The 72,089-nt window shown below is 34.3% G+C and overlaps 2 long non-coding RNA genes across 2 annotated transcripts; one reads left to right on the forward strand and one right to left on the reverse strand.

Moving 5' to 3' along the window:
- Positions 1–27,725: 27,725 nt before the first annotated feature.
- On the reverse strand, positions 27,726–49,062 carry LOC117071192. Its single transcript, XR_004432190.1, has 3 exons — positions 48,943–49,062; positions 44,565–44,570; positions 27,726–27,739 (listed from the first exon to the last, which is right to left on the reverse strand). It is a non-coding gene; the product is annotated as an uncharacterized LOC117071192 (long non-coding RNA).
- Positions 46,364–56,346, forward strand: LOC117071190. Its single transcript, XR_004432189.1, has 3 exons — positions 46,364–46,505; positions 50,842–50,956; positions 55,635–56,346. It is a non-coding gene; the product is annotated as an uncharacterized LOC117071190 (long non-coding RNA).
- Positions 56,347–72,089: the final 15,743 nt, after the last annotated feature.

Genomic DNA, 72,089 nt, shown 5'->3' on the forward strand with positions numbered 1-72,089 from the left:
TGGGCCTGGGTGGGGGTCTCTGAGAAACATAAGGGTTATATAACTGACAAGAGACATTTTTTAAAAAAATTACATCACAAAGGGGCAAATAAAGACATTAAAATTACAAGTTTTCTAAAGTAAATGCTCTAAGAAATGGTAAGTCAGGGGCCTAGAGTCAGGAAGAAGCCTGTCTATAGTTTAGTCAAGCTGAGGGCAATGTTAAAGTTGTTTCAGTCATAGGCAGTAGGTTAAATAATTTTAACAATATAATAATAGCAATAGCTAACATTATTAAGAGATAATTGAATGCCAAGAATTACATTAAAGATGTTATATGTGTTTTTTCATCTAATCATATCAATACTATGCAATAAAGATCTCCCATTTGGAAATAATGAAACTATGGTTCAGGAGGACTAAAGGAATTTTCCAAGATCACTTGTGTTTTAAATGGCAGAGCTCAGAGTTTGTCACTGTTTGCTCTGATTCCAAAGATTGTGCCACATGCTTCTTGGTTATCAGCAACATTTCATCTGAGTCTATGTTGCTGTTAAAAAATTACATTATTGGCCGGGCGCGGTGGCTCAAGCCTGTAATCCCAGCACTTTGGGAGGCCGAGACGGGCGGATCACAAGGTCAGGAGATCGAGACCATCCTGGCTAACACGGTGAAACCCCGTCTCTACTAAAAATACAAAAAAAACTAGCCGGGCGAGGTGGCGGCGCCTGTAGTCCCAGCTACTCGGAGGCTGAGACAGGAGAATGGCGTAAACCCGGGAGGCGGAGCTTGCAGTGAGCTGAGATCGGCCACTGCACTCCAGTCCGGGCGACAGAGCGAGACTCCGCCTCAAAAAAAAAAAAAAAAAAAAAATTACATTATTTGCATAAAGACTTTTGATTTAGGGGAGTTGATGAGAAAAAATGTGGCTAATTAGAAAATAAATTTCCTTTGAGAAAAACATTAATGGGCCTTTATTACTAGAAAATTGTACCTGGATGCTAAAAGCAAATGTTATAAATACTATCTTCCCTTGGGAATGTTTGAGAAAGAGTTCTCATCAAATATTATTGCATGGTAGCAGGAAATATAAATAGGGATAAAATATATAAAATGAATTAGCATGTAAGAATAGGAAATTCATTTATTTCTGGTAAGGAAAAGTAAAAATTCAATCTATGCATATTATACTTTAAATATATTTTCTGGCATTTTCTACTAGTATTGTCTGAGACTTCTTATCCAATCCTAGGTATTGGCATGTTTTCCTCTTACATAGGTAACATCACACATATGCTAACATTTAACCCACAGATGTCAATACACATATGTTATGATTATATAATTGTTTTGTCTTGTAACTGGCTAATCAGCAGTAGGCATTAATACAGTTTATGATATTTATATTTTCAATAATCTTTTTATATATCCCCCTTTCTCTCATTTAAAAAAAGGTAAAATGCTTTTTAAAATATTACCTTTGTTGGTGCTGCGGTTATTATTATTACTGTTAACATGTGTCTTTCTTAACAAAGATACTTTATAAAATATCAACACATAGTACACTATGAATCTTCAGTACCAGGAATAAAATACAGAAAGTTATAGGCTACACAAAAGACACACTTCTAAGAAAAGTTTCTATATGGAAAACTACATGCCTGGATTTTTTTCTTATGCTTATACTATGAATCTCTCATTTGACAAAAAATCATTATAAATAAAAATTGATGAATCGGACTTGCTTAAAAGTTTATGCATTCAGAATTGTACTTAATTATTAATGCATAAAATTTTTCAGTTTTGTTAATAAACTCTTTTAGTCATTCTCAATACTTAATTGAGCCAAAATCTGCTATTCTTTACAAGTACTTTTTTTCTAGGTGATATGGTTTGGCTGTGTCCCCACCCAAATCTCATCTTGAATTGTAACTCCCACAACTCCCATGTGTTGTGGGAGGAGCCCGGTGGGAGGTGATTGAATTATGGGGGCAGGTCTTTCCTGTGCTGTTCCCATGACAGTGAATGAGTCTCACAAGATCTGATGGTTTTAACAATGAGAGTTTCCCTGCACAAGCTCTCTTTTTGCCTGCCATCCATGTAAAATGTGAGTTGCCCCTCCTTGCCTTCTGCCATGATTGTGAGGCCTCCCCAGGCATGTGGAAGTGTAAGTCCCATTAAACCTCTTTCTTTTTAAAATGGTCAGTCTTAGATATGTCTTTATCAGCAACATGAAAATGGATTAATACACTAGATTTCTGTTTTTCTACCTGTCTAAGCTTGGAGCCATTCTCAGATGCTTCACAGTCCTTGGACTCAAGTAAAATGACATTGAGCTAAGGCTAAATAAGGATTACATAACCAGAATAATATTATCAATTTTTTTTCCCTAAGAAGATAGACTGCCCCAAATACCAAAAGGTAAGCAGCATTTTAGTGCCCTGAATCTTCTGGGTACCTGGACTCCCTTGTATAGCCAGTTGGTTGTAGAACATGTGTAATCATATTCTGCTTGTTCATCTTTCATTTCTACTTCTTTCCACTTGAAGAAAAACATGGTACATTTTTTTCCTTTCACATACTTTTCCTTGTTTAGCAGTTTTAAACCACTGAAGTCTTGACACAAGCAGTTGAAACTTCACAAACTGAATTGAATTAATCCTTTTTTGCTGAAACAGAGTAGTGTTTAAACTTTGTTCATACCTTTTCAATTGGTCTTATCAAACCTATGGGGTTTTAAAAGCCTTGGGTAGCTGATAGCTTAACAGGAAAGAAAAAATAAAAGTTACCACCTTTATAATTATCTATAAAAATTATAGATAATTAATAAGTGGCACCTTACATTATTTGACAAAAATAGACTTCACTTACTAAATGGTGACTGAAGTGATTGTGGAAAGGATTATATTGAGGTTATATTTCCTCATCAATTACTCATCAATACCTGATGCAGAGAGAGACCAAAACACTGAGACCTAGAAATTATCAGAAAAAAAATAAATTCAAGATGTGGTTAAAGTTTTTAAATTTTAGCTAATATTAACAACAAGAGTCAATAATCTGAGGAGCTGTGTAATAACTATCACAGTTACTTTTTTTAATTTTAAATGCTTACCCAACAAATAGTGTTTTCAGTCTCCAAACAATATACAACCACATGAATACCATTGAATTTAGTCCCTTTCTATGATAGAACAGTTATGGAAGATCTGGCTATCCATTTCCGATCAACCTCAGAAGTACCGTGTATTCTAAGCAGTGGTACTCAGAACTGGCCACTTCAGAATTATCAGAATTGCCTGTGAATGCCCAGATGTCTGTATGTACACACACACACACACACACACACACATTCCAGAGGGCCATTCTCAGTGATTCTGATCAGTACAGGTAGGGTGATGGAAAACTAAATATTTTTTATAAGGTCTCCAGATATGTTAGATATACATCCAAATCTGGAAATCACTAATCTGGAGCACATCACATTTCTCAGACAATTTTGTGTATTTTTATATTATATTACTCAGTGTAGAATTTACAATTTCAGTCCCAAAAGTAAGAAACAGAAGACATGGTATTTAGATATGTAATCACAGATGTTAGAATTAAAGTCTAGATGTGTTATGTTCAGATTAGTCTCATGTAATTAATTATCATTGATTAAGTACTTTTCATGTAGACGCCTATATATTACTTAAATGCAATTATTCACAAAGAGAAGAAATAGGCCCCATTTACCATAATTTCATACAAACACAGAAAAAAAAACGATGCTACAAAATGATATACCACTTGGTGCTGGATCTACATATAGCAACCAGGACACATTCCAAAATAAATAGATATTTAAAAACAGAAAGAGAATGAGATTTATAAGATAAAGCCATTTATACTTATATTAAACAGAAACATGGAATAGTGATATATATTTTCAGTTCTGTACTTTAATGTATATATATTTGATAGATAGTGACTAAATCCATACTAGTAGAAAAGGCATGAACATAGGGATAGGAAACAAAGTAAAAATAAGAATTAAAAAAAGAATGTAAAAGGGTACTTATACAAATCAATATAATAGCATTTCATGAAATAGAGTAGAATAATTTAATTCTGTGAACCTGAGTTTAAAATGTTAGAAAACAGTATCCATGGTATGAAAATGTGAAGGCTTTATTTCTCATACCATAAGACTTGTAGACACTGGGTCTACTGGTTTTATTGCTTTAGTGAAATAAGTACCATAGCATACACTATGTGAATTTAAAAAAGAATGGAATGTAATTTTTAAGCTGTCATCAAGAGTTCCAGTCAGAGTAGGAACCATCTTTATTTAGAAAATATCTTGATAGGCCACATTAAGTGAGAACTGTGTATCTCAACAACCTGATATGGAAAGAGACAGTGAATCTAAAGATAGCTAATTGACTCTACCTAACAGCAAGAAATGTATAATTCTCCTAAGAGAATAAGAACCAACGTTGGAGGTCTGAGATAGGAGCAGAGAAGTGAGAGAGGGAGAGTGGAACATGGCCAGATACAAAGGAAGATTCCTGTGTATACAAAGGGCTCCTGTGGTAAATGTGGTCAGGGAGAAATTGTCAGTTGTGGGGTACCCAAAAAACAATAAGGAACTTTAATATTTTAAGTTTGAGATGCTTCACTATAAACTCTACCTCAGGAAAATTCTGTGGCAAATGAAACCTAACGGTGGTATTTCTAAAATAAAGAAATTTGGCTGACTTTTAGCACAGGGCAGAAAAGTTCTACAAATGGAACTAATTCCAAAAGAGAAGGACTAGGGAAAAAGGTAGTTAGAAGAAATATTATTTTGTCCCCTGTCCTTCACTTCCTCATGCATGCCTAATCCCCCACATCCAACAATCCCTGGAGAGATTCCAGGACTGTTTACGTGAAAATTACAGGAAGGGACAAAACTTTCTAAATTCATAATAATGTAAAATTTATAAAACTTTTAAATATATATTATCACCTGTGATCCTTATCCAGTTACAGATTGGAATATTAAAATTCAGATGGGATAAATGGCCATGCAATTTATGGCATAACTAGGAAGGTAGAAGTGACATCCAAACTATGTAACTAAAACAAGTTTTCTAGCTTTCAGACCAGTGTACTTTTAGCTAATTTTCTCCAAATATTATTGGTGAAGAAATATATACCAACTTCAAAATAAAAGTTGAGATATCCCATTTTAAATGCAAGCATGCAAACTAGCTCTTTAAAATATTATTTTGGAAACAAGCTAGATTTTTTTCTCTCGTTTGTGAACATGTTTTATGCGTTTTTTGTTCCTTCTTATTTCAGTAATAATATTCTTAAGTAGAGTTCAAAATAGCCCTGCTTCTCAAATAGGCTCTGCTAAAGTCACAACACAGCACAGACCCAATAAGCATTGACTTTCTATGACACTAATATAAAAATACTCCTAAGAAGCCAAGTTGAATAAATACATGGAACGACAAGGACTATATCTGTGTGTTAAATCTATATTCAGTGACAAAATTAGTGGAAAAGCCTGGCAAGTATTTGTCAAAGCCGTAAAACAGACTTATCACATTAATTAAATCTAAGTTTGGCTATATCACAGGCCAGTTTGATCAAAATAGTTGCTTAGTTCTCTAATAGATACAATCTTAGTGGTAGTTAGTCATGTCAAATCCTAATGTATCTAATATACCTCAATATCTTATTACCTATGTCCATGAAGAGCCTGAAATTTAAATTCTGAAAGACATCGTATTCTTTAACAAAATATACAGACTTTTTGTTAGGAGACAGCATGAGAACTGGATGACATCTAGTGGCAGCTTTTGAAACAACAGTTCTGAGTTCCAATGAGTCAATTACTGCCTTGTTTTAAATGCAATTCTCTATACGTGAGTTTGGGCTGCTTATTTACAACTCCTCCTCTTTTTAAAAAAAAACTATTACTTCAATTATAGATTTATGATATATGAGAGTCAAATTCTGTTTTTCTACAACTTTGGCCATACGGAAGGTCAGTTCCATATCTCAAAATATGTAGTTTGTTGTTTTCCCAAACACTTTCCTTTTGATCACTGTCTTTAAATACATCCCTTCTTTATACACAGCACAGAAAAATCATATTTCTCATCTAGTAAAATCAGTTTTTTAATATTCAAATGTGTTGAAAATTATTTTAAAGGTACAATATTAAAACAAATCTTTTGTTTCATTTTAGTACAAGCCATTGTATTTAAACAAAAAAGAATCTCACCTTTATTATTTAGCTCTCATTAAGTCAGTCAACACATTTGTGAACAAAGTGAGATGCATGAAGAAAGACTTACTAAGTGATAAACATAAAAATAAGAAATATAAACAACAGCTGATGTTTATTGTGATCATGTAATTTATCAGGCAAGTGTGATAGGTGATTTACCTATATAATTTCATTTAATCCACACAGAATGTCTTTACTGTCCATGTCTGCATCTCCTGATGAGAAAACTGAGGCTTAGAAAGTAGGCACTTGTCTAGGGTTAGATGGCTCAGAAAAGGTAAAGAATTGTCTGACTCTAAAGCCTAATTTGTGACTACTATGTTACAGTGAACATGTAGTTTCAAATCCAATTTAATTCACTCATTATTTCCTTAATGTAGTCAACAATATTTATCAAGTACTTAGTATGTGACAATAACCCTTCTATATGCACAGATATCCTTTCATATGCTCATGTGATTTAAGTACCTTGCGACTAGTGACAAAATGACGTATATTTTTTCAGAGTGACCTTGACACTACTTACTAAAAACCCTAATAAATATTCCAAAAGTACTCCTACAATTCTAAAAATACTCGCTTTCACTTACCTGGTTCTTCTCTGCAATATCTTCACAAGTGTCCATCATGCATTTGGTGTTTTGGCACTGCATTTTTTTTTTTCCACAGAGCTCTGTTCAAAGTAGGTTTTCTACAAGGAAAAGTGGTAATGATAATTCAGGTCAATGCATATGTATGTGTTTGAGCTGATGAAGATTAAAAGACAATCAGCAATCATAGAGGACAGACTTTTTAAACAAACTGATGACATCTTTATCATTCTTTGACAGTATATCTCATTACTTATTAGAAAAGGGGATTTACAAGATTAATACATGCAAGAAAAAGACATATTGAAACTACTTTTTATGGGCACTTATTTCAACAACTACTTAGGTCTTGGATGAAAGTTATTTCTTTTAACTTGCTAAATATGTTTCCCTACTGGGGTTAAGAATTCCAGTTAACAACTCTATTTATAGCTAATAGAAAGTGTTCAAAGGGCTGTATCAGCTTGCCCCACACTCTATGTTATTCTGTGGGATAAATCACCATGAGTAAAGTCGTGCAATCTTAAAATGATCTATCACAACTGCAAATCAATATATCAAGCACATAAAATAGTCTAGGATAATTCACTTGCCAAGCAATAAATTACACATGCATATCAATGCCACATGTAATGCAATGTCTCATAAAAAATAAGCTTAAAATTCTTAAAATATATGATTAATGAAACTAGCATGGCCTGAAAAATATATATTACACTGCTTACACTAACCAATATATTATACTCAGAGTTTTATACTTCTGAGAAATGGCATTTACATACACAGTATCAACAGTGAAGATAAATCAGGATTTCTTGCACTGAAGTCCAATTCTTTGGGTGGTGATTCATGTTTCACTTTTTTAAATGTTGATTTATACTAATGTATTTCTCATAAAATATTTAATACTGCCTACAATTGTTGCCAAAACTATGTTCTAACCATTTCTATCAGGATACCCACAGTAATGCTTCCCAAAGCAATAGTAAATTTGTGAACGTGCATATTTTACAAAAAGGTGACAAAATTTCAAATATAGAAAATATTTGTGCTACAAATATTAACCTCCTCCTCAGCCTACCCATCTGCTGCAGATATCCACAATTCATTATGTATGGAATGCAGAGAATTCACTGGTTTAATGTGATCTGAGCTATGTTCCACTTGACAGTCTCAACTGATCACTGTATTCATGAATGTAACCAAAAACATTAGAGAGTACAGACAACATTGACCGTCACCTGAGGCCCATCCTCCTAGAAAAGTTGGGGGTTGATAAATCCCCCAACTTGTTTGTGTTCCAGAGATCAGTTTTCTACAAAGAATCAACCTTCCCCAGATGAGTTAACTTCCCCAGATAAAAGTCAAGCATGCCCCCTTGTTTACCTACACCAAGGCCAGACACAGACTCTCCAAGTTCTCATTATCTGTCTCATAAACAAACTGCTTGTCCCCACTCGCCACTATGGACAAATGCTTGCTAATTTGAATTTACCAAACGTTAGTCAGGCTTCTCTGCTTCCCTGAAATCCCTAAAATTTTATCTGTCCTTGAGTTTAAGCAAGCACTGGAGTGCCAAACAACCTCCTTTTAATGGCCCCTTTGGGGAATTAGCTACTGCCAAAGAAGACATTTATTTCTTTTGCTCCACTGTCCTATCATGCCACTTACTCATCCCACTTCCAACATCTGGTTATTTCCAGCCTTGTTTATTTTTCCTTGTAAAAGAAGAGCCCTTTCTACCTGAACTTTGAAACACTTATAGATCTTTTGGATAGAAGTGTTCTCCTCATGGCAATAGTCTCTTCCCACTATTGCAATAATCTTTTAGAAGAAAGTGTCTCCTTGCCTAAGTCTGAATTATTTTTTATTTGATAGCATCAAAAATATTTTATTTGATAGCATCAAAATATTTTTATTTGATAGCATCAAAAATTATTTTTTATTTGATAGAATCAAAAATATTGAATAAACTATTGCGAGTTAGTGCTGAATATGTTTCTCTTTAAGCTCTGTTCCATGAGGACATTGCATTTTTAATAACAGTTCTATTGAGATATATTTCACATACTATAAAGTACACCCTTTTAAAGTATACAATTCAAAGGTTTTTAGTATATTCAGAGCTTTATGCAACTATCACCACTAGGATATTGCATTTTGAACAATGAACCGGTACAGTAATAAGTTAGTATTTTATTTGTCCTTAAAAATATTGCATGAAAAAATGTGTGTAAATACAATCCCTACATTTATTTTCACTTTTCTTGATATTGAAATATATACCACAAACGTATTTATGAATATAATATCAATGCTTCCTTTTTATTATTTTTGAACTTGCATTTAAGAAATAGTTTAATTTTATTAATTCACTGATATGGTTTGGCTATGTCCTCACCCAAATCTCATCTTGAATTGTAGTTCCCATAATCCCCACATGTCACAGGAGGGACCTGGTGGGAGGTAATTGAATCGTGGAGGAAATTATCCTCATGCTGCTGTTCCTATGATAATGAGTGAGTTCTCACAAGATCTGATGATTTTATAAGGTGTTTTCTGCCTTTTGCTTGGCACTTCTCCTTCTTGCCACTATGTGAAAAAGAATGTGTTTGCTTCCCCTCCCGCCATGATTTTAAGTTTCCTGAGGCCCCTCCAGCCATGCAGAACTGTGAGTCAATTAAACCTCTTCCCTTCAAAAATTACTCAGTCTTGGGCAGTGCTTTATAGCTGCATAAGAATGGACTAATACATTCATCATTCTACAAATATTAATTACAATATCTTACACTTCAGGTACTTTGCAAAACTATTCTATCTTATTTAAAGGAAAATATATGATGCTATGACATTCTATAAGCAGGTCAACCTGATCTAGTGGAGGTATGGGTAGGGGTGGGAAACTGGTCAGATAAGGCTTACCCAAAAAATAATTTAATAAAACCCAAGTTAACTTAGTAAGTCCCAGGGTAAATTGGTGAGTGATGTGGTAATATAAGTAATGGTCTGTTTTCCTGTATAGGAAACAGGAAATGTCCATGGGCTAGAATTTCATGGATGATAGGTCTGAGTCAGAGACAGTTACTCCATACTCAGACTAAAGATAGGTGGGGTCGTATCAGGCAGGCCTGCAGCATGTCATGTATTTGGGGTTATATCTCAAGAACAAAGGGAAACCATGGATCAGTTTCATTCAGGGCTGAGACAAGATGAGATTTGCATTTTAAACAAATCACTCTGGCTCTAGTGCTGAGAAGAGATTGGAGGGGGGCAAAAATGGTGACAAGGAGTATACACATGGCTAAAATTTCAGTCTGGTGATCTGGATCACAAATAGTTTTTATCCTAACTGTATAGTGTTCTGGTTATTTAAGAATCTCATCAGTGGTATGCAATATCACAATATGACATTCCCAGATTTTGGTTTTGGCAATCCAAATTTGAAAGGCACTATATTCGCCTGTTGGAAGAAGAGCCTCTCCCGGAGCTCCTGTGGGTTGGCTGAATTTGGCAAGTTATGTGGCAGACCATCTGTGCAAAAATTTTCTCTGATTTCTCTAGCACATTTTGCTCTGTAGCTCTGTTCAGAATAGCCTCAAAATGTTTTCTTTATTTCATTCAGTTTCAAGCAGAAGAAAAATATTTAAGAGCTTCTTTAAATGGCTTATGCTCAGTTAATTTTTATTTTTGCTCTTTTATGCTTATCAGTTTGATACCTGAAATTGGTGGTACTACTTACTGATATCTGTCAAGCATATAATTTTAAAACTTCAATTTCTTCCAAGGTTTCTCTCATAAACAATTAAATACATAATTATATGGTAGGCCTTCTCTATTTCTTTCTTGCCTTTTCTATAGGCCTCTTTCTGTTTGAAATACAGCAAGCCAGGTATATTTTATATTTACTCAGCATAAATACTTATCTGAATTTTTACAATGCATCATCATAGACAGATATTCAACATAGTTTCCTAAAAATAATGTAGTGAAGATATTGTGAATAAGAAGGTAGAGTTGCAAAGCTATGTTTCTCAGCATAAAGAAATAATAGATAAGAATTTCTAAATGGATGCCAAGTTCAAGATTTTTTTTATGAAAGAAGTATTAGTTATTCAGCTCAAGATTTTCCAAAGTAGAAGTAAAAACTATGTTTTGTATGTTCTTTTCAAATTTGGAATTCATAATTTAGGACTTAAATTATAAATACAATTCAGTTTTCAAATTTAGAATATAACTATATTTCTAGTTATTTCAAGAATAAATTATATTTATAAATATCTAAAAATGTTCATAAAGTAAGTTTAATTGCTACCATGTAAATACTGTCTCAAAATTTCAATGAAAGAAAACAAAGATGGCAGATTGGATCTTAAAAAAAATCAGTTTAATGGTTAAGCCTTTTGGTTGATACATTGCAAACAGAAGAGCAGAAAAAAAGGAGAGGATAGAACCTTCCAGAAAGTTGTGGTTGTGTGAGGAAAAGACATACACTGTCATAGCTATAACTAGGAAGGGAAGGAGAGAGCAAATTTAGAAACAAAGGTTTAGAAGGAAAAGATAAGACAAGAACAACAACAACAAAAATGGCTGCAGCAGCTATGGTATAAAGAAATTTTGGTGGAAGTTTGTCATTTAAAGAAATTTTTTACAAAGTCTTGCACTGTGTTCTTGTTCGAATTTATTTATGTCTGTTCTTTTGAGAGAAAGAGAAAGAGTGTGTGTTGGGGATAAGGGGAAGGGATTACATAAAGTCTTTTAAGACTGACTCTTAGGAAAGCCAAGTTGTTCTTGGGCTAAATTTCTATTACAGAAGGCTAAATTTAAGAAATGTGAAAATTAGCAGAGGTAAGTTTTTAAAAAATCAACCCTTAAGGTTTGAATTGCGAAGAAATAAATAAGTCATTATCAAGATAAACCTAGGGAGTGGTTTGAGTCAAAGCCTGGGCACTCAAGCAGACCACAGTTAGAAACCTTGCTCTCCCAATTAGGGTGCAGTGATCTTGATCAACGATCAAATGATGAGTTTTGGCATCTACAAAATGGGAATGATAAAATAATAAAACCATATTCATAAGGACTACACTGAATAATAGGTATAAAATTCCCACTACAGTAGTTAGAAGATAATAATTTCTCAATAAATGGTGGTTCTTATTATTTTCATTAACTTTCCAAAAGAGAATCAAAATGTTAATGAAATATGCTGTTTTGGGGACATTATCTCATCTGGTAACATAATTTTGTCAAAAGCAATAAAGTTTATGTACTCAAGTATTTATGCCAATAAATAGGTATCAGTCAATGCATTCGTACAGTTTTAAGAGCCAAGACACTTCATATTATAAAAACAGATATATTTCTATAGGACTATGTAAAATATATATTTTTAGATGTAAGTTTATATATAGGTCAAGGTCCATACACAAAGACATACACACAGGCATACATACATACACAGAGTTTAATAAATAGGCATATGCTATTTAAAAACAGCCATGATACATAAATCACCAGTCAATCCCCCTAATCCACCCCACATGTTTATTCCTTCACTTTGAATAATATTGTCTACTTCTTTACAATGAGATATAACTATCTTTAAATCTCTCCATGTTCTTCACAACTCATTTCTGATCAGAACCCTTCCTTCCTTTCAGTTTAGGGGCAAATTTTGCAAGGTCAGTCCTTTATTTTATAGTAGTTCTCTCCTTATTCTTAATTCCCCATTCTGCCACTTGCAGGGAAATTTGCTCAATTTACTTTCTCACTCTTCACATATTTCATCTCATGAGTAGTGGGAGGACAATTAGTTTTGCATTTCTTTCCTGAAGTAATTTAAATTAAAAACATTTTCTAATTTGAAAAATGTACTCTTGATTCTCTTGTTCACATGAAAACATCCTGTTGAACAAGTGCTACTTAATCCATGAAGATTCTGTGATGCCGTTTGAAGAAGTTAGAAGCTATGTTCTCTGTGCTTCCAAAATATTGTGTGCATACTTTCACTATCTTCTGATCTCTCTCTGCACACCAAATTCAGGTATTTTATTAATAGACTGTATCCTGAAGCATTTCATATCATCTACCGTCCTCCATCTACCTTATGTCTACCCTGGCCTCATGCTCCATCCCAAGTGTATGGGGTCTCAAACTCCCCTTCATTTGAGATTAGATGATATTTCCACAGAAATGATCTATTCTTCCTTGTGTAATTGTTCTTGGATGTCTGTGTGTGTTTTCTCCTATTCCACTGACCAGAATTCCTTGGCAACTCGAGCCCTATATTTTATCCTCTACCACACAGAAGAAAATTGGACAATTATGGCCATTAACAAAGTGTATTTTAATGCTGAGTATTTGTGTGGGTGCATTTTTTTTCTTTCCAAGATATGAGCTCTTTGAGGCCATTACAATTTTTAGCAAATTTAGACTCAGTTCCAAATCCTATTGCTTTTCTTGTCTTTCTATTCTCTCTTTTGAGATAATATCATCTATGTTTATGACTTCAATTATCTTCTATATGCAGATGACTCACAAATTATATTTCTAACTCAGGCTTCCTTTGTAAACACTATACACACATATCTAACCAAGAAGTAAACCTCTTCTCTGGGATGTTTCTAGATATCGCCTCTGAGATACATCTTAAACCTAACATCACCAAAACTGAACTTATGAACATTCTCCATATATATCTAAATACTTTCTTATACCTATTCCTCTCTTAGTATCTACTATTTTAATTCATGGCATTGTGATTCTGCTAGTTAGGTAAACCAGACCCTTCAAGGTCATACTTTACCCCCATATGCATCCATCACCACGTTCTACTGACTTTACTTCCTAAAGATATCTCAAATATGTTCTCTTGTGTACCTGCTACACAAGTATCTTAAAGAAATGACAATTTTCTTTCCTTGGGATTTCTTTCTCACTTTTGTGACCACATCTACTCTAGCCTCCTATTAATAAGTTCTCCAGAATTATCTTGCTGCCAAGATTATCTTTTCAAAGCACAAATCTAATTCATCTTTTTGCTTAAAACATTTCAATGACTGTTACTTTTATTTGAAAAAAATTAAATCATGGGTTGTACATCCGTATTTATTCCTGTGCAGTTCACAATTGCCAAGATATGGAATCAGCCTAAGTGCTCATCTACAGATGGATGAATAAAGAAAATTCAACACACACACACACACACACACACACACACACACATACACACACAGTGGAATACTATTTATCTATAAAACAGAATGAGTCCTGTCATTTGCATAACATGCATAAGCTTGCAGAACATTATGTTAAGTGAAATTACTCAGGCACAGAAAGACAAACACTGCACTATCTCACTCATATGTGATACCTAAAAGAGTTGATTTAGTAGAAATAGAGAGTTGACTAGTGGTTACCAGATACTGGGGAAGAGTGAGTGGTGGAGAAGGGGGTTGCTGGTAGAGCTTGGTCAATGAGTGGAAATTACAGTCAGACAGGAAGCATAAGTTTTGGTGTTCCATTACACAGTAGGGTGATTATGGCTAATAACAATGTAGTGTGTAATTCAAGCTAGCTAGAAGAGAAGATTTTTGAATGTTGTCACCACAAATAAGTGATCAACGTTTAAAGTGATAGATATGATAATTAACCCCTTTTGACCATTATAATATGTATAATGCATTGAAATGGCACACTGTACCTCATAAATAAATACAATTATCATGCATCAATTACAAAAATTGAGTCAAAACTTCATTTTTGTCCTATAGTTTTAGAATGATCTACCTCATTCCTCTCCAGACACATGGCCTTCTTTCTCTCATCTTACTTGCTCTGTGCCTAAAAGTCTTCACCGTTGCACATGATGTTCCCCTTGCCTGGAGCACTCCACCTTGTTCCTAACACATCTGGTCTTACCTCGTCTATTATCAGTTATCCTTTGTAGTTTTGCTTTTGTATCATATGCTCTGAAAACATCCTGACGTCTTTGATGAGGTCAGATCCGTCTTTTATATTCTCTTACTGTCCTATGTATCTCTTCTCTGTAGCACTTTTTGCCATTGTTTAGTTACATTTTCTGTAATTTTTCCCCTTGTCATTATTTTTCCAAGCACAATTTCATACACAGAGTAGGTGCTTAATATATGTTTTTCGATAGACGAATGAAGAGGGAATCAACATATCTACTTTGTATTTGTAGTCCCAATGCTTTCTAGATTGCTGTGGATATGGTAGGTTCAAAAACTACTTAGAGAGAGAGATAAAAATAAAAAGAAGCATTTCTCTCACAAAAATACTCACTCTTAAAAAGCTTAATTATGACATATTTGACTTGCTGAACTGAAAATTAATAAAACAGACATATTAAAAACAATTTTAACTTGCCCTAAAATAGTAGAATTTAAAATCTTAGAATAATAAGATTTTGTGTTTCCCATCCAGTATTTGTTTAAATCTGAAAGTTAAAATCTAGATCAACTATCAACTCATTTATGAAACCTACTGATTCCTTTAGAGAGACCTGGATGCTATTTCCTCTGTGCTTCTGCTTATGTCATTAAATCACCTACATTCAACATCATAAAGCTATATTTAACAGTTGCAGAAAGACAGGATGAACCAAGAAGTACACTGATTAATCTTTATTAACCAAAAAACCAAAGAACAAAAGTAAGATGTCATCAGAAACCAAAGACTCTAAACACAGTTTCAGCTAGTCTGCTGTGGATTCATTTATTCAATTGCTGCACAAAATATTTTTATCCTTATCTGTTACATAAGATCTCTAATATTTCTGAGCTACCAATATTAAGCATTCTTCATTATTTTATAACAAAAGAGAAGACAGGATCAGAAAAAAATAGAACGGTGTCTATTAATTTACTATTACATGGAGGTTTGCCACATAGGCAATTTTATGTATTATGATATTCTATATGATGAAGACATTTATTCAAAATTCTCAGCTGAGTAACTGATAAACTTTAACCATACTGTACAAAAATACACACCTACATTCTAATATAGTCTGTTGTTAAAGAATTGGTACTAAATTAAGCTTTATTAATTAACTGCTAGCATGACTTCAAGATCATTTTTCAGGTTTATTGAAAAGTAATTTAATTCATTAAAAACTCATATATCTTATAGTCATGAATTGTGTTGATTTGGGTTGGTTAACTTAGCCTATTTCTGAAAATACATAGTAAGACATCAGTGGCATTTACTTTGCCTCACCTGGAAATTGACTTAAGGCACAATCTACTGGTTTTCAGTGAATCAGAAGTAATTGCTTGCTAAATGAGCTTTAGAGCAATGCTGTCTTGATTAACCATTCTTTTTCATCTTTTGTAAAATTGCTCATTAATCAATATGCTCCTAAAGAATTTTGCATTCAATACAATGCAATCATACTTGTTTTAATACAATCATCTGAATTTTAATTCAGTAATTTACTTAAAGTAGTCCTAAATTATTTACAGTAAAGAACTATATGCATGTTTTCTAGAAAGTTCCTAAAGTTCTCTAGAAGAAAATGTGATATTATTAGCATATTTCCTAATACAGGTATTACTTTGCAAACAGAATGTAGGTTTCAAAAATGCAGTATGAAGAAAATACTCTTTGAGAGTAAACCCTCAAGCATATCTTGTAGCTGTGATTTTGTTCAGGTCTATATAAAGAATTTATCAGATGGATTTTGTCTTTTAAAAATTTACTTATCTTGGGCCGGGCACAGTGGCTCAAGCCTGTAATCCCAGCACTTTGGGAGGCCTAAACGGGAGGATGACGAGGTCAGGAGATGGAGACCATTCTGGCTAACACCGTGAAACCCCGTCTCTACTAAAAAAATACAAAAAACTAGCCGGGCGAGGTGGCGGGCGCCTGTAGTCCCAGCCACTCAGGAGGCTGAGGCAGGAGAATGGCATAAACCCGGGAGGCGGAGCTTGCAGTGAGCTGAGATCTGGCCACTGCACTCCAGCCTGGGCGACAGAGGGAGACTCCGTCTCAAAAAAAAAAAAAAAAAAAAAAAAAAAAAAAAATTTACTTATCTCTTGAGGGTGATTAAAACCCAGAGTTATGTTCTACTTTCCCAGAAAGAACAATATAACTATTGGTTGACTATAATGGATGTAAAGCAAAGGTATAAAAATAACCACAGAGACTATTTGCAAAATTCATAGCAAAAATTCTTAATCAACATTATGAGTTGACTGGCAAATTTTACATGTAGTTTTATCGGGAATATTTGAAATTTTAATTCTTCTAATATGTGATGACATTCTATTCTGGAGTGGAATTATATTTACATATAGGTAAAACTTCTTAAAATTTCTGAAAATATGAGTTTTAAATAATTTTCAAGTATCTTTTGTTTTTTTACATTTACATTTATCTAAAATTAGGCATATGCTCAGAAAAAGAGCTCCCTAACCACAGAATTGAAACATTTGGGGAAGAAATGTAAGATGTAGCCGGTTTTCTATGTGCTGGTCAATATGCCAACAGTGATATGGCTAATGGTTGCTTTCACTCTCCTTTTCTGGTGTACTTTCTTTTAGGATTTTGCAAATTTTTCTTTACTCAGTTTTAGTCACTCTTCTATTCATGCCAGAGAGTCAGAAATTTTCACCTTGTTTTCAAATCCCCAGAATATATTCTTAACATTTGTAAAATTATTTTTTATAACCTCCTTTTGTCAAGTATTATAGTGTCAAATACAATTGGCTGAGGTTTCATACATTACTGTTAGAAGTCCCATATCACAAAAATTCACACCAAATATCCTAAAATATGGAAAAGACTCACATTTTAATTTAATAATTTTTCCCTTATGTAAGTTAAAAGGACTTAGTTTAGTGCAATCATCCAATGGTAAATTGCATTTTTTTTATTTTTACAACAACTATTTTGTCTAATGAAATAAACATCTATATTTTAAGCATATATAATGCAGTATACTAATATTATAAAATTATAGTTTAATTTAAATTATATGGTCTGACTTTTAAATTATCATCAGTCAAGTGACTTGCAAAAACACTCATTTGGAAATATATAAAATATACAATTTACAAAGCAGTATTAAAGATATTTAAAAATCTATCCCTTGGAAACAATCTCCTATACATAAACACACCCTAGTAATATAAATCACAGTGTTATCAAATTAGAATAGTACAAGCAAGTTTCTTTTCCAGACGTTATCTTTTTTGATTTAGGAGATTTGTATTTTTCCCTCTCTTTGGGGGTGTCTAGCTATAGCTTTTAGGTAAAAATAGAGTCCTGGCAACCATGGGTTTTTGGCATACAGCAATTACTCAATGAATGTTTTTTAACTTAATAACTGAACAGACTAATGGATGAATAATCTTGCTTAAATGATTTTTACATAGTCTCCTTGCTTTTAGGCTTTCCTCACCTCCAAGCCATTATGTGAACACTGCTAAATCAATCACCCTTGTGTGATTTCATATGAAGTTTTCTCAGAAAAACTTTCTTAGTTCTATAAACCCGTAATTTATGGATTCTGATATGACTTTCTGTGTTCTCAATAAAATGAACTCAGGTTTTCATTCCATATATATCTTTCGCCTTTCTCCTACAAGAACAGTAGAGCCACACAAACTTATCTACTCACGACCTCTCAAACTTTTTCAGATTGTTTTCTGCTCTATCTCCATGCTTTTACACATAACCTTCCAAACCCTAATCATCGTTTAAAGAACTGTTGAGATTCTTAATCCTCAGTAAAAGTTCTCCTGACAACCACAGCCAAGGCTGTATTCAGGAGCATTGATTAGAAATTGTTGCCTGTGTCTTATGATTTGGAAGTCCTCAGTAGAAGGACCCACATCTACACAAACCACCCAACCACCAAGCCCTCATCATAAAGGGTAGAGTTGGCCTGTTACATATTCAGCTATCCCCCTCCAATAACAACATTGATACCCAATTTATCAGGAAGTCTTGCCTGCTCTGACTCCAAAATACATTCCTTCCATCCATGTCTCCACCTTTACTGCTGCTTCTTGTGATTGTTCGCCACCATTTCTTGCATGGACAACTGCAACAAGTCTCCTTACTTCCACTCTAGTGCTCATATATTCCCCATTCCTCACTCCTACGCCCCCAACTCCACAAATCCATTCTCCACATGTCAGACCTATTATTTAAATAGATACAAATCTCCTAGGTTTAAATATAATCTCCCCAACCTCTAGAGCCATTTAGACTCCAAAGATTTCCCAACATATTTAGAATAAAAAATGAGACACCATGGATATAAATGTCTACATGAACTGTACCCTGACTATCCTCTAATCTCATTTTCCATCTTTCTCTTCTTGTTTCTTATGTTGTTAGATGAGCTGCTTACTGTTCATAGAATATGACAACTCAGATCCACCTAGAGGAATTTGTATTTTATTTTGTTTGCCCTGTAAATTTAAATTTACATCCTCAGATCATCATGTGGCTGGTTGACTTCCGTCTTTCAGATACCAGTTCTGATGTTAGTTTCTCAAAGAATCCTTCCTCATGCAATATCCGTTAACACAGTCACCACAGTCATTCTCTTACATTCTCTATTTTGGAGCATTTATTACTACTGAAATAATATTATGTTGTTCATTCATGTAATACTTTTTTTTTTTCCTACTTACCTTGACTAGAATGCGAGCTCAAAGAGAACCAATACACTGTTGACGTCTCCAGTATCCAGGATCTTGTTCATTACTGCATCTCCAGTATCTAGAACAGTGCCTGTCAGAAAACAGTGGGCAATCAAAAAATGCTTTTTGAGAAAATAAAGGAAAATAAAATAATAAAGAAAAGAATTAAAATTACTCATGTGCAACCACTTTGGACACTCTTAAAGTTATGTTAATATTACAACCATCTATTTGAAACTCAGCTAAATACTGCCTTGTACTAGTTAAAATATTATTTTATTTTAAATTCCTTCATTTATTTGTCTAGTTAAAATTATTAAGTAGGCACTATGTACCCTAAAGGACACAACAGAAGACTCCACAAATTCGTGACAAACATCCTGGAAATGAGATGGAGGAGACTCCAGCCTAGGTTGAGGTGGTGAGAGCAGCTAGGAAAGGATTCCCTAAGGACAAAATATTCAAATGGAGACCTTAAAGGATGATCAGGAAGCAACAAATCAGGAATCAGAGTGAGGGAGGTAGAAGACTATGTTCATTAAATTCTTTATCTTCCTAATTACCCAGGAATATTCTTCACACCAGAACTAGAATTTAAATAAAGTAAAAACATCACACAGGCAGTGAACAGTGGCTATTATATTTAGTCTTCTACCTCTTACAGGGACAGGGTGCCGAGGGGTAATGCAGAGGGAGAGAATAGGAAAATAATATTTATTAATGCCTATTAAGTGCCAATTTAAGCCAACAGTTTTTACATGAATAACATTATTTTGCTGTCTCAACAGCCCTGTTGCAGAGGTTCCTAAATAATTGAACATCCTAAATTGTACGTATGGCTGAGGTTCTAAGTAGGTCTAATTTTGACTCCCTCAAATCCATGTTCTTTTCTAATATGTTGTCTGACTAGGTCAGTGGTTCTCAATCCTGGCTGCATATTAGAATTGGGAAGCTGAGCCCCTCCAGACTAATAACGTCAAAATGTCTGGGCATGGAACCCAGGCTTCAGTAGTAGTTCAAGTTCCTCAGGTGATTCTGACATGCAGCCAAGTTTGGGAATCACTGGTGAAAACAAGGACAGAGCACCAGCCAGTTTAATTGATTTATTTTGGTTATCTCATCCGTATTTCTGCTTTCAAGCAGGATACCACTTAAACCACAATAGGCAAAAAAGATACTTTTTGGCATGGCCTCTTTAAGGCATTAATCCTAAAAAGTCAACTGTGAGTGTTGAAACAGCATAACTAAATAATTAAGCTACTTTTTTCTCTCAACACACCAGGTTCAGTGTCTGTTTTAATAATTCCTAGCTCCACCAGCATATGCTATCAGATTTAATTCTCTGTGGTCTGGCACTACATATTTTTAGTAACCTTAGCTTTAGAAAGAACAGAAGGAAGTTAACACCATTTACATAACTACAGGAATATGATTTATTTAAGTTTGCAAAAAAAATCACAGGAGAATTGATGAAACTTAAAAATTCATTTTCTTTTAACTGCTACAACAAACATCAGTTAGCACTTACCAGAAATGCTGTTGTAAGTATTATTAATAGATAAGTCATTCACAGCTTAATATAAAAGGAATTAACACTGCTTGTAGCCATTATTCCCAAATGAGATAATATCTTCCCATTGCCCTAGGCTATAAAACATTTTTCTATCTCAAAGATAACATTGTGATCTGTCTTACACTGGTCATGAAATTCATCACTGCAAGCATTAGACTTTGTAAATAAATGCCTAATTTGAATGTCCTTTTAGATCCTTGAGGTAAAGCAATGAGTCATATCTTAGAAAAGTATTTTATACCAATCAATAGATACCTTGATCTTTGGTTCATCATATTAGTTCATATGACTAATAACTACTTAACGAAAGATCACTGAAAATTAAAACCATATGATGTCATTATGTGACCCTCTAACCCAGTGATTCCTCTTTCCACTGTATTATACACATATTCATCAGTCACAAACTTGATTCCTTATTGGGAATAATTAGAATACAGATAGACTAGAGTTTACTTTTTTCTTCAAAAAAATTGGTTTCTTTGGAAGTCACCATTGCATATCAGATTGTAGAGTGAACAGTACAGACAGAGAAACAACAGAGTTATACATGATATAAATGATGAATTGATGGGTGCTGACGAGTTGATGGGTGCAGCACACCAACATGGCACAAGTATACATATGTAACAAACCTGCATGTTATGCACATGTACCCTAGAACTTGAAGTATAATAAAAATAAATAAATAAATAATTTAATTGTAATTTTATTATGCTAATGACATGGTTATTTTAGTTTAGGAATAAAATAACACAATAACGACAAAGAGTTGATTTAATCTCTTCATTAGGGAAGTCCTGATATTTACTAGAAATACCTTATTGGCTACCAGCTTAATTTATATGTAGCAAAATGTAACAAAAGTATATTTGTTTTAAAAAGGATTATCTCAATGTAGACTTTTTTCCAAATTTTAACTATATTTTACCCTTCATAACTTAATCTGAATCTATGTTTTTAAAAATATTTATTTTATAAATTTAGCAGTATAAAACAAATATAATAATATCTTCAAGGTTAATCTCAAATCATATTTTTGAGATCATCAAAATTACACTGACTTTAGCCATTTTATATCACACCGTCAGATGTTGGCAAAAGAAAATTCTCCTGACTTGTCCCTTAATATTTTAAGTTATCTGTGGTTAACCAAGATTTATCCAAGAAGTGACAGGTCAAATTTTCTCATGATATGTTGAAAAATGTGGAGCTGCTACATTTGATCTGTACACTGTGACACTGACTCAAACATGAGGTAGGGCCAAATTGATGCCATCTGTCTCACCCTACAAAGAGAGTCAGCATGTGGTCTAGAGTTTATTTTATGCTGATGACAAACAGTCTACATTTACTTTTTGTAGTCAATTTCATAATATAATAGTATTAACTGTGCACATCCCTTGTTATTCAGCAATATTTGCTCATTCACTTCTATAACACCATTGTTATGTTGGTGTTTTCAAGCTTTTTTTTGTATCTTTTCCTATTAACATTTATTGGCATATTGCCAGTAACATTTGTTATATTTGCGTGTGTGCTCCTTACATGAAGTTTTCTCTGAATCATATTACCTACTTTAATATGGGCTTCCTTTTTAAGTAGTTTACTATTTTCAATTTCTTCTGAATTTAGAATATATTCTCAAATAATATGAAATAGAATATATTTGAAATAAGAATTTCTTCTTGATTATACTGTTCTTTATGTTTGCATTTGTGACATAATAAGAAATATATATTTAGTCTGCCTCTCACCCCATTTCCTGGCACACAGTGTCTAAAATTCTTGAAATGGCCAAATGTAAAAAGTATATTTTTGTATCCTAATGAGATACCCAGTGGCGCTGAGCTATTGGATAGCTTTCAGATAAGAGCGCGTTGCCAGGGAAACCAACCTCATGATTAGAGGGTGAGAACTTTCATTTTTGCTTATTTTTTTTTTTTTTGAGACAGAGTTTCACTCTGCTCCTTAGGCTGGTGCAATGGTGTGATCTCAACCCACTGCAACCTCCGCTTTCCAGGTTCAGGTGATTCTCCTGCCTCAGCCTCCCAAGTAGTTGGGATTACGGATGCCCACCACCACGCCTGGTTAATTTCTGTATTTGTAGTAGAAACGGGGTTTTGCTATGTTGGCCAGGCTGTTCTTAAACTCCTGACCTCAGGTGATCCACTGGCCTCAGCCTCCCAAAGTGCTGGGATTACAGGAGTGAGCCACTATGCCCAGCTGAGGGTAAGAACTTACAACCCTAATCCTGGACCTTCTCTGGAGGGGTCTGAAGGTTGACTAGGTTACCAGCAGTCAATGATTTTATCAATCATGCCTACATAAGGAAGCCTCTTAGAAACCCAAAAGGGTAGCATTTGGAGAGCTTCCAGGTTACTGAACACCTGGAGGTGCTGGGATGGCAGTAGACCAGCTAAGGACAGGGAAGCTCCCTGCCCATTTCCACATACCTTGCCCTATGTACATATTTATCTGGTTATTGATCTGTACCCTTTATATTGTTTTTTATAATAAGCCAGTAAATGCTTTTACCTGATTTCTGTGAGCCATTCTAGCAAAGAATCAAACCCAAGAAGACAGTTTGATTTACAGCCAGTTGATCAGAAGTACAGGTTGCAACTTAGACTTGTGATTGGCATCTGAAGTAGAGATCATCTTTTGAGACTGAGCTATTAACCTGTAGGATCTGACACTGTCTCTAGGATATTATTAGGATTGAGTTAAATTGCTGAACACCCAGTTGGTATCCACTGAGAACTGGAGAATTGCTTGGTGTGGGAAAAAAACCACGTATTTGGTGACCAGAAGTGAAGTGGTGGTGTGAATGTTGACTGAGATTATAGAGAAAAATGGCTTTTCCTCATGCACACAAAGATGTTTCACCTTCTGCTGCAGAGAATCACAAAACATTGAAGCATCTGAGCAGAGAAATAATACAACCAGCTCTTTCTGGCAGCAATGCAGAAGGAACATTGGATTAGAGTAGGGTTCTAATGAAATGATACAGATGAAAGAACAAAACACAAAGTTCTGAGACGAAGAGAAGAAGATGGAAATTACAGATATCCAGGAAATAGAATTTGCAAGATTTAATTATCAAGGGAGATGGGGATAGGATTCTTGGGGAAGTGAGAGGTCTATCATGTCACCCAAGTTTTTAGCTTGAGTGATTGACATTTGCAAAACCTGAGATAGGAAATGAGGAAAGTGGATTAGGCTAGAGGGAAAGATGATGAATTTTTCAATACAGTGAAAAAAAGATATTATTGTATGTCCAGGTGAGCTGCTTCCATGGTTTGGCAACTTAGGAAGCTAATTTAATGAAGGACATGGTTGATGGTGTCAAATGTTTCAAGAAAGCCAAATAAGATGAGACCTCAAAAGACATATACAGATTTCGAAGTTAAGTGGTCATCAGTAACTTTGTTGGAGTCTTTTTGATGAGGCCAGAAGCGTTACCATGCTAGTTTAAGAAGGAATCAAAGATGCTAAAATCAACATAATTACAGGACACTTATATTTTGAGATTGTGCTTTTAAAGGGAAGGAATCTAAAGCACATTCAAAAGCAAGGAGAAAGCTGATAGAGAGTTCTTTATGTTTATTTAATAGGAGAAAGTTGAACATATTTCAGTCTAGAAGAAGTAAATCAGGATGGTGGAAATATTAAAAATAAAGTAGAATGATAAAAATTGGTTTGCTAAGACTCAGCAGATTTTGGAGGAATCAGGTCAAACATAGAAATTGTGGATAACACCATTATCTAAGAATGCAGGAAAGGATGTGAAGATAAATGCAGATAATAGTACTTGGAGGAGTATAAGGAGTTTGTACTAACTAGTCTTAAAATTCTTAAAAACTTTAGTCAATTATTTTGTCTTGGTTTTATTTTATGAAGCATTTTGTTTATACAATATGGTATCTAATTATATACATTAAAAATTAATGTAACTAAAAATATTTATGTTTGTACAAATGTGCTGTAATGTGTATTAGTTTTTCACAGTTAGCATTCGAGACAGTTAAATTTCAAGTATATTCTTCAAACTCTCTAATTTACATAGGACATTTAGTAACCGTCACATGGTCACTGGTTCAAGAAAAGATGCAAATCTTATTGAATTAAAGGTCAATTATACATTTATTTATTTGTTTTTTACCATTAGCCTTTCTTGGAGTGACAAATTGTAACATAAATGCTGATGTATACATGAAGATAGTTCCTACTTTACCAGACTCATGACTGTGTGTGTGTGTGTATGTGTATATATATATACACACACAGCCATGAGTCATTTAATGACAGGGATTCAATCTGCAAAATGCATCATTCACCATTTTATGAACGTCATAGAGGGTATTCACACAAACCTAGAAGGACTAGGCTACCACAAACCGAGGATGTGTGGTATATCATATTGTTTGTAGGCTACAAACCTATATAGCATATTACTGTACTAAATACTGTAGGCAATTGTAGGAATAGGTGTATCTAAGCATATCCAAACATAGAAAAGGTACAATAAAAATAGGATATAAAATATTAAAAATTGTATACTTTTATAGGGCATTTACCATGAATGGAGCTTGCAAGACTAGACATTGCTCTGTCTGAGTCAATGAATAAGAGAGGTAAGTGAATGTAAAGGTGTGGGATATTACTGTACACCACGTAGACTTTATAAATGCTATACACTTAGGCAATACTAAATTTACACAAATGTTTTTGGCTATAAAATATTAACCTTAGCTTACTGTAACTTTTTTACTTTATAAACTTTTACAATTTTTCTCAACTATTTGACTCCTTTATAATAACAGTTTAAAACCCAAACACATGTACAGCAGTATAAAATATTTTTTCTTTATATTTTTATTCTATAAGCTTTTATCCATTTATTTATTTATTTACATTTTCAATGACTGGCAGTGGAGTAGGTTTGTTTACACCAGCATCATCACAGACAGATGAGTAATGTTTTGTACTATGATGTTATGACAGCTACAATGTCATAACATTATGATTTTCTAACTCCATTATCATCTTTTGGGATCACCTTCCTGTATGCAGTCCATTGTTGAAATGTGTTTAATGTGTTAAAATGTGTTTATGCAGAGTATGACTGTGTGTGTGTGTGTATACATACTATATAATATGTATTATTACAATGTTTATTTTATATACTATATAATATTACTAATGCTAACTATTAATATTGCTACTAATATATATCAACAATATATTATATAATATATAACATACTATATACTATATAATAACATAGTACATGTAATATTATATGATATAATGTAACTAAAAATATGTATGTTTGTACGAATGTGCTGTAATGTGTATTAGTTTTCCTAATATTTTCCAACTTCATTATCACGACAGATATCAAAACAGAACCATCATAAAACTCTCCACAGATTTAGCATGTAAAAGAAATTAGGAATGTGAGAGAATTATTTTGAAATTTTTGTCCCTCTAAGAAAAAGCAAACTACTATCATCTTGCCTCCTCCTACCCCTCTCTGTGTTTGAGTCAGCCAGGGCCAACTTATCCAGCAGGCACAAAAGGCACAATATCTAGACCCAGAATATTTTTAGAGGCCTATAAAAATGTTTTAATATCTTTAAAAATCAAGAGAAAAAAATAAACTTTTAGATTAAAAAATGTTTTAATGCATAATATCAATTAATTTGTCTTTATACCAATACAGTTGTAAAATATAATTTCTAACATTTCCTTATGAAAGGAGGGGCCTATGAAGCCAAAGTGGTTATGCTTCGTGAAAGTCATAATGTGGTCCTTAAGTCATAGGAGAGCAGTGTTTTAGTTTAGGTTCTTCTGAAAAAAAGTTATATGGTAATCTTATGAGGTCATATAGACTATACCTCTCAGAAGGCACTTGAAGGACAGGTAACTATATGAAGATTATAATTTCTACTTGAGCAGACTCCTTTGGTTGGCTGTGTCATTTCTTCTTGACCCAGCTATGAGTTTACCTGTAACAATAATGGATAGTTGTGTGCCATATCATACAGACACTAACAAACATTTCATCTCAGGCAGATGCCATATTTCACATTTTTCTCTTTCTGACTCAGCATTCTCAAGCACAGTACCTGCTTAGTGCAAGCATACTCATTGTTTAAAGGTACAGAAAGTTAGTTATAGTTGTTTAAAAAATGTGCTTTTTGCTGCTGTTGTTTAGAGTGCTCTATAAATATCAATTAGATAAGGTTAGTAATAATACCATTCAAATCTATATATGTACTGATATGCAGTGTACTTGATTTGTCAATTATTAGAATAGGAGTGGTAAAATCTTCAACTAGCCAAAAAGTTTTTGCAAAGGCTAATGTCAAGAAGAATATTTTCTAGGTTGTCCCTCAGGATTTTTATAGTTTGAGATCTCACATTTAAATCTTCAATCTGTTTTGAGTTAATCTTTATATATAGTGAAATGTAGGGGTCAGTCCAGCTTGTCTTTTGCTTATGGCTAGCCAGTTATCCCAGCACCACTTACTGAGTAGGAAGTCCTTTCCCCATTTCTCTTTCTTTGACAGCCCTGTGGACTATCAGATGCTTGTAGGTATGCAGCTTTATTTTTGAGTTTTCTATCCTGTTCTATTGGTCTATATGTCTGTTTTGTACCAGTACCAAGCTGTTCTGGTAACTGTGGCTTTATAGTATAGTTTGCATTCAGGTAGTGTGATGCCTCTGAATTTGTTCCTTTTGTTTAGGATTGTTTCAGCTGTTCCTGCTCTTTTGGGGTTCCATATGAATTTTAGACTAGGCCTTTTTCTAATACCATGAAGAATGATGTCAGCAGTTCGATGGGAATAACACTGAATTTGTAAATTGCTTTGAAGAGTATGGTCATTTTTATAATATTGATTCTTTCATTCCATGATCATGGAATGTTTTTCCATTTATTTTTTTCATATTTGACTTCTTTCAGCAGTGTTTTGTAGCTCTCCTTGTAGAGCTCTTTCACCTCCTTGCTTAGCTGTATTCCTAGATATTTAATTTTCTTTGTGGTTATTGTAAGTGGGATTGTGTTATTGATTCATGCTCAATCCAGATATTGTTGCTGTATAGAAATGCTATTGATTTTTGTGCACTGACTTTGGTATCCTGAAACTTTACTAAAGTTGTTTATCAAATATAGGAGCCTTCTGACAGTCTTTAGGATTTTCTAAGCATAGAATCATATCAGGAGTGAGGAGATACAGTTTGACTTCTTTTTTGGCTGCCTTTTCTTTCTATTTCTTGCCTGACTGCTCTGGCTAGGATTTCCAGTACTATGTTGAATAGGAGTGGTTACAGTGAGCATCCTTGTTCCAGTTCTAAAGGGGAATGAATCGTTACAGCTTTTGCTTATTCAGTATGATGTTGGATGTAGGTTTGTCATTGATAGCTGTTATTATTTTGAGGTATATTCTTTCAATGTCTAACTTGTGGAGGGTTTTATCATGAAGATCATGTTGGAGCTTACTGAAAGCTTTCTCTGCATTTATTGAGGTGATCATATGGTTTTTGCTTTGGATTCTGTGTATGTGGTGAATCATATTTATTGATTTTTGTATGTTGAACCAACCTTGCATCCCAGGATTAAAACCTACTTGATCGTGGTGCATATATATTTTTTATGTACTGCTGGATTTGATTTGCTAGTATTTTGCTGAAGATTTTTGTATCTATGTTCATGAGGGGTATTTGTCTGAAGTTTTCTTTTTTCATTGTGTCTCTGCCAGATTTGGTATCAGGCTGATACTGGCTCAATAGAATGAGTTACAGAAGAGCCCTTCCTCCCCTGTTTTTAGGAATATTTTTAGTAGAATTGGTAACAGTTATTTGTATGTCTGATAGAATTCAGCTGTGAATCCATCTGCTTTAGGGATTTTTTTGGTTGGCAGTTTATTACAGATTCAATTTCAGAAATTGATATTGATATATTCAGGGTTTCAATCTCTTCCTCATTCAATCTTTGGATATTGCATGCTTACAGGAATTTATTCATTTAATCTACATTTGCTAATTTCTGTGCATACAGTTGTTCATCATAGTCTCAGGATCTTTTGTATTTCTGTGGGTTCAGTTATAATATTGCCTTTGTCATTTCTGATATTGCTTATTTGGACATTCTCTTTTTTTTCCATGTTAATCTAGCTAGGAGTCTATCAATCTTACTTATTTTTTCAAATAACAAACTCTTGGTTTCATTGATCTTTTTATGGATTTTTGCATCTCAATTTATTCTAAGTCCCCAAAAGCAATTGCAACACCACCACAAATAGACAAGTGGGACATAATTAAACTAAAGAACTATTGCAGAGCAAAAGAAACTGTCAAAAGAGCAAACAGACAACCTACAGAATGGGATAATATATTCAAACTATCCATCTGACAAACACCTAATGTCTAGAATCTATACAGAACTTAAACAAATCAACAGACAAAACCAAAATAACCTCATTTAAAAATGGGCAAAGGACAGGAACAGATTCTTCTCAGAAGGTAACCTATAAGTGGTCAACAAACATATTAAAAATGCTCAGCATCACCAATCATCACAGAAATGCAAATCAAAACCATAATGATACCATCTCACACCAGTCAGAATGATTATTATTAAAAATTCAAAACAACAACAGATGCTGGCAAGGCTGTAGAGAAAGGAAATGTTTATAAACTGTTAGTGGAAATGTAAATTAGTCCAGCCACTGTGAAGAGCTGTCTGGAGATTTCTGAAGGAATTTAAATCATAGCTATCATTTGACTCAGCGATCCCATTACTAGGAGTATACCCAAAGGAAAATAAAGCATTCTACCAAAAAGATATATGCACTTGTCTGTTCATTGCTGTACTATTCACAACAGCAAAGACATGGAATCAACCCAGGTGCCCATCAGCTGTAGACTGGATAAAGAAAATGTGATGCATATATACCATGAAATACCACACAGTCATGAAAAAGAATAAAATCACATCCTTTGCAGCAACATAGACGGAACTGGAGGCCATAATACTAAACAAATTAATGCAGGAACAGAGAAGCAAATACTACATGTTCTCATTTATAAGTGGGAGCTAAGTGTTGAGCATATAGGGACATAAATATGGAAACAATAGACTCTGGACTACTGGGCAGGGGAAGGGTGAGTTAGAAAACTACCTATTGAGTACTATGTTGACCACCAGGGTGATGACATTCGTACACTGTATAACATCCAGCATCAGCCAATAATTTCTTGTAACAAATCTGCTCATGTATACCCTTGAGTAAAATAAAAGTTGAAATTTTAAAAATAAAATGAAATGCAATATTCAACTATAATTTTGGATATTTCATGTTCATTTTCCAGTTCTATCAGATTTTGTGCATGTATTTTACATTCTGAAGCCCTCTTTGGCTGATATTTATATAATCACCCCCATTTTTTGTATATTGTGTATTATATATCCTTTATATCAGTTTACTTTCAACTTTTCTGAATCTTTATATTTAAAATGAGTTTCTTATAGATATCATACAGTTGAGTCTTTTTATCTAATCTTAGACTCTCTTTAACTGGAGTTTTTACATATTTTGTATTTAATGCAGTTATTAATATAGTGGGGTTTAAATCTACCATCTTATTATTTTCTACTCAATCCATCTGTTCTTGTTTTATATTTTCTTTTTCTGTCTTCTTCCAGATTAATCAATTATTTTTTAAAGTTTAATTTAATCATTTATATTGATTATTATATTTTGTTGTGTTTACATTCCTTGTTTTTCTAAGGCAATGGTTCTCAGTTAGTGATTTTGCTCTCAGAGGACATTTGACAATGCCTAAAGACACTTTTGCCTCTCAGTACTGGAGGGGATGCTATCAGTATCTAGTGGGTGGATGTCAGGGATACTGCTAAACATATTGCAACATATAAGCCCTCCACAACAAAGAATTATCCAACCCAAAATATTAATAATGCCAAAGTTTAAAACACTGCTATAATTTATAGAAAACACAGAATTAAGTTATCGCAATGTACTTTCATATAATATTATACTACTTTACATGCAGTTAAAGAACCTCATGCTTCCATTTCATAGTCCCACCAGTTATAATATTATTATCATATATTCTAATTCTGTGATTGTTATAAATACCATAATATATTGTAACTGTTATTGTTTTTGTTCTAAACCATCCATTAACTTTTTTAATATGTGATAAGAACACAACATAAATTTACTCTCTTAGCAAACTTTTAAGTCTACAACAGTATTGTTAACTATAGGCACTACAATGTATAGCAAATTTCTGGCATGTATTCATCTTGCATTGTTCCCTTTGACTAATACTTCCCTGTTTGCCCCTTCTCCAGCCCCTGGAAATCACCACTCTATTCTGCTTTTTTATGAGTTTGACTATTTTAGATTCCTCATATAAGTGGTATCATGTAATATTTGTCTTTCTGTGACTGGCTTATTTCAGTTAGCATAATGCCCACCAGGTTCATCTATGTTGTTGCAAATAGCAGAGTTTTCTTCTTTTTAAAGGCTGAACAATATTCCATTGTATGCGTATATCATATTTTATTTACCCATTGATTGATCAATGAACATTTAGGTCGCTTCCACATCTTGACTATTGTGAATAATGTTGCAGTGGAAGTGGAAGTGCAGATATATTTTTGAGACTCTGATTTCAACTGCTTTAAGCCCAGAATTGGGATTGCTGCAACATATGATAGTGTCCATTAACTTTTTAAAAGTTATTTTGTAGCAGGACGAGCGGCAGACAAAACTCCTCAGACACTGAGTTACAGAAGGAAGGGGTTTATTCGGCCGGGGGCATCGGCAAGACTTCAGTCTCAAGAGTCGAGCTTCCCGAGTAACCAATTCCTGTCCCTTTTAAGGGCTCACAACTCTAAGGGGGTGCATGTGAGGGGGTCCTGATTGATTGAGCAAGCAGGGGGTACCTGACTGTGGGCTGTTTGCACCAGTAATTAGATGGGAACAAAACAAGATAGGGATTTTCATAGTGCATTTCTATACAATGTCTGTAATCTATAAGATAACAGAACCAATTAGGTCAGGGGTCGACCTTTAACTACCAGGCCCAGGGTGCGGCGCTGGGCTGTCTGCCTGTGGATTTCATTTCTGCCTTTTAGTTTTTACTACTTCTTTCTTTGGAGGCAGAAATTGGGCATAAGACAATATGAGGGGTGGTCTCCTCCCTTAATTTTATCTTTGCCTCTAGAGTATACATTATAAGTCATGCATGGTGGCTAAAGCACACATTGTTTAAAATATGTAGTCACAAAGATAAATTTTTAATAAACTCAACAGATATATTTACAAAATTGAACCCTAGACAGCACACTGATTTCTGCTGTTTTCACTGTGGTTACTATTCAGCAAACCATCATATTGGTGATTTGCACCAATCATTACTATAGCCAAATAAATGGATCAGATACTTTGTAATCCATGTATTTCATCTTTTAAATATAACCTGAGTTTTCCTACAATTCTCTCTATGGATAAGAATTTTCTAGCTTATGCATCCTTGAAGCTGTGACATTTTCTTTGGAACATATAATGTCCCACTAAGTTAAATATTGAGTCGGTTTAATATTTTTAACCTTATGTGTCTGGTTTTAAAAGATTCATATGTTGCAAGTTAAAAATTAAATTATATTTTTACTATTGAGAATGTGCATTTTTATTGTTTCAGGGTTTTTATGTAAATTCTCTTGCTTTTAGTTTACTACTAAACACATTTCTTTAACTGAATTTATATTTGCAAGTATGAGGAAGGTCAACATTTAGAAGAGAAAAAACTGGCAACTCTATTGGAATAAGTGAAAATATAGTCTTGGAATTAAGCATTTTTGAAGCATGTTTTCTAAGGAGTAAATGTTCAAAATAGTAAGAGAACACTGTTAGAACTTAATAGCCTAATCCATCAAAAAATAAAAAAAAAAAAGACCATTTAATTTTCCTTTAACACAGGAACTAAATCTTATTGAAACCTTGTGTATGTCAGGCTCTCTTTGCATTATAATTCCAGCAAGGTGATCTTGCTAAGAATCGGTTGCAAACAGCTTGGTCCTTAATGTCACAACCTCCCTCCTGCATGACTGAGATAGTAGGCACTTAAACAATCAAGGCTGGGAATGACTATCCTTTGTGTATTCTTTCATTGTTTTATTTTAAAAAATAGTTTTCTCTATTTCAATTTCCTTTGCCTTTATATGGTTTTTGTCTTTTTTATAGTCTCTGACCTAAAAAGCAGGAAGTAAAAATGTTCAAAAGATCTGGAATAAGTACAAGTTCAGAACAAAAATAATTTTTGCCCTTTAGCTGACTATGAACCAAATAGTTTGAATTTTAGAATTTTAATTTAATGCTCTTCCAACTCCATATATTTATTCACTAAAAATATTAAATTACTCATATTCAAGTGGACTTGATTTTTCTTGGTGTCCATTTATAGTTATTTGAACAAAATCACATTTTCATTTTTTCTTACTTCTCAATCATTTTCTCTTGGCACAATATTATAATTCCTTCTCAGTACCTGATGTTGTGTTATATCCATATTATCCACTTTTAATGTAATTTCAATGAACAAGTCACCTACATCAATACTTAAAAATATTGATAATGAAGATTCTTATAGAAACAATAGGGTTTATTTTCACACTTGCCACATTAATAAGATCAATTATCAAAGATAAAACAATCAAGTATTAAAAACTAGACAGATTCTTCTACAGTTTTGTATAAAACAAATTAATTAACTATAGGGGAATTCTATAATATCTTCCCATAGAAGTCCTACCTGCCATTGAAGTATAATCTATGCCCAGATATGACAGTTCTGGTCCAGAAAATGGCTGCTTCCAAAGTTATACTGAATATCAAACGTGGTTTCATGAGAGTCAGAATTATTTTGTTTATAAGTAACAGAAAACTAAATTAAACTATTTTAAGAAATAAAAGAAACTAATTGGTTCAGATAACTGAAAAGTATATCCATTTGTTAAACGCAGAATAGCTTGCCCAGAGGGTCATCAGGTTAGGAAAGGTGGGCTGCTGGAAAACTAAATTTTCCCTAATGACTGATCATTTCTGACTCCAGACTTCCCAGTTTTTCTAAGCAAGACACAGAATACTTTATCATTGGCATTGTATTTACATATTTTTTTTCTCAGAAGGTGAAAATATATTGTGTTTTATGGCCTATAAATGAGAAGATTCCAGTAATTCCCCTCTTATTACCGCTAACATATAATTTTTAAAAGTTAAAAACATATTTTACGTGAATAGATATAAAGCATCCATGTGTTAGATTTACTTAACTAATTAATGACAGAGTAATCAGGGAGGTACAGCTAATTCAAAAAAAATTAAGAGGCCAAGTATTCATAGCATACAAAAGACACAATGTAGAGAAAGTTCAAAGATAGCTAAAAAGTCTAGATCTGGGGTCGGTTACATATATAGAGAAAGACAGTACAGGTCTATTCCAAGAGCTCACCAGGAAAATATACAAAGGGATCTTACAAGACTGAAGGTAAAGGTTTTAGCAGAAAACATTTATTTATCCATCTGAATATATTTTATCTAAATGCTCCTCCAGTTCTCCTTCATAAAGTGCTGTGTTGGAAAACGGCAGAGAAAGAGAAAACCAGAAGAATCTGTTTTATAAAATCACTTTTATTTAAGGTATGCATCAATAAATAAATAAATAAAATGAGGTATGCATCAGTTCCTATATAACATGGAAAATGCTATTTAAACAATAGAAAACTCCTAAATAAAAATTTTAAGAACCTTACATTTATTTTCATGTATACTCTGAAATCTAGGGGCTGTACTGGTTTATTTTATGTGTCAACTTGACTGGGCTATAGGATGCCCGGGTGTGTCTGTGATGGTGTTTCTGAAAGAGATTGGCATTTGAGTTGGTAGACTGAGTGAAGATCTGCCCTAACCAATACAGGTGCCTCATCCAATCCATTGAAAGCCTAAATAGAAGAAAAAATGGAGGGAGGGGAAATTTGCTCTGTTTGCTTGAGCTGGGACCTCCATCTTTATCTTCCCTTAGGCTTCAGTACTCCCGGTTCTCAGGTCTTGAAACTGGACTAGGACTTATAACACTGATTATCCTGGGTTACAGGCCTCTGGTTTGGTCCAGAACTACACTGCTAGTTTTCCCGAATCTCCAGCTCAGAGATGGCAGCTCAAGGGATTTATCAGCCTCCATAATCACATAAGCCAGCCCATCAAAATAAATCTCTTTCTATATGACTACATGTTAATATATCCTGCTGGTTCTGTTTCTCTTGAGAACTAGGACTAATACAGGGACCACAATTATGAGAGGATTTATTCTTATATTAAATAAATCATTTGTTAATAAATCACTTTTATTTTATTTATTTATTTAATAAATCACATTAAATAAATCACTTTTAAAATTTAGATTTAATTTAAATAATGTAAAATATACAGATCTTAAGTGTACAGTGGTATGAGTTGTGACAAATGTCTACACTCATGCAACCAATACTCCCCTTGAGACATACGACATTTCTATTAACCTATAAATTTCTCATTCCCTTTTCCAATCAATCTCTGACCTTTAAGAAAACCACTAATTTGATTTGTATCACCATAGAGTAATTTTACCTATTTTAACATTTTATCTAAATTGTATCACTTTTTCATTTAACATGTTTTTTAAAATTCACCCATTTTGTCATGTGTCAGTAGTTCATTTTATATTGTTATATATTCCATTGAATGCATATCCCAAAATGTATCCACTTCCCTATTGATAGATATTTCAGCTACTTCCTGTATTGAGCTATCATTAGTAAAGTTGGTATAAATAGTCATATGTAAATTTTCTGTGTCATATTTTTCATTATTCTTGGTTAAATACCAATATACAGAATAATAGGATTACAGGGTAGTTTTATAAGACATTGCCAAATCATTTTGCAAAATGGCTTTACTATTTCACACTTCCACTAGCAATATATGAGAGTTATATTTGCTCCATGTTTACCAAAATGTTGTATTCAGTGTTTTTTCTTTCAGTCAACAAATGAATGTTTAGCAATATTTCATTGTATTTTTAATTCGTATTTCCCTATTATGAACTTATTTATAGGATTATTGAGTATTTTTTTAAAATTTACCTAACTATACAATGCTTTGTAAGCCTCATGTTAACCACAACACAAAAATGTATAGTAGATAACACAAGACATAAAAAGCAAGGAATCAAAGTATATTACTAGGGAAAATAATCACAAAGAAAAACATCAACAGAAAAAGAAACAAAAGAACTACAAAAAATAACAAAATAGCAGTAATAAATCAATACCTATCAAAAATTACCTTGAAAGCAAATGTACTAAGTTATCCAGTCAATACACATACAGTAGCTGAATATATATATATATATATATATATCAATATATGCTGCTTATAAGAGATTCATGTCACCTATCACACACACAAGATGAAAGTGATGGGATGGAAGAAGATATTTCATGCAAATGGAAACCACTGTACTCCAGCCCGGGCAACAGAGTGAGACCATAGAAAGAAGAAAGAAAAGAAAGAAAAGAAAGAGGAAAGAAAAGAAAAGAAAGAAAGAGAGAGAGAGAGAGAGAAAGAAAAAGAGAAAGAGAAAGAAAGAAAGAGAAAGAAAGGAAAGAAAGAAGGAAAGGAAAGAAGGAAGAGAAGAGAAAAGAAATAAAAAGAAAGAAAAAAGAGAAAAGAAAGAAGAAAGAAAAGAAAGAGAAAGAAAAAGAAAGAAAGAAAGAAAGAAAGAAAGAAAGAAAGAAAGAAAGAAAGAAAGAAAGAAAAGAAGAGCAGGCAAAAATAAAGAAAATTATAGATCTATATTCCTGATTAATATAATGAATATAAATGCAAAATTTCTTAATAAAGTACCAGCAAACTGAATTCAAGAATATGTTAAGTGGATAATAAAGGATCATTCCATAATCAAGTGGATTTATTCTTTGGACACATGATGGTTCAACATATAAAAATCTATAAATGAGATACTTCACATAAATAGAATAAAGGACGAAAACCATATGATCAATTAAATTGATGCAGAAAATGCATCTGATAAAATTCAGCATTCTGTTATGATAAATATTCTCAACAAATTATGTATAAAAGTAATGAACTGCAACACAATAAAGGACATATATAACAGGTCCACAACTAACATCACACTCAATGAAGAAAAGTTAAAATCTTTTCCTCTAAGATCCCTTCTATTGAACATAGTACTAAAAGTCTTAGCCAGATCAATTAGGTGAGGCAAAGAAATGAAAGTCATTCAAGCTTGGAAAAAAGAAGTTAAACTGTCTGTGTTTTTTATATAGAAAACTCTAAAGACCCCACTTAAAAACAATTAGAAATAATAAACAAATTCAGTTATCTTGCAGGATACAAAATCAACACACAAAATCAATAGTGTTTCTACAACAACAAGTTGTTCAAAAAAAGAAAAAACATTCACAATGTCTACACAAAATAAAATAAAATATTTCAGAATAAATTTAACAAAGGACAAATACCTATACTAAAACTAAAAAATGCTGATGAAATAAATTGAAGACACAAATAAATGAAAAGATATTCTGTGTTCACGGAATAGAATTCATATTGTTAAAATGTTATACCACCCAAAGCAATCTACAGATCCATCATAATCTTTATCAAAATTATACTAACATCTTTCACAAAAATAGAAAAAAATCTCAAAATGAATATGGAATCATGAAAAACCTAGGGTAAGCAAAGCAGTCTTAAGCAAAAAGAAGAAAATTAGAGGTGTCACACTCCAAGACTTCAATATATACCACAAAACCATAGCAATCAAAACAGCATGGTACTGGCAAAAGAAAAAAAAAGGAAATAGACACATAAACCAATGAAACAGAATAGAGAGCTCAGAAATAAATTTATGCATTTATAGTCAATTAAATGTGTATTAGGCCCTTCTCACACTGCTATAAAGACATATGTGGGACTGAGTAATTTATTTTAAAAAAAAGAGGTTTAATCAATTCACACTTCTGATGACTGTACAGGCTTCTGCTTCTGGGAAGGCCTCAAGAAACTTAAAATCATTGCAGAGGACAAAGGGGAAACAAGCACATCTTAACCTGGCTGGCAGGAGAGAGAGAGAGAGGAGCGAGTGGTGCTACATACTTCCAAACAACTAGATCTCATGAAAACTCTCTTACAAGAACAGCAAGGGGGAAGTCCACCCCCATGATTCAGTCACCTCCCACCAGGCCCCTCCTCCAACACTGGGAATTACAATTTGACATGAGATTTGGGTGGGGACACAGAGCCAAACCATATTAAGTGGTTACTATATACTGGGTGTATGGTGGTAAAGGTGTGGGAGAGATATTGGATACAAAATTTCAGTTAGATAGGAAGAATAAGTTCAAGAGATCTATTATAAAACATGGTGACTTATAGTTAACAGCAATGTATTTTATCCTTAAAAATTGCTAAGAAAGTAGTTTTAAGTGTTCTCATCACAAAAAGAGTCTGCATATGTTAATTAGCCCAACTTAGCCATTCCACAATATATGCATATTTAAAAACATGTACATGATAAATATATACTTTATTTGATAATTAAAAATAAATGTGAAACAAGAAAAATTTTCTTTTAATAGGGTTTGTTCAAATATTGTATCTTTTAAAGGATTGTTTATAATATTTTTATTGACTTGTAGGGTGCCCTTAGCTGAATGTTTGTATCTCTCCCAAATTTATATGTTTAAATCTTATCCACCAAGGTGATAGTATTAGGCAGTGGGGCTTTTTAGGTCATGAGGGCAGAACCCTCATGAATGAAATTAGTGCCCTTATAAAAGAGGCCCAAGGGAGACCCCTTACCTTTTTCACCATGTGAGGACATGGGCAGAAGGTATCATCTACACACTAGAAAGCTGCCCCCTTACCAGACACCAAAATCTGCCAGCACTCTGATCTTTTACTTCCCAACATCAAGACCTGTGGGAAACAAATGTGTTTTTATAAGTTTCCTAGTTCATGGTATTTGTGTTATAGCAGCCCAAACAGACTAAGACATAGAGTTTTTTTGTTTTTGTTTTTGTTTTAATATTCTGGATGTAAACCTCCTGTTAAATATGTTTACAAATATTCCCACCCTTTCTGTGATTTTTTTATTGATTTTATTAATTATATATTTTGCTGAAGTGTTAAGCCATAGGATATCCTTATGATAAATTTAGAAACAGGGAATTTTAAAAGTATGAATACATCTGCATATTCAAAACCCAATGAAGTGAAAAAAATGGTTTAGTTATGGTAGTCTAAAAATAAAAGAATGAGGGGCAGGTTTGAAAGAAAGTATTTAAAGTATTTGAGAATGAAATGCAGGTGGATATAAGAAAGGAAGACCATAAATGAGAGGTACCGCAACTTGAGTTTCAGTGTGAGGAGATGGTAATAATGTTTGGAGCAGACACAAGATAGCCAGAAGATAATGCTATAAATGAGGAAAATTTTATTGTGCAGTAAGAAGAATAGAGGGAAAACACCTGGTGAAGCATTTTCTCCAGATGGAAAGTGAGAACCTTAAGGCCAGCAAAGATAACTCTCTCTAGCTCCCTGCTTCCTTTTCTACTGCCTGTACTAAAAGGAATGGATAAAGCTTTATCCCAAAATAATTTGAAGTAGCAAGTCATTAAAAGTCTAAAGCAGTCAGATATATTTGCAGTTTAATTCAGTAGTGTCATGCAAATAGAGACCAAAAGAGGTGGCTTTACACTCCAAAGAAACATGGATAATAAAAGTTAAAACTCAGGGCCAGGCGTGGTGACTCATGCCTGTAATCCCAACACTTTGGGAGGCCGAGGCAGGCGGATCATGAGGTCAGGAGATCGAGATCATCCTGGCTAACACGGTGAAATCCCATCTCTACTTAAAAAAAAAAAAAAAGTATGAAAAATTAGCTTGGTGTGGTGGTGGGTGCCTGTGGTCCCAGCTACTTGGGAGGCTGAGGCAGGAAAATGGCGTGAACCTGGGAGGCGGAGCTTGCAGTGAGCAGAGATCGTGCCACTGCACTCCAGCCAGGGCACAGAGCGAGACTCCATCTATAAATAAATAAATTAATTAATTAAAAAAGTTAAAACTCAGATATAAATTAAAAATACCAATTGGATGTGTATTATTTTAGCACCTTTAAGTATTCATCACTGTACTAAGCATGGTGGACTTACACAAAAGAAATATAACAGCTAGAAAATTTATACAAAAACTAACAATTTCATTGGAGAGAAAAGACCTAATACATGAAATAATAAAACAGCAGTGTGAGATCAGCTACAGTTAAGGGGCAAAACCACATTCAAGTACAATAACTGTTTGCAAAGAAGGGAATTATTGGCTGACTTGGACAAGCTATCATAAGCTTTTGGAAAGACGGGCGATTGGTATGCCTGTGGTTGGTCTGACTTTGGATGGGAGGAAGTAAGGCAAAAGGAGAAAGACTTTAGGGCAAAGTATTCTCTTGGGCTCTGTTTCTCATCAATAAAAGTGCTATTTTGCACATCACTGTTCTGAGGTAATTGTTGAGTTAAACATAAACATGAGGTAATGTTTTGCCCACAGGAACATTCTCAAGCAATTTCTTCTTATCCAAGACTAATCCTTTTTCTGTATTTCAATACTGAATGCTCTCTCATAGTCTAAATATCTGTCTTGAAACCTTGACTCTTTTCTTGCTGGCTGTACAGCTTTATTGCCTTCCATTGTGAGGTGTATAATTAAATCATGTGTTGTAAAGCACTATACCATTAAATAAAATAGGGTGTCTTTATACAAGGTGTTTTCTTTCCAAAGTGACTTTGACCTTTTTACTCTTGGTCAATTGAGATGCATTTTGGAAAGAATAAAAGCAAATGGTTTGTCTTTCACTAAATTTAGGCTAAAGACTGTACTTTGTATCTGTTTTTTAAACATATGCTGTTTACCTCTTTTTCTTAAGTTACAATTTTTTGAGCAACAACTATGTGCTTGGCACTGTGAAATGTAATTTTCATATAGTTTCTCATTTAATTCTAACAATACCTTTGCAACTTTAAGTACAGAGAAGTTAGAAAACATCCCTAGCAGTATATAACTGCAAGTTAAAATTCAAGAATTTAAGTAATGTCTCCCTGTGCCATGTCTGGCTAGGCAGTAGATGACAATTAAATGCAATGTATTATCCTACATTGCACCACAGATCAGAGAAATAATATTTCTATAAAATACATGTATTAGGATGATTGGCAAAAGTTAAGTTTATATGTTATATTTCTTTCTTAAGTTTGTACTGTGGTTTAGAAGAAAACATCTTTATTCTTGAAAAAGGCATTCAAAACTACTTACATGTAAGGAGGCTTGATGCCTGCAACCTACATGCATGTTGTTCAGAAAAATATAATTTTAATAATATACAAGTGTGTGTATTCACTTTCAAAATATTAGCAACTGGTAAATTAATGCATTTACATGAAAAGCATATAGAAATTATTTGTATTATTTCAGCAAATCTGTAAATTTGAAATTCTTTCACAATTAAAACTTCAAAAATCTTTCAAAAATAGTAAAAGATACTAGTGGAAAATATTGCCATCCATTTCTTTTCTTATACAGCTTTATTGAGGTTTACTTGATATACAAAGAACTGTACATATTTAATATACACAATTTGATGAATTTGGACATATGTAAACACCCCGATACCATCACTATAATCAGGGTGATAGATGTATCCAAAACCTCCAAAAGTTTCCTTGTGTTCTTTTGTTTTCATTTTTTCTTTGTTTATATTTTTTCTTAAGAACACTTAAAATGATATTTTTCCTGTTTACAGATTTTATTTATTTATTTATTTATTTTTATTTATTTTGAGACAGAGTCTCTCTCTGTCGCCCAGACTGGAGTGCAGTGGCACCACCCTGGCTCACTGCAACCTCCGCCTCCTGGGTTCAAATGATTCTCCTGCTTCAGCCACTGCGCCTGTGCCTCCTCTTTACAAATTTTGATGTGCACAACACTGTCTTAACTATAGGCACTATGTTTTATAACAGATCTCTAGAACTCATTCATCTAGCGTTATTCAAATTTTATATCCATTGAAAACTCCCTATTTCCTCCATGCCAGCCTCTGGCAACCACTACTATATTTGTTGTTTTTATGAGTTTTACTAGTATAGATTCCTCATCTATGTGGAATCATGCAGTATTTGTCCTTCTGTGACTGAATTATTTTATTCAGTATAATGTACTCCCGGTTCAGCAATGTTGTTGCAAATGGCAAGATTTCTATTTTAATGCTGAATAATATTCTATTTTATGTATACAACATATTTTCTTTATCCATTGATGGGCGCTATTCAATGTCTTGGCTATTGTGAGTAATGCTGCCATGGAAATGGGGGTGCAGGTATCTCTTTAACAGCCTGACTTCAATTGCTGGATTCAGATTGGTGGATCATATGGTAATTCTATTTAGTAATTGTTGGGAACAGGCCCCCCAAAATCTGGCCATAAATTGGCCCCAAAACTGGCCATAAACAAAATCTCTGCAGCACTATGACATGTTCATGATGGCCATAACACCCACACTGGAAGGTTGTGGGTTTACCGGAATGAGGGCAAGGAACACCTGGCCCGCCCAGGGTGGAAAACCGCTTAAAGGCATTCTTAAACCACAAACAATAGCATGAGGGATCTGTGCCTTAAGGACATGCTCCTGCTGCAGATAACTAGCCCAACCCATCCCTTTATTTTGGCCCATCCCTTCGTTTCCCATAAGGGATAGTTTTAGTTAATCTAATATCTATAGAAACAATGCTAATGACTGGTTTGCTGTTAATAAATACATGGGTAAATCTCTGTTCGGGACTTTCAGCTCTGAAGGCTGTGAGACCCCTGATTTCCCAATTCACACCTCTATATTTCTGCGTGTGTGTCTTTAATTCCTCTAGTGCTGCTGGGCTAGGGTCTCCCCGACCAAGCTGGTCTTGGTAAGCAGCACCCATACGTGGGGGCTTGAATCCAGGTTGAAGGGTCACTGGGGTGATGGTTGGAGACCGGGGAACTAAGCTGGAGGACACCCGAGTACTCTTAAAGCAATCCCCATGGTGAGTAAGAAGGGGAGCTCAGAAGCATCAGAGTAACAATGGGACAAGGGTGGGCTCTGGTTTATTCTGCCTGGGAACTTCTTCACACTGATGATGAGGAGGAAGGAGAATATAACGGAGTAACATAAGAGGTAGAGCAGGTTTATTTGCCAGCTAAAGCTAAAGCAGCAAAGGAGGGAGAGGTGAATCCCTACCCTTCTGCGCCTCCTCCTTATTATTTTGAAGAAGAAGACTCTCCACATCTTTCTTTTCTGGAGGACACTGGTCAAAAAGTAGTTGCCCCAGTGACTGTTAGAGCAGCCCCTCAAGCGACCCCTCTTAGTTCTAGTCAGGCAGGAATTCAGCAAGCTAGATGAGAAGGTGATTTGGAGGCTTGGCAGTTCCCCATTAGAATACACCCCCACCAGATCAACAGGGAAATATTATAGCTACATTTGAGCCTTTTCCTTTTAAATTACTCAAAGAATTTAAACAAGCTATAAATCAGTAGGGACCAGGTTCTCCTTTTGTAATGGGATTGTTAAAGAATGTTGCTGTTTCCAGTCGGATGATTCCTACTGACTGAGACACTCTTACTCGAGCTTGTCTAACTCCTGTTCAGTTCTTACAATTTAAAACTTGGTGGGCAGATGAAGCTTCCATTCAGGCTGCTCACAATGCCCAGGCCCAACTTCAAATTAATGTAACTGCAGACCAACTTTTGGGGGTTGGTGGCTGGGCTGGTTTAGATGCACAAGTGGTCACACAGGATGATGCCATAGAACAGCTTAGAGGATAGTGCATTAGAGCTTGGGAAAAAAAAGCACTTCATGTGGAGAACAATACCCTTCCTTTAGTGCTTTAAACAGGGAACAAAAGAACCATACATGGATTTTATAGCTTGGTTACAGGAGTATAATCCGATTCAGGTGCTCAGGATATAGTGCTGCAGTTATTAGCTTGCAACAATGCTAATCCCGATTGCCAGGCTGCTCTGTGACCTATCAGAGGGAAAGCACATTTAGTTGATTATATCAAGGCTGGTGATGGTATCAAAGGTAATCGGCATAAAGCTAAACTTTGTTGGCACACGCAATGGCAGGACTGAAAGTGGATAAAGGAAATACTCCATTTCTTGCAGCTTGTTTTTAACTGTGGGAAGCATGGTCATACTAAAAAAGAACCTAGAAAAAATCAATAACTCAGGCCACCAGATAGGGGGAAAAGAAAACTGCTGAGCCCGAAATATGTCCAAAATGTGAAAAAGGAAAACACTGGGCTAATCAGTGTCACTCTAAGTTTGATAGAGATGGGAACCCGATTTTGGGAAATACCATGAGGGGCCCATCCCGGGCCTCATTCCAAACTGGGGCATTTCCGGCTCAGGCCATTCCCTCACCCCTGTACAATGTCTGTCCCCCACCACAGCCAGTAGTTCCACAATAGATTTATGCTGCACAAAAGCTGTGAGCCTTCTGCCTGGGGAACTCCCACAAAAGGTCCCAACAGGAGTCTGTGGACCCTTACCAATGGGGAAAATAGGATTACTTTTAGGAAGGTCTAGTTTAAGTGTAAAAGGGGTACAAATACATACAGGACTCATTGATTCCTATTACAACAGGGAAGTTCAAATTGTTGTATCTACTTCTGTTCCCTGGAAAGCAGAGCCAGAAGAGTGCATAGCACAGCTCCTGATTGTGCCATATATGGGAATGGGAAAAAGTGAAATTAAACGAACAGGAGGATTTGGAAGCACAAATAAACAAGGCAAAGCAGCTTATTGGGTAAATCAAATTACTGATAAACATCCTACCTGTGAAATAACTATTCAGGGAAAGAAATTTAAAGGTTTGGTAGATACAGGAGTGGACATTACAGTCATTTCTCTACAGCACTGGCCATCCGCATGGCCAATTCAACCTGCTCAATTTAACATAGTTGGAATTGGTAAAGCCCCTGAAGTATATCAAAGTAGTTATACTTTGCATTGTGAAGGGTCCGATGGACAACCTGTGACTATTCAACCAATTATAACTTCTGTACCTAAAAATTTATGGGGGAGAGATTTATTACAACAATGGGGAGCACAAGTTCTAATTCCAGAACAATTATATAGCCCACAAAGTCAACATACAAGGCATGAAATGGGGTATGTCCCTGGTATGGGACTAGAAAAAAATTTGCAAGGTTTGAAAAAACTGCTTCAAGTGGAAAAACAAAGTTCCCGCCAAAGATTAGGATATCATTTTTGACGGCGACCATTGTTAAGCCTCCAGAATGTATACCTTTAAAATGGTTAACAGATAAGCCAATTTGGATAGAACAACGACCACTGAGTAAAGAGAAACTGGAAGCTTTAGAGGACTTAAAATTGCCCATTAATAGTTATAGATTTAAAAGACTGTTTCTTTACTATCCCTTAGCTGAGCAAGACCATGAATGGTTTGCATTTACAATTCCTGCGGTAAACAACCTGCAGCCTGCTAAGCGTTTTCATTGTTTCACAGATGGGTCTAGAAATGGTAAAGCTTCTTATTCTGGCTCAAAAAATAAAGTTTTCCCGATGCCCTATACTTCAGCTCAAAAAGCGGAACTTGTAGCTGTAATTGAGGTATTGGCTGCTTTTGATATGCCTATTAATGTGATTTCTGATTCTTCATACAAGGTTCATTCTACACAGTTAATTGAAAATGCTCATTTACGATTTCATACAGATGAACAACTGATAACAAAAACAAAAAAGGGAGAGAAAACAGGGATTATGGGACAGCCAGATGTTATTCAGCAGCTAAACAGCATCTACAAAAACCAGCTGCAAAGACAGAAGCAGAACAACTGCTTTGGTGGAGAGATACGCTAACAAAAAGTTGGAAAATAGGTAAAATAATAACTTGGGTTAGAGGTTATGCTTGTTTTTTCTCCAGGCCAAAATCAACAGCTGATTTGGATACCATCAAGATGCCTGAAACCTTATCATAAGCCAGATGTCAAGTAAGAGATTCCGGCAGGATCCTGAGGAACCCCCGCCAGCTTGCAGCCATGTTGAGACTGATGCTAAGGAGGACCCCAACTGTCACAAGCAACACCCAACTGTCACGAGCAACACCCATCGAACACAGCCACTCACTTGGGGACAGATCAAGAAGCTGGCACAGATGGTGGAAGAAAACCTGAGGAAAAAGCAGGACAGCCAGTCATAATGAGTAACTTAATGGTAGCTATGATAGCAATGATCATGATTGCCATGAGTATTCCTTCAACAAAGGGTGACACAGGGAACAATTATATTTATTGGGCATATTTATCAATCTTGGCTGGCAATAACACCTGGATATAATCACTCTATGACACAGTTACACATGCTTTCTGATCTCAGTATTTAACATAATAAATCTGCTCCTATAATTGAGGCATACTGCCCTCAAAAACCTATTTGTAAACAAAATTAAACCTGGCCAGAAAAAGTAAACACACTTGTTTAGGAAGATTGCCTTGCAGAACAGGCAGAGGTGCTGCACAACGATTTCTATGGAATCATTATCAATTGAACCCCTAAGGGGATGTTTAGCTTAAATTGTACCTCTCAGTCTGTGAGCCACAGCCACACTATGTTCAGCTGATCTGAACAAAATGGTCAGATGGTAGATATAATAAGAAGTACGGCAAGAGTTCCTATTATCTGGAACTATCGTGGTATAGTGGCACCTCAACCTCAAATGATATGGCTCATTGTAGGAGCTAAACATAAGGATTTGTAGAAACTATTAATGACTCTTAATAAGATCAAAATTTGAGAACAAATATTTAAAGCATCCCAGGCACACCTGACCTTAATGCCAAGAACTGGAGTGCTTAAAGGAGCTGCAGACAGATTAGCAGCTAGTAACCCATTAAAATGGATAAAAACACTTGGAAGCTTTATAATTTCAATGATGACTGTGCTTTTAATCTGTATTGTTTGTCTTTGTATAGTCTGCAGATGTGGATCCTGACTCCTGTAAGAAGTAGCTCATCATGACACAACTATCTTTGCTTTTATTGATTTGCAAATCAAAGAAAGGGGACATGTTGGGAACACGCCCCCCCAGAATCTAGCCATAAACTGGCCCCAAACTGGCCATAAACAAAATCTCTGCAGCACTGTGACATGTTCATGATGGCCATAATGCCCACACTGGAAGGTTGTGGGTTTACCGGAATGAGGGCAAGGAACACCTGGCCCACCCAGGGTGGAAAACCACTTACAGGCGTTCTTAAACCACAAATAATAGCATGAGCAATCTGTGCCTTAAGGACATGCTCCTGCTGCAGATAACTAGCCCAACCCATCCCTTTATTTTGGCCCATCCCTTTGTTTCCCATAAGGGATAGTTTTAGTTAATCTAATATCCATAGAAACAATGCTAATGACTGGTTTGCTGTTAATAAATACATGGGTAAATCTCTGTTTGGGGCTCTCAGCTCTGAAGGCTATGAAACCCCTGATTTCTCACTTCACACCTCTATATTTCTGTGTGTGTGTCTTTAATTCCTCTAGCGCCACTGGGTTAGGGTCTCTCCAACTGAGCTGGTCTCAGCAATTAATTTTTTTTGATAAACCTCCACGCTGTTTTCTATAGTGCCGGCACCATTTTGCATTCCCACCAACAGTGTACAAGGGTTCAAATTTCACCACATCCTTGCCAACACTTGTATTTTTTGTTAATACCTATCCTAACAGGTGTAAGGTGATAACACATTGTAGGTTTGATTTTTGATTTGCATTTTCCTGATAAATAATGATGCTGAGTATCTTTTTAATACCAGTTAGCCACTTTTACGTCTTCTTTGGGGAAATGTCTATTCAAATCCTTTGCTCCTTTTTAAAATCAGATTGTTTCTATGTTATTGTGTTGTCAGAATTACTCACATAATTTTGAACTATATCCCTTATCAGATATATAGTTTGAAAATATTTCGTGAATTCCGTAAATTGTCTTTTCATTCTGTTGATTGTTTCCTTTGCTGTGCAGAAGCTTTTCAGTTTGAAACAATCAAATTTGCCTAATTTGCTGTTTTTCCCATCCTTGTAGGGTCATACCCAAATAATCATTGCCAAAACCAATGTCAAGAAAACCTTCTCAGCTAGGCGTAGTGGCTCATGCCTGTAATCCCAACACTCTGGGAGGCTGAGGCAGGTGGACCACCTGGGGTCAGGAGTTTGAGACCAGCATGGCCAACATGGCAAAACCTCATCTCTACTAAAAATACAAAATTAGCTGGGCATGGTGGCACATGCCTGTAATCCTAGCTACTCAGGAGACTGAGGCAGGAGAATCACTTGAACCCAGGAGCCGGAGGTTGCAGTGAGCCGAGATCGCTGCCACTGCACTCTAGCCTGGGCAACAAGAGAGAAACTCTGTTTAAAAAGAAAAAAAAAAGAACGTCTCCTGTGATTCCTTCTAGGATATTTACAGCTTTACAGTTTCAAATCTTAGTTAAGACTTTAATGGAATTTTGAATTGATAATTGTGTGTAGTGTAAGAGGTTTCAATTTCACTCTTCTGCATGTGGATATCAAGTTTTCTCAACACCAATTTTAAAGAAATTACTTTCCTCAATGTGTATTCTTGGCACTTTTCTTGACAATAAGTTGACCATCTACATGCAACTTTATTTCTGGGTTTTCTATTCTCTTCTATTGGTCTGTATGCCTGTCTTTATGCCTACACCACAATGTTTTAATTACTGTAGCTTTGTAACGTATTTTGAGATCAGGATATCTCCAGCTTGTTTTTTCTGTCTCAATATGCTTTGGCTATTCTGGGTCTTTTGTGGTTACATATGAATTTCAGGATTTTTTTTTCTATTTCTGTAAACAAGCTATTGGGATATTGATATGGATACAATTTAATCTGTAGATCATTTGGGGTTATATAAATATGTTAACAATAAATATTCCAATTCATAACAATGGATATTTTATTTACTTGTCTCTCCTTATCTCTTTCATGAATATTTCATAGTTTTCCATGTACAAGTTTTTCACCTCCTTGGTTAAGTTCATTTATTCATACATATTTAGACCAACAGAAATTACACTATATTACACATTTTGTTTTAGCATTTAAAAAGGTTGTGTTCATTGCTGACTACTGCATAATGTTTGAAAAAGATTTGTGATATTACCTTTATATTCAAATTAATGGAAATATTTTGCATTGTAAATAATATTCTCAGCCAAAATATTTATAATTTTATTTCCTATTTTTGTATTTTCTAGCAAAATATTGAAATGTTCTACAAATAATATCCATTTTATAAGCATTTTAATAGAGAAAACCTCAATATTTTTTAAATGTTCATTAAGTCCTTGTATCTATATAAAATAGATGTATTTTCCATAGCTGTATTTCTTGTTCTCAAATAACAATGAAGGACATAGTACTAATTACACTTCAGATAAATATTTAGTTTATGGTGACAAACATTTACCTTTTTTCCCTAAAGTTATGTTTCCTCAGTTAAAAAATATATAACATTGGTGATGTTATGAAATAATATGCCCACAAAATCATTTCTTCAAGTAGTGTAAAAGTTATTATAGATATATTAAGGAAAGAAGTATAATCTTGTCCTCAGAAGCTTAATACTCGTGAAGACTATATAGAGAATGATGGTTCTCCTTTTTAAGGAATGGACTTAATTTCTTCTTTCAAATGCTAGCTGAAAGATGGCAATATTTAGTTTTCTTTGGCTTTAATATCAGCAGTAATTGAACACATACAAAGTTTCATAAATAATAAAAATATTTCTGAGTTTTACTATTGTTTTTCATGTGGCAATTATAACTATTTTTATTATAATTCAATGTCCACATTAACAACTGCATAGTTTAACACTTATAAATCATATATAAAGATTTCTATGTAAACAAGGTATTAAATAAGCATCAATATTTAGGGTTTTGTTGTTGCTGTGACCATACATGGTTGTTTTGAATGGGAGTCAGATTGTTCACAAGTGAAGGAATTAACAGTCATTAGACACCTTTATAGGTGTCTTATACCTACTATAAAAATATGGGAAAATACACTTACGAAGATTTTTAAAGCAAAGAGTACATACAACTAACTAGGTTACACTACTTTTATCACTCTTCTAATGGAATACCTTCCAGATATTCTCTTTTCAACTCCTTAGCTTTATTCTTACTCTATGGACAATATCCGGCTCAATCAGGTAGATTTAATTACCTGGCACTGTCTAGAATAGAACCATTCTATTTTCCCTCTTATTATTGCTTACTAGTTAATCAACAATGTTTAGCATAAGAAGATTTATGTGTATTTAAGGCCCTATACAAGTTGTGTGACAAGTCAAATTACTTAACCTCTCATATCTTCTGTTTCCTAAAAAATACAATACAAATGACATAGATATTACATAGGATTGTTTTCAATATTGTCTTATGTAAATGGAAACTAAATGAGAAAAAGGATAGGAAACATTTAACACAATGTGTGGTATGTAATAAGTACTCAAATAATGGTTATTTTTCTTTTTCTTAGGAAAAGTGTGCAATTGTGGATAGGATATGAGACTAGGGACATCAACCACAGTGATTTCTTTCATTTTAATCCTCTTCTTCCCTATGTTTCCTTCAACTCCTGCCCAATATCCCAAGTAAGTATCTATCTTCATGCATTTTTCTATTTCCTTCCAGTTTTGACATTTTTATTGATGCATAATAATTGTACATATTTATGGGGTACATGTGATATTTTGATACGTACATATCGTGTGTAATGATCAAAACAGGGTAATTAGAATATCCATCACTTCTAAAATATTTAATTTATTTGGATCAGGAATATTTCAAATATTCTCCTCTAGTTATTGAATATACAATAAATTATTGTTAACTGCAGTCACCCTATTGAAAAATATAAATTATTTTTTTCTATTGAAATTCATTTCAGTACCTATTAACCAACTTCTCTTTATCCCTCTTGCTCCTAAACTTCCAAGCCTATGATAATTATCATTCTACTCTCTTCCTGTATGAGATCAACTTTTTTTAATTTTTAGCTGCCACCTATAAGTGAGAACATGCAACTTTTGTCTTTCTGTGCCTGGCATATTTTACCTAACATAATATCCTGCAGTTTCATCTATGTTGCTACAAATGACAAGATCTCATTCTTTTCTATGGCAAACTAATACTTCAATGTGAACATATCATCTATTTTATTTATCCAGTCATGTATTAATGGACACTTTTTTTTCATTCCATAGTCTAACTATTGTGAATAGTGCCGCAATAAACATAGGAGTGCAGATATCTCTTCAAAATACTGAAATTCTTTATTTTGGATACATACCCAGCCAGGGGATAGCTGAAGTATATTTCAGATCTATTTTTAGTTTTTTGAGGAAACTCGATGCTACTTCTCATGTAGTTGTACTAACTTATATTCTTTGCAGTAACTTAAAGTGTACTCTCCTGGCCTGCTGGGTGTCTGCTGATGAGTTCACTGAAAGCCATACTGGGGTTCTGTTAAATGTGTCGTTTCTTTTCTCTCGCTGCTTTGAGTATTCTTTCTTCGTCTATAAATTTTGCTAATTTAATTATTAGGTGCTTTGGGTATTTTCTCTTTGAGTTGAATTTGTTGACTGGTATTCTCTAAGCTTCCTGTACCTGGATGATGTCATCTTTTCCCAGAATTGGAAAATTTTTAACCCATTATTTTCTTAAATCTGCTTTCTAGACCCTTTTCTCTTTAACCTCCTTTGGGAATTTCTATTATGCAGTGGTCAGTTTGTTTTATAGTGTCCCATAATTATCATAGGCCTTCTTTACTCTTATTTAATTATTTTTTCTCCTCCGCTTGGGTAATTTCACTTGTTCTGTCTTTGGGCTCACATTCTTTACTCTGTTTGATAAAAATCTGCTATTAAAGCTTTCTAATGAGTTTTTTGTTGCAGCTATTGTATTCTTTATATCTAGTATTTCTATTTGTTTCTCTTATTTAAAATTGTTCCCGGGTTGATTTTCAAATTTCATTCAGTTTTCTATCCATATATTCTTGTAACTCCTTGAACTTCTCTTAGATCATTCTGAATTCTCTGTTCAATACTTTACAGATCTTCGATTCTTCTAAGTCAATTGCTGAGCCTTTGCTGGTTTATTTTGGTGCTGTCATATTTCCCTGAGTTTTCACAGTCCTTGTGTATTTCTGTTGATACCTGCACATTTGAGGAGATAGTTATCTTTTTTGGTTTCTGGAGGTATTCTTTGACGGTGTTTGACCTTTACTACTTAGTATTAGAAGTTAAACACGGGCTGGTTGCTTCCATTCTGGGAAGAACTTATAATGTGCATTATACCAGAAACACTACACTGGAACTAACTCATTGTCCTGCTATTGTTTCCCAGTCTTGATAAGACTTAAGCAGGCACCAGAACCTAACCCTGAGTTTTATTTTTTTCTGGGCAAGGGGAAGAATCCATGTAAGCACCTGTTCTTCTAGATAATCCAGCCAGGACTTCAAGCCTTCTGACAGATTGTGTCCCTTACAGCACTATGGTGCCAGCCAGTCTCCACATTCTGACATCCCAGCTGACTGGAACTTAGAGTAGTTGCCTAGATCCACATGCCAGTTGCTATGATTAGTGCCTTGCTCTTTGTCCTGAATGTATCCCACGTGGTTTAGGCAAACTGGAACTCTCAGTGGTTGCCACGGAATGGGACCAGAGTGGGCTTACCATGAAGATTCCCAGTCAAGTGTGTAGGTTGAATGTTCACCTGCATCCCCTCCTTTCACCTTACAAACTGTGGATCTAGGAAAATTTTCTGTGAATAGTGTTATGCTGGTGGGGGGCAGGGCAGCACTGTCTGAATTGGCCACTTCTCTTACCAATCAGGGTTTCTGTCAATTCTGTGAGCCCCAGGGGTTTCTCCATGTCTTCCCCAAGTTCTAATAAACTCAGCAGTGGTAGTCTTGTCTTTAAATAGTTTCTACTTGTATTTTTGTAGGAAGAGGAGAGTGATACCAGGGAAATCTTCTATTCCATCATCTTATTTATGTCATTTCTCTTACAGTTTTGACATTTAAAAAATAACATATATCGGCTGGGCGTAGTGGCTCACGCCTGTAATCCCAGCACTTTGGGAGGCCCAGGCGGGTGAATCATGAGGTCAGGAGATCAAGACTATCCTGGCTAACACAGTGAAACCCCGTCTCTACTAAAAATACAAAAAATTAGCCGGGCATCATGGCAGGCACCTATAGTCCCAGCTACTCGGGAGGCTAAGGCAGGAGAATGGTGTGAACCCGGGAGACGGAGCTTGCAGTGAGCGAAGATTGCACCACTTCACTCCAGCCACAGCAGTAGTTTATAAGAATAATGCTATTAATGAACTAATGTTTACTAAACATTGTATTCATTCAGTAAATATTTATTTTATTTGTTTTATCAAACATTATTTTAGGCACTTAGGATTCATTACTGAACAAAGCAGACCAAAAGTCCTGCATTCATGGAAACCTCACAGTAAATCCCATGCATAGGAACATATTCAGATCTCATTATCAACCTTATCCTCATTTTAAGATTGAGTCACAGGAAAATAAACTAATTTTCCAAGGTAACACAGCTAGTAAATGGCAACTTGGAGTATAATTATAAGAAAATAAAGTTAGGGGAGAATATCAGTGAAGGAAAAGCAGTAATCCAAACATGTATTCAGGAAGACCTACTCCAGAGTAGTGCCAGTGAGGATCACACAGGAAAGGAGATTGGTGGGATAACTTATGGAAACATGTTAAAGCCAGAAATTCTAAAGCCAGAGCAGGAGCAAATGGTGCCAAGTAAGAGGGGAAGTAAGTTATAGACAACAACCAAGAATTCCAAGTAGGGGTGATCACAGGAATATTTGAAATATATCTGTTAGGATCAGGTCGGATTGGGTAGGAAAAAAATGTGAGTTTGATATCTAATATGTGTATTTTTAAGTGACAGAGGGGCATTTAGTGGAGATATAAGAGAGTAAAATATAGACAGTAAAATATATATATGGGTTTAATTGTCAGATAATGTGAGATCAAACTCTAACTCTGTCCCATAAGACCTAAGTGGCCTCAACCAATCTCTGATAGCCTTCGTTTTTTTTTTTTTTTTAATTTCTAAATAGAGATAACGGTAGTAATACCCAACATTATTGTTGTCCTGATAATTAAATGAATAAATAGTTAACCAAAAGTACTTGGAAATATCCCTTGCACATAACACATGCTTAATAAATATTAATTATTATACTCATTATTAATAAATGTCTAGATGAAAGTTTCACTTTGAATAATGTAACTCATATCCATAAATATGAGAGTTGAGACTATTTAATACTAAGGACCCTAAAGAGGAAGTTTAAACACAGGATAGACCAATTTTATAACAGGAAAAAACCCACTTTATAAACATAAATAAAATTAGAAATGAAAATACCCTTACCCAATTGATGCCAAGTCTAATTTTAATCAACAAAGACTATTTACATATGAGAATAGAGCCATGACCAGCCCTGTAGGAATGGCTAACATTTATTCAGTACTTAATATGCACCAAACACTAAGAGCTTTATATGTATTATCTCATTTAACTGATTTAATAATACATTCTATTATCTCCATTTTATAAATGAGGACATTAAGGTACAGACTGTTTTATGTTTCCCAAAGTCACACGGTATGGGTGGCAGAACAAGGATTTAGACAGAGATGATCTATAATAACTAGTACTCAGATGCTAGACATTAGACTATACCCTTTAAACAAAACTGCACATGTAGAAATATGGAAAAGCATAGCTAAGTGACCCTGGACAAGTTTCTATAATGCCTCATCAAAATTTAAAAGTATGGTGATTTGAATGAGATAATTTATGCAGACTTACTGTAAGTATATACTAGATATCTTAATACTTTAAACTTAAACTCTTCCCATTTTGATCATAAAGGGAAGGTAGTTTAAAATTCATGAGCAGTAGTTAACAATTTTGAGTCATTCCATTTCCTCAAGGAATCCATGGCTTAGCAAACATTTATTATGAAAAGAAAAAGTTTTGGTTGAAAGAAAAACATCAGAGACCCTACAGGCACACTGAAATATAATTCTGTTGAAGTCTGTAAATAATAACATACACATGAAAACTCCAGAGAGTTTTGTAATATTATTTTGTCTTAGTACAATGCCTTTTCTTGAGATAGCTCAGTGGACTTTATTATGAATCATAATTATAATGAAGCTTCAGAACCTCCCTCTGAGTTCTTTCTTTCTTTTTTTCTTTTTTTTACCATTACAGATAGTAGGAGGAATATTAATTTCTCAAGGTCGTTCAAGGAGTTAGAGCCTGAAGCTGGAATATAATAAAAGATTTCTAACTCAAGTCATCTGATAAACATCACCATGGGTTTCCAAAGGGTTTGGCAAAGAACATTAAAACGTCAGAAGAAATCATAATTGAAAAAAGAAGTATACCAATGGGAAGTCAAAGAAAGCAACTTTGAAAGTTTTAATTTGTAAAGCTTAAAAATATTCCTATCTCCGTATTCCCCACTTGCATCCCAATTGTTCCATAATTCAAAATAATAAAAAGAGAAAATACAAATCACAAATTTCACTTATTCTAAATACCGTATTTCTAAATAAAATACCATTGATAACAAGAAAATTTGTTCTTTCATAACCATGAGAGAAGTAAGAGGTATTTTTACTATTGAAAGTCCTGGAAGCAAATATGCAAACCAACTTTTTTTTTTCAATTTGGAATTATATAATCATGGCATTTTAAAACAAGAATAAAGCTAAATATAAAAGGTAAAGTTATAAATTTTAGTTGTAGAATCCAAAAGGATTATACACTTATGAATAGCTGATATCGATACCTATGAAAATTTTAATTGGATCCCATAATTTAATTAAAATAAAAGCCAAGGATTTATGGCATCCAAAAACTAGATACTGCTTATAAGTGTAGGATACCCTATTTATTCTACCCTCAATCTGAACTACTTGGCTTTCCCTTCAATAGGTCTATTAATGAATATATAAATGGAGTAATGAGGTAAAAATTTACTGATAAAAAATTAAATTGGATGAACTTCCATTTTTTTCTAACCCTATGCCATGGCTTCAGTTATTATATTTAATATATATATATGTGTGTGTGTGTGTGTGTGTGTGTGTATGGTGAAAAATACAGTTCTTTTACTCAAAGCTCACCAAATTAAAGAATGAAAATGTAATGCTATCACAGTTCTGCATCTAAAAAGAAGATAAAAATCCAGTGCAACTAGAAATTAACATGAAAATTTAAAACAAAAGTTTTAACATTCATACAGTCCATATATTTAATTAAATTTTAAGAACTATCTTAAATATACTGCACACAGTACTACCTAGACATTAGTATATAATGGGGTTTAGAGGTCATTTTTTCTTGAATGTTCTTAAAAGGTCAGATTTGTCTAATTTGTCAGGGATAGTTGGGGGAGAGTCAGGATGAACAGTAAGATTATAACTTTTTTATCACAAATAATAAGCTCTTTCCTTTTCTTTCTGCATAGATGATTGTAAAGATCATAGGTTCCATAAAAACACAATATAGACATTTTCTACCACATGACATCCCTTTTTTTTTGCCTACATCTCATTTCAGCTGATGAAATTAGTGTCATATAATGAAAGTTCACAAGAGCAGAGGAGATTCCTGAGAATAAATGTGATTGCTAAAACAGCAGAATGTCCTTAAAAAACACTAAGGAATGATTCATAAGATTTCTCTGAAAAAAAATCATTTTTAGCATAAATTTTTTTCAATCCTAGTCAATTTGTAGTCAGCTCGATTTCTCTTGACACTCTTTAAAGTACAAGAAGTCAATTTTGCAGTTCTCTGCAAAGCTCATTTTCAGCCACACAGTATGGCTATACTTAATCACTGCATTAACAAAACGCTAGTCATCCAACATTCAAAAACATGCAATGGTGACAAATAGCAAACATATTTTAATCCATCAGTAAACAGAATAATTTTAGGTAATATTTACTGAACAATTTTTATGTGAGAGGGACCATGCTGTTTTCACATGGTATGGAAAAAGTGTTGTATAGTGGTTAAAGATATTGACACTGGAGTTTGTCTGATTTTAATAAAATTGATCTCATCACACTTAAATGAAAACATTTCATGTCCAATTAAATCCTTAAATTAGCGAGAAACTTCTCTAGATCCTCAGATATAATTGTTACATTTTTAAAGTTTTACTAACTCTGTGCTTCATAATCAGTTCTTAAAAACAGGATTAAAGTTTACTAGTATAGTAGGCAAAATTCTAAGAGGGCACCCACAATTATGGTGCGAGCCTCTAGTGTTCATGTCCTGTATAACTCACTGCCTTTCAGTGTGAATCAGGTCTCTGAATAGGCTACCACAGGTAGGATACACTCCATGATTAAGTTATCTGGCAAGGGAGAGGGGATTTTGCAGAGGTAATTAAGACCTCTAATCAGCTGACTATAATTTACTAAAAAGGGAGATTATCCTGAGTGGAGCTGAGGTAATCAAATTAGCCATTTAAAAGGAGACTAGAAGCAGTGGAGGGATGCCAAAAGTGAGAGTAATTCAAAGCAGGAGAGATGTGCTACTTCTGTCCTGGAAGAAGTGAATTTCTTCTTCAAGAGCAGACCATGTGGCAAGGATGGATGTTTGGTTTCTGCTCAACAGCCAGCAACAACAATGGAACTTTAGTGCTATAACTACAAGGAATGGAATTCAGCCAAAAAGCAACGGAATTCTACCAACAACCAGTAACACTGTAGGGATGAGAGTCATTCCCGGCAGACGAGATATGATGATCAGAATCCCAACAGGTCTCACAAGTCCGGGCATATTCTCTGCCCTACCTTCTTGCCTCTCTTAAGCTGACCTAAGTCACGTAGCAGAAAGCCGCCTTCCCAACTTAGCAGACCAAGCTGAATTCCTAACTAGAAAAGGAAGAACCTAACCATTCATCTCCTTGAGTAATGTCTTTCGGGTTGCTGAATCGGGACTCTGGCTTTCCTGATTAAAAACCTTACCAGATCTAGCTGGCGAGCGATGAGAACTCCAGGAATGACTTTCTTCTCATTATAATCTTACTGTAATACTGAGCCCACCTATGGCGGGGCTTTATCCGCCATTTTTCTGTGCACGGGTCGCACCTTGGGGCGTGATGCCTCACCACACAGGCACAGAGAAGAACTCACGTAAACGTGCACGTGCGGCTCTTTCCCCCGCCTCAGCTTCCTTAAAAGGACAAGAGCCTAGACTTCCCGGGAGCTAGCACCGGGATCCCTTTCCTGTAATGCTGTTCTCTTACATTGCTCCAGCTGTATGCCTATTAAGCCTTGCCTGAAAAACATTTCTTTGGCTTAGTGCTAATATCTACGTGACAGCCAAAAAACTAGAGGTCCAGGGTACTATAACAAGATGGGGATTGTAGCTCTGCCTGACACCTTGATTCCAGCACAGTGAGACCCAGAGCAGAGGACCTAGCTCTTCATATCCAGAGTCCTGGCCCATAGAAACTGAGATAATAAATTGGTGTTATTTTAAGCTGGTAAATTGGAGTAATTTGTTACTAAGCAATGGAAACTAAAGCAACCAGTAATCTAATTTTCCACATAGCTCTAAAACAATAAGCTTGGTTTGGGACCTAGATATGACCCCATTCTCATCTATTGAGGGAAATAATTTTGTGGTTATAATGCAGGTAGCAAACACTGCTGCCATGAAGAGATTTTATAAAATTAGGTTATGCCTCCCTGTTAGAGTGTAGACTTAACAAAAACCAATAATGTAGTTATTTTTATCCTGAAAATTTAAATAGATAATTTAAAAATATTAATTCTATGCATTTTGCTAGATATTCTTACAGAGAAAAACAAAAAGGAATAGAACCAATCTTAAATGAGTTTATAATCTGATTCAGAAGGGATAATTAACTTAGATTTAGAAAGTGGCTTCACATACAAATACTAAAGAATAATCATTTGACTCTCATTAGCATCCCTGCTTTGTCTTATTCAACTCCACTATGTGACTAAAGAAGACAGCACTTGTCTCTTAACTCAAGGTAACCATGTAAAAGAGTTCTGTAAAGAAGACAGCACTTGTCTCTTAGCTCAAGGTGACAATGTAAAAGAGTTCTGTCCATTGAGATTTGAGCAGAAGTCGGCTGGTACTACTCTGTCACTCTACTTATTCCTTTCTGAAATGCAGATTTTATATTTGGAGATGTAGCAACAACCATCTTGCAGCTATGAGGGAAAGGCCAAAAAAATTCACAAATACGTCAAATACTCAGTTAATTTAGGTGGAGAAAAAGGCTATTTGTTTAGGCTGATATTGGGTGGGTTTTTCATTACTTATAACCATGTTTTCATCAACTGCCAAATCCCACAATTTCAAAAACACGGTGCATTCATATGGAGTACAGTCCAAGAGTCTTATCATCTAGGCATACTTTAAGTTACTGCAAGTAGAAAGGCAGTACATAATGGAAAAACCTCAGGCCCATTTTGTATTCCCTCATCTTTTTATCTATGCATGTTAAATGGTCAGGGCTCATTTAATTTATTGTACTTTCTAAGTTTAAAAAAGAATGGAAAATATCATAGAACAAAACTGATACTTAAAATATAACTCATTATAAGATTTTTTTTTTTTTTTTTTTTTTTTTGAGACGGAGTGTTGCTCTGTCGCCCAGGCTGGAGTGCAGTGGCCGGATCTCAGCTCACTGCAAGCTCCGCCTCCTGGGTTCCCGCCATTCTCCTGCCTCAGCCTCCCAAGTAGCTGGGACTACAGGCGCCGCCACCTCGCCCGGCTAGTTTTTTGTATTTTTAGTAGAGACGGGGTTTCATCATGTTCACCAAGATGGTCTCGAACTCCTGACCTCGTGATCCGCCCGTCTCGGCCTCCCAAAGTGCTGGGATTGCAGGCTTGAGCCACTGCGCCCGGCCTAAGATTTTTTAAAAATTAATATGAGAAAAAGCTTCAGCAGTAACTATTGAATAAAGTTATTAAATAGTTTGTTTAGTTTATTACAGTTTTTGTTTTTACCCTTCATTGCTTCAAAACGAGATTGGAGATGACTTATAGAATTATGCACATTATTACAACAGATAATGACTAACAAATTGAAAGGTTGAAGTTAATGGAAAACATGCTAGTCCTAAAAATAGAATTAGAAGAAAAATACCAATATTCTATGCAATAACTAATGATAATCCGTAAGTTAATAGCTTCTTAAAGAAATAAGAGTAATCAATCAGCTTCAGTATTCATATCCAGTGGATAAAAATATATCAACCATTCAGAGGCTGCACAATTTTTCTTATTTTTGAGATCTGAAAGAAATTTCTCTGTTTTGTAGAAGAAACATTGTATGGTGCCTGTACATCATCTTAGTGAGTACCTATTCATTAAAAGCAATAGCCCATTCTTAATAGCTAATTATCTCAAAACAATTTTAGAGGAGAGCTCAGCAAATAGCCTTTGCATATTAAGGCCTCATTAAATAAGTAACAAAAATGTTAAAACCTTAAAGGAATGGACAAATAATATGAATCTTTAATTTTTACGTGGAAGACAATAGATGGTTCACGTGCAGAAAAATATCAGCTACACTAGTAATCAAACATACATAAGTTCATAGAGAAAAAACATATCATTGCTATTAATACGTATTTTAATAATTATAATCTGTATTAACTATTATATGATTTAAAGAGATTCATTCAGTGCATGTTGCCAAGCAAAGCGTTCATTATTTTGAGTGAATAATCTGCCATCTATATTCAGTAGCCCTAGTGTTTACATCCTTTAACCCAAAAGTTCACTTGAGGAATCCTGTTTACATCAGTCTTATATAAAATGTTTTTTTCTCAAGCCTTCCATTCTGTTACCTCCTGCCTCACTTTGGCAAAGTTCTCAAAACCTCTCGAGATTTAGTAAAATAAAGTAACTGACAGAGTTGTGAGTTGGCACATCTAATTTCAAAAATCACAAATGATGTCAATGTGGAGGCTCATTAAATGTTGAATATAGACATTTAACCCTGTCATTTTACATGAGATTAAAGGAATGTATCATAATTAAGATATAATTAATTATACACATAATTAGTAATCATAATATTATTTTATATTAATAATTATATATTAATTATAATATATAATATATATAATATATAATCATAATACATAATTAATGTATCATAATAAAGATGACAGATTTAATAGCAGAGTCCAGTTGAAATCAATTTCTTTGAGGTCCTTGTGTTCTTTTCACAGTATGATACAGACAAGGATGGCACATATGATCCAAAACTAGAGCTGATTTTGGCTTGTCTTTTATTAAAACAAGCAAGCAAATAAACAAAGAAAACAAAAACAAAAACAAACTCCCTTAACCACTTGCTCCACTGACCCAAGGGACTGTCTGTATTCAATGATTCACTAATTTTTTCTCACTTACTCTGATTATGCTTCTGTTCTTCTGAAACTGCTCTTTTCAAGGTCACTAACAACTCTTCCATTTTGCCAAATCACGGCCATTAAAGATTGAGCTTCTACTTGATTTCTCAGTAGTACTAGACACAGGTGACAATATTCTCCTTAAAACACTTTCTTGTCTTAACTTTTGTAGACAACATGCTTTGGTTTTTTTTTTTTTTTTTTTTTTTTTTTTAATTCTGCCTAACAGAACATTTCCTGTTAGTCTGGAGAATAAATAAATAAGTAAATTTTAAGTAAATTTTAGTTTCAATCTAAACAGTTTCTCAAGTTTACTGTTTTGGAAACTCGATCTTTTCATTAAATGCAAAGTAAATATGTAACCCTTTAAAAAGAAAGACATTTCAGAAAGAGAATAGTTTTGAACTTTTAGAAGCATAGACATAATTTTTATAAGCAGCTGGGAGATAGTACAGAATTCCATTGGAGAAATGTTTTTATATTCCAGAGCAAAGAATAGAAAGATTAGCAAGGATTCAGTATTTAACTTTTGAATTAGTGTTTGTTAACTGATTTGCATTTTTAAAGGAAGATATCAAAAAAGTTCTACTTCATTTGTGAGAACAGAAAAAACTATAAATAGTCTAAGGTAGTACAGATAAAATTATAACCTTTAATGTCGAGGAGAAATGCAAATTAAATACATTTTAGCTAAATTTTTGTTATTTCCCTCAAATGATACTATAAATAGCTCATAAATGCTAAATTGTGCCAAGTAGTTAAAGTAGTAATTATCATGTTATTATCTTATTAAATAAGAACCAGTAGATACCATAACTATGTCTACAAGTACTAGGAGGGAGAAATGTACAGAATGTTACCCACAAATGTGTAAATTAAAAATAAACTTATTGTGCATGTCTAATGCTTGGTTAACTCACATATCACAATAACTCAGTAAGTCTTCCATTTACTGACAAATGTAAATGGAAGTAAATATGTAATGAATCACTGTAATTATAAGAGGAGAACACTTGAAACAAAAAGATTTCACAATACCAGAAACTCATTTCTCATTTCTGGGACCGAAACATTTTAATAATGAGGGGAAAATCCTCACCATCTTTAGAATTGTTACTTACATGGATGAACTAATTTTGATTTACTGAATTCAAACTACTGTGAGTAATTGAACTAGCATTTGTCACTGTGGAAGATACTGGTAGGTACAAGAATAAAAATTACCCAGCCCTTTGTATTTTAAAAAGCAGCAACAAAAAGACAAGGCGTGTGTGTGTGTGTGTGTGTGTGTGTGTGTATGTATATATATATCTTTATATATGCCTGATATATACATATATATGTATATAAAATGAAAGTTTCATATATATATCAGCCATAAACTGCTTAGGTTTCTCAGGCTTACGTTCGTACGTTTTTGGAAACTCTATCTTTCAATGCAAAGTAAATGTGTAAGCCTTAAAACATTGCAAATGAAAGTATTTTTTTCCCTATTGGCCATGTGAAATGTGGGAGCTAGTTGATATGTGTCCTATCAAGTGAGACAATAAGAGATAACAGGTTTCATCACAGTAAGATGGGTCAGCCAATGGTAGCCCATGACGTCTAAGAAGAAATAAAAGAATGGAAAAATACATTCAATGCAAATGGAAACCAAAAAAACACAGGAGTATCTGTGTTTTTGTCAGACAAAATAGATTACATGAAAAAAAACTGTAAGAGGAGACAAAGAAGGTCACTCTGTAATGATAAAGAGGTGAAATCAGCAAGAATAGAAATAGACACATCAAAAAAAGAAAATTGCAGGCCAGTATCTATGATGAAAATTGATGCAAATATCCTCAACAAAAGACTAGCAAGCTCGGCCAGGCGCGGTGGCTCAAGCCTGTAATCCCAGCACTTTGGGAGGCCGAGACGGGCGGATCACGAGGTCAGGAGATCGAGACCATCCTGGCTAACACGGTGAAACCCCGTCTCTACTAAAATATACAAAAAATTAGCCGGGCGAGATGGCGGGCGCCTGTAGTCCCAGCTACTCGGGAGGCTGAGGCGAGAGAATGGCGTAAACCCGGGAGGCGGAGCTTGCAGTGAGCTGAGATCCGGCCACTGCACTCCAGCCTGGGCGACAGAGCGAGACTCCGTCTAAAAAAAAAAAAAAAAAAAAAAGACTAGCAAGCTGAATTTAAGAATACATTAGAAAGTTAATTCATCATGATCCAAGTGGAAGCTATCCCTGGACTGCAAGGATGGCTCAACATATGCAAATTAATCAATGTGATATATCCTATCAACAAATAGAAAAATATTTCATGTTAATGGCTTCAATCAATATTGTTAATATATTTATACTACCCTAAAGAGTCTAAAGATTCAGTGTAATTCCTGTTAAAATACCAATGACATTATTCACAGAAACAAAAAGAAAATTCCTGAAATGTATATGGAACCACTAAAGGCCCAGAATACACAAAGCTGCCCTAAGCAAAAAGAACAAAAATGGAGTAATCACATTACCTGACCTCAAATTATACTACAGAGCTATAGTAAACAAAACAGCATGGGACTGGTATAAAATCAGACACATAGAACAATGGAATAGCATACAGACCACAGGAACAAATTCACATACCTACAGTAAACTCATTTTTGACAAGAGTAACAAGAAGATACACTGCGGAAAAGACAGTCTCTTTAATAAATGGTTCTGGATATCCATATGCAGAAGAATGAAACTAAAATGTTATCTTTCACCACATACAATAATCAAATCAAAATGGATTAAAGTCTTAAATCTAAGACCTCAGTGTATGAAACTACTTCAGGAATACACTGGGGAAACTCTCCATGACATTGGTCTGGGCTACAGTGTTTTGAACAATACCCCACCAGCACAAACAACCACAGCAAAAACTGACAAATGGGATTACATCATGGTGAATGGGGTATCCAACCCCTCAAACATTTATCCTTTATGTCATAAACAATCCAATTATACTCTTTTAGTTATTTTTAAATGTACAGTTATTTTGACTATAGTCACCCTGTTGTGATATCAAATACTAGAACTTACTCATTCTTTCTGTTTTTTGTACCCATTAACAATCCCCACCCACCCCCAGGCCTGTCAGTATCCTCCCTAGCCTCTGGCAACCATTCTTCTACATGCTATGTCCATGAGTTCATTTGTTTTGATTTTTAGATCCCACAAATAAGTGAGAACATGTGATGTTTCTTTCTGTGCCTGGCATATTTCACATAAAATCATGATCGCCAGTTCTATCCATGTTGTTTTAAATGACAGAATCTCATTTTTTAATGGCTGAATAATACTCCATTGTGTATATGTACCACATTTTCTTTAACCATTTATCTGTTGATGAACACTTAGGTTTCTTCCAATTCTTGGCTATTGTGAATAGTGCTGCAACAAACACAGGAGTGCAAATATCTCCTTAATATATTGATTTCCTTTCTTTTGGGTATATACTCAGCAGTAGGATTGCTCGATCATATGGCAGCTCAATTTTTAGTTTTTTGAGGAACTTCCAAACTCTTCCCCATAGTCGTTGTACTAATTTACATTCACATCAATAGTGTACAAGGGCTTCCTCTTCTCCACACCCTCACTAGAATTTATTATTGCCTGTCTTTTGGATATAAGCCATTTTAACTGAAAGAGATGATATCTAATTGTAGTTTTGATTTGCATTTCTCTGATAATCAGTGATGTTGAGCACCATTTCATATGCCTGTTTGTCATTCATATGGCTTGTTTTGAGAATATCTATTTAAATATTTGCCCACATTTTGATCAGATTACTAGATTTTTTCCTAGTGAGATGTTTGAGCTTCTTATATATTTTAGTAATTAATTTCTTGTCAGATAGGTAGTTTGTAAGTATTTCCTACTAGTCTGTGGGTTTTCTCTTCGCTTTGTTGATTGTTTCCTTTGTTATGCGGAAGCTTTTTAACTTGATGTAATCCCATTTGTTCATTTCTGCTTTGGTTGTCTGTGTTGACGGGGTATTGCTCAAAAATCTGTAGCCCAGGTCGGTGTCCTGGAGAGTTTCCACATTGTTTTCCTGAAGTAGTTTTATAGTTTGAGGTCTTAGATTTAAGACTTTAATCGATTTTGATTTGATTTTTATATATGGTGACAGATAGGGTTCTAGTTTCATTCTTCTGCATATAGATATCCAGTTTTCCCAACACCATTTATTGAAGAGACTGTCTTTTTCCCAGTGTATGATCTTGTCATTTTTGTCAAGAATGAGTTCATTATAGGTGTGTGAATTTTGTTGTTTATATTAATTGTAATATTTAATTTTTTCTTCCTGGTAAAGTTAACATTTTATTGAATTTTTAAAATATAATTAGCGAGTTTCTTCATTAATTTTAATATTTGAAGTTTTTCTGATAATTCCATTAAAATTTTCAATCTTGAATTAATTTTCGTATAAGGAGTAAGGAAAGGATCCAGTTTCAGCTTTCTACTTATGGCTAGCCAATTTTCCCAGCACCATTTATTAAATAGGGAATCCTTTCCCCATTTCTTGTTTTTGTCAGGTTTGTCAAAGATCAGATGGCTGTAGATGTGTGGTATTATTTCTGAGGACTCTGTTCTGTTCCATTGGTCTATTTCTCTGTTGTGGTACCAGTACCATGCTGTTTTGGTTACTGTAGCCTTGTAGTATAGTTTGAAGTCAGGTAGCATGACGCCAATCTAGGTAGTACCATTCAGGACATAGGCATGGGCAAGGACTTCATGTCTAAAACACCAAAAGCAACGGCAGCAAAAGCAAAAATTGACACATGGGATCTAATTAAACTAAAGAGCTTTTGCACAGCAAAAGAAACTACCATCAGAGTGAACAGGCAACCTACAGAATGGGAGAAAATTTTTGCAACCTACTCATCTGACAAAGGGCTAATATCCAGAATCTACAAAGAACTCAAACAAATATACAAGAAAAAAACAAACAACCCCATCAAAAAGTGGGGAAAGGATATGAACAGACATTTCTCAAAAGAAGACATCCATACAGCCAACAGACACATGAAAAAATGCTCATCATCACTCGCCATCAGAGAAATGCAAATCAAAACCACAATGAGATACCATCTCACACCAGTTAGAATGGCAATCATTAAGAAGTCAGGAAACAATAGATGTTGGAGAGGATGTGGAGAAATAGGAACACTTTTACACTGTTGGTGGGATTGTAAACTAGTTCAACCATTATGGAAAACAGTATGGCGATTCCTCAAGGATCTAGAACTAGATGTACCATATGACCCAGCCATCCCACTACTGGTATATACCCAAAGGATTGTAAATTACTCTACTACAAAGACACATGCACACGTATGTTTATTGCGGCACTATTCACAATAGCAAAGACTTGGAATCAACCCAAATGTCCATCTGTGACAGACTGGATTAAGAAAATGTGGCACATATACACCATGGAATACTATGCAGCCATCAAAAAGGATGAGTTTGCGTCCTTTGTAGGGACATGGATGCAGCTGGAAACCATCATTCTTAGCAAACTATCACAAGAAGAGAAAACCAAACACCACATGTTCTCACTCATAGGTGGGAACTGAACAATGAGATCACTTGGACTCGGGAAGGGGAACATCACACACTGGGGCCTATCAGGGGGAGGGGGGAGGAGGGAGGGATTGCATTGGGGAGTTATACATGATATAAACGTTATGCACATGTACCCTAGAACTTAAAGTATAATTAAAAAATAAATAAATAAATAAATTTTTAAAAAAAATTTCAGTCTTTATCAAAAATCAATGCAGGATTAGAAACATGTTTTAATAATGAATGTTATTGACTTCTACTTTTGATGGTTTTACCTACTAATGTTATGCTGATGGCTTTTAAATATACATCTAAAGATTAAAGTCTCTCTCGAGCTTAAAGGCAAACATCAAATTTCCTACTCTACATATTCACTTGGATTTTTTTGTAAAATATCATACTTAATATATTCAAAGCTAAACTTGTTAGCAATGTTGCTTGATCTCTATTCAATGCTACTATTAATAATAAATAATATATAATCTTTATTGAACTTATTTTAGGCACCATGTTGAGTGCTTAATGGATATCTCCTCATTTAATCATCAAAGCTCTGTTGAGAAGTAATAAGATAAGTAATAAATAAGAAAATTAAAATGTAACTTGGCCAAGGAAATGTGCTAGCATTTGAAGCCACTTCCCTTATTTACCAAACCCTTGATCCCAACTCCTACTTCTTAATTGTATATACTATCATTATGTACGTTCAAAATTTCTAATTATTTTTTGCTCTTTCACTTCCTTATGTACAAAAGACGTGGTCACAAAAGTCAGTGGATTAGATCTCGACAATATTGTACATGTGTGGTTTAATTTTTTAAATTCTCATTGCCTTTAGCTTGCTCCAAACTTATAATTCTATTCTGAACTATTATTGTAGGACCTCCTTCTCTAGTATCTCAATAGTTGTTTGCATTTTCCATTTTCAATTCACTTTTGCTTTCATTGCCAGATTCCATTGATTGCAACACTCATCTTATAATGCAATTCTGTGTTCAGATATTTCCAGTTTTATATTTATCCCCATAATAATATTTAAACTCATTTTGTCTGAGTTTAACCAAATCGATCAGTATTAATATAACTAAATATAATTTTACAATATTATTTTAAAATGTACATAAACAGAAATGACTATAAGACCCATCCCAGCCTCATGTTCTTTCTTTATCATTTCTTTCACTTCCATTTCCATATCTTGAAATTGTACCCATTTATTAAGGCTCTGATCAAATAACAGCCTTTCCTGAAAATCTCCTTAAGTTCAAAACAACTATTTGCTTCACTGTATTCCCATTGGTAGTTTTGTGTTAAAATTGCATATTATGTATGTTTTCTCCTCTACTGAACTCCTGTATGTGCATTCACAAAAAAATCCAATAATGTGTTTCCTATGTATTACACGAACGCTATTGTCAAGAAGCAATTTAATAGATGTAACTAAAACACCTTAATTATGGTGAATATGACAAATTTGGCATCTTTGATTTCTCCATAATCCTGTGGAAATGCTTGAAAATTTGTGTTAAATGAACATATAATTACAAAGAGAAATTGAACTTTATCTATAGTCATGAAATGTTACAGAAATTATATATTATTTTAAGCTAGAATTAAAAAGTGAAATTATAGCCCTGTTAAAGTTAAATTTGTGATTAGAAATGAGGAAAATCTTTCTTTCACTCTGACAGACTCTATTTGTGATAGTTCTTAAGAATGTAAATATAATTATAATAATTTATAAAATTAGATGAACAGAAGAATTTTACAAAAACCTTGCTAGATTACAAATTTTCCAATTTCTTTATCTTTATCAGCAGCACATTGATGTATAAACCTAAGACTGACAAAAAGAAGAAAACCAGAAAAGAAAGAAAAGTTAAATGAGCAAGGGCATGGTTTCTTGTATTAAATATAGTAAAAGAAATGTAACCATATAGTAAACGACTGGTAAGAATGCTCCATGAATTTGATCTTTGGTATTTCAAACAGAAAAGAAGCAGTCCTAATAATTTTAGAAACAAATAGTTAGGAAGCCCTTTAGTTAAACTATAATGACTAATAATCACAATTTATTTCTATGCTATACCATGAAAGCTATTAATAAGTTCGCAAACTGAGTTCATAATACATATTGATGTCTTTCTGTTTACTCAGCAGGATCCAGTAATATTTTTCATTTGTATTACATGAAATGTATTCCCAAGATGGAAAATACACATACAAGTATAAAAACTCATTATCTATTGGAAAATAATAGTATTTTCATCAACTTTATATTATTTTAAAATTATAAAACAAAATATGTTAAAAATTCTAGCATCTGTAAAATTTGTTAATATATTTTGAGGTTTCAGGATTCTGCATATATCAAGAAACATCAAAATGCATGAGAAATACATTTCTAAGTAGCTTATATATCTGGAAGAATGTATTAAATTTCCCTGGAATATCTGTAAACTGGAAGGATTTAATAATTTAGAGGAGATCAAAACTAAACATGACTATATTTACAAAATGGGAGGCAAACTCAAACATCTACAAGCTTCCCAATGCATTTTACAAAGTGCTATTGCAAAAAAAAAAAATGTATTTTTGGCCTTAAAAATACAAAAGCAAAACTAGAGCCTAATCACACATTCTCCATTGCTTATTTATTCAATTCTTTATCCACTATTCCATTCAGTAATTAATTTATTTAATGCATATTTAATGCATGCCTATTTTGTACCAAACATTAGGGATAATATATACAAGATAAAGTAAATAAATACCAAAATATCCAGACACAGCACATTGTAGATTAAACAAAGTGTCACAGTCTTAAAAATGAATTACAAACTAACAGTGTTAGGTACAATGCCACAATCATGATTCGTGAAAGAAAAAATTGACATTAGACTTTATTAAAATTAAAAACTTCTGCTTTGTGAAAGAAACTGTTAAGAGAATAAAAAGACATGCCACAGATTGGAAGAAAATAAATGCAAAACATATAACTGAGAAAGGACTTGTATCTAAAATGTACAAAGAACTCGTAAACCTCAACCATAAGAAACAAACGACCAAATTTAAAAATGGCAAAAAATTTTACAACTTTCCCACCAAGAAATACAGATAGTAAATAAGCATATTAAACAATGTCCAGCACCATATGTCATTAGTGAACTGCAAGTAAAAATAGCAATAAGATACTACTGTACACTTATTAGAATGGCTAAAAGCCAAAAAACCTGACAATATCAAATACTGGCACTATTATATATTGCTTATGTGAGTGCAAAATTGTATAGCCACTTTGGAAGATAGTGTGCCTTATTTGGATAGTCCCACTGCAGATGTAATTAGCTAAATGAGGTCACACTCCATCAGAGTGGTTCCCTAATTTGACTGGTATCCCTACAATAAGGAGATATTTGAACATATACATGCATACAGGGAGAACGCCATGTGGAAATGAAGGCTCAGGGTGATGATTCCACAAACCAAGGAATGCCAAAGATGGGCAATGAACAACTTAACACTAAGGTGAAGACATGTAATGTATTTTTCATAGAATGGACTTTTCCTACTATTAGAAGGAACTCTAATAAAACTCAGATCTCATACTTGTAGCCCCCAGAATTGTGATACAATAAATTTCTGTTGTTTAATTTACTCAGTTTATGATACTTTCTAGTAGCCCCAGGAAACTAATATACCATATGATCAGGAATTGTACTCTTACGTATTTACCCAGTTGAGTTGAAAACTTACATTTATATAAAAACCTGCTCACAAATGATTATAGCAGCTTAATTCATAATCATCAAGAACAGGAAACAGTCAAGATGTTCTTCAGTAAGAAAATGGATTAACAAACTGCATAGTCATACAATGGAATATTATCAGCAATAAAAAGAAATAAGTTATCAAGTTATAAAAAGTCATAGGAAACGTGGCACATATACACCATGGAATACTATGCAGCCATAAAAAAAAGATGAGTTCATATCCTTTGCAGGGACATGGATGAAGCTGGAAACCATCATTCTCAGCAAACTAACATAAGAACAGAAAACCAAGCACTGCGTGTTCTCACTCATTAAGTGGAAGTTGAACAATGAGAGCACATGGACATGGAGGGGGCACAGAGCAGTACACACTGGGGGCTGTGGGAGGGGTGAGGTTGGGGGAGGGATAGCATTAGGAGAAATACTTAATGTAGTTGACGGGTTCATGAGTGCAACAAACCACCATGTCACGTGTATACTTATGTAACAAGCCTGCATGTTCTGCACATGTATCCCAGAACTTAAAGTATAATAATAATAATAATAATAATAGTAATAATAATTAGATGCTCTTATCACCTAGGAAATTCCAAGAGATTTAGGAGCCCAGAGGCTTCTAACATTCAGGAAACTTCAAAGGTCTTAGGAGCTCTGTGTCAGAAACTAGGGTCAAAGACCACATACTACAACAAAAGATTTTCCTTGTGCTGTTATCTACAAGGCTTTTAGAAACTATGTGCCATGAACAGGGGGAAAATGCTAAATATATATTTCTTATCACAATATTTAATAACATATGTCCTCCAATTTATTTTTTCTTCAAGATTCATCTTGGCTACCCTTGTGCTTTTACATTTCCATATACATTTTA

Source organism: Trachypithecus francoisi, unplaced genomic scaffold (assembly GCF_009764315.1).
Source record: "Trachypithecus francoisi isolate TF-2019V2 unplaced genomic scaffold, Tfra_2.0 Lachesis_group3, whole genome shotgun sequence".
In the NCBI taxonomy this organism is placed as follows: domain Eukaryota; kingdom Metazoa; phylum Chordata; class Mammalia; order Primates; family Cercopithecidae; genus Trachypithecus; species Trachypithecus francoisi.